Consider the following 72089-nt stretch of genomic DNA (forward strand, 5'->3'; position numbering starts at 1 on the left):
GAAACCAAACTCTTTGACTTTCTCATGGAAGCAAAGATTCCAACTGCGAGATGCTTGTTTCAATCCATAAATGGATTTCTCAAGCTTGCACACTCTATTGGGGAACTTCGCATCAACAAAACCCTCTGGCTGACTCATGTAAACATCTTCAGCCAACTTCCCATTAAGGAAAGCAGTTTTGACATCCATCTGCCAGATTTCATAATCATGAAAGGCAGCTATGGCGAGCAATATCCTAATAGACTTAATCTTAGCCACTGGCGAGAAGGTCTCATCATAGTCAACCCCTGGGGTTTGAGTGAAACCTTTTGCAACCAGTCGAGCCTTGAATGTGTGCACATTTCCATTCATGTCTGTCTTCTTCTTGAAGATCCATTTGCACCCAACTGTCTTACGACCTGGTGCACTATCAACCAAATTCCAAACTTGGTTGTCATACATGGACTTAATCTCGCTGTCCATTGCCTCTTTCCACTTGGAAGCCTCTGGGCCTGCCATTGCTTCCTTATAAGTGACTGGTTCATCTAAGTTTACCAGTGTTCTGTCACTTATGAATGTGTCACCATCTGAAGTAATATGAAAACCATATAACTCAGGTGGCACACTCACCCTAGTGGATCTTCTAAGAGGTAATGAGTTATCGATTGGTTCAACAGGAACTGTTTCCTCTGGTTGAGTGCTAGTGTCATCTAAGGTTCCTTCATTGGCTGACTCTTGAATTTCTTCAAGGTCAATAGTGCTCCCACTGTCCTCTTTGAATATGAGCTCTCTTTCAAGAAAGACTCCTCTTCGTGCTACAAAGACCACGTTCTCACTAGGCCTGTAGAACAAATATCCAAAAGACTGCTTTGGGTAACCAATGAAAACACATTTCTCACTTCTAGCTGCTAGCTTGTCGTGAGTCTCTCGTCTTACGAAAGCTTCACAACCCCAGACTTTAATATGTGCTAACGAGGGAACTTTCCCTGTCCACATTTCGTGAGGTGTTTTGGCAACCTTCTTTGTAGGGACAAGATTGAGGATGTGGGCGGCTGTCTCTAAGGCATACCCCCAGAAGTGAATAGGAAGCGAAGCCCGACTCATCATAGAACGAACCATGTCTAACAAGGTTCGATTGCGCCTCTCAGCTACACCATTTAACTGTGGTGTCCTAGGAGGAGTCAATTGTGAGACTATCCCACATTCTTTCAGGTAGTCGTTAAACTCGATACTAAGATACTCCCCGCCTCTATCGGATCTAAGTATCTTTATCTTTCTGCCCAATTGATTTTCGACTTCATGTTTAAACTCTTTGAACTTTTCAAAAGTTTCTGACTTATGCTTGATCAAGTAGATATATCCATATCTGCTATAATCGTCAGTGAAAGTCACATAGAATCGATTAGCATCTCTTGTAGTTGATCTGAAGGGCCCACACACATCTGTGTGTATGAGATCCAACAGACCTTCACCTCTTTCACAAGACCCTGTGAATGGTGATTTTGTCATCTTTCCCAAAAGACAAGATTCACACATATCATCTGACTTTAGGTCAAATGATTCCAACACTCCATCCTTTTGGAGTTGGGCTATGCGTTTCTTGTTAATGTGTCCAAGACGACAATGCCACAAGCATGCCTTGTCTACACTATTAGACAAGTCAATATTAAGTACACTATTTCCTAGGCTATCAACACAAGTCACTGTTTCATACACACCATTACAAGGCAAAGCTTCAAACATAAAAACACCATTCTTATAAACAGAAATTGAACCATTCAAATCATTAAAAGAATATGTAAAACCTTGTCTGAACAATGCATGAAATGAAATAATGTTTCTCGTCATCTCAGACGAATAGCAACAATTTATTAAATCTAATCTAACATCATTACTAAGCAGAAGCTGATAAACTCCGATCTTGGTTACTGGTGAAGACTTTCTGTTTCCCATGATCAGGTTTATCCTTCCTCGCTCTATCTCCTCACTTTCCTTTAGACCCTGCAAATCAGAACAGATATGAAAACCACATCCTGTATCAAGGACCCATGAACGAGAAGATAATGAGTTATTAGCAGAAATAGTGTAAATACCTGCCGAATATGGCTTCACTTTGCCATCCTTGATATCTTGCAGATACTGTGGGCAAGATCTCTTCCAATGCCCCTTTTGGTTGCAGTAAAAGCAAACTGCCTCTTTTGGATCAGAAACATGGGGAGTGGAACCATTGGGCTTAGCCTTTGGGCCATTACTAGATGACCCAGCTTGAGCCTTGCTCTTCCAGTTTTGCTTGGGAGGACCTTTCCTCTTTTTCCCCTTTCCCTGTCCAATAGCCAAAACAGGGGCACTCGTAGGTGTGGAGGGTATACTTTTACCCTTCATCCCTGCCTCAGCTGTCTGCAACAAGTTGTGCAATTGGGCCAAGGTCTGCTCAGTATTGTTCAAATGGTAAGTTAGAATAAACTGACCATAACATTCAGGAAGTGAGTTCAAGACCATGTCAATGGCCAATTCCTCATCAAAGTGAATATTGAGCTTGACCAAACGCTCTATGTAGCGTTGCATTCTTTGCACATGTGACACAACCGACTCCCCATCTTTCATCTTGCAAGCCATGAGTGACTTGACTACTTTGAACTTTTCTTGACGAGCTCGCTTATGGTACTTTTCCATAAGGTCCTTGTTCATCTCGAAAGGCCAGTAGTCCTCATAGTACCTCTGCAGTTCTGGGGACATAGTTGCCACCATGATGCATGCCACTTTGGTAGCATCATCGTAATGTTTCTTGTAGGCAGCAAGATCTTCAGGAGTAGCTTCATTCTCATCAAGCTCTTTGAGCTCCTTTTCAAGAACATATTCTTTGTTCTCGAAACGAAGAGCCATCTTGATGTTGCGCATCCAATCGTTATAGCTTGAGCCATCCATAACGACTTTGGAGCATATATTGAGCAAAGAGAAGTTTTGGTTGGAGGAGGACGAAGCAGAAGTGTTTCCAGGAGTAGACATCTGAAAAGAAAGAAAGTTTTAGTTAGATTTCAAGATACCTTAATAGAATAACCCAAAGATATAATATCAAGGTTAGGATCCAACTATGAAGATTCACAACTTAGAAATGGGATGCCGAGATCCAAGTGCAAATTTCATAAAGGTAGGTGAATGACGATTCACCAATTCCACCATTAGACGAAACAAACGAAGTGAAATTCCTAATTCTTTTGAGATACATTGAAACTATTCAATGGCATGTTTTATTCTCAGATTATGCTCTTCTATTTGTGACTGGGATGTCGAGGATCACAAACAAGATGTGAATAACCATGCAAATGTGCTTGGTAACCTCATTGTCTTTATCATTAACTATTGATGTGCTGGTAAACCACACACGCTCCATCAAAATGACAATTATGAGATACCCATTGCTACTCTTTATTAGTGCCTTTTAGTGTGCTGGTTAACCACACACGCTCCACTAACGACCAATAAAGCATAATGTGCAATTTCATGGATTAGCATACTTTTCACATTTTTTCCTAAAGTAACTAGAGTTGGGATTTTGAAAATAATGTTCTAGTACTTTCTTTAATATCATTATACTTTTAATGAGAAGTAGTTGTCCTATCAAATCCGTTCTGCTAACGACCCTCCACTAATCAAGGAAGCGGTGGGTGAGAGTGGACACCCATTCAACTACCATTTTATAGGCAGTTTCCTTATACCCCCCTTATAGATTAGCTTCGTGAATGAGGCATACTAGCGATTTGACTGACCATATTCTTATACATATATAATATTAAACTTTTAATTATAATATATATATAAGGTGTGTTTTAAAACTTTTTAAAACTTCAAGGGTTTATATAAATTTCGAAATTTAAGCTGTTAAATTCAAATTTAAATAAACAAATTAACTAGATTTAATATTTATCTATTAATTAACTATTAATCAAATTATTAAATCTTGTAAGGATTATCTAATTAAATTAATCAATTAATTTAATCCTAATCCTTATCCCTCTAATTTCGAAAAATAGGGTAAGGATAATTATCCAATTAATCTAATTAAGTAACAATTATCCAAAAACAAGAAACCCTAGTTATCCTCTTAGCATATTTCGAAATTCATAAGGGAGGAGGCTAGGGTTTTCAAAACCCTAACCCTAATTTCGATTAGGGTTCTTTGGAGGCTAGGGTTTTCGAAAAAACCTTTGATCCAAAACCCTAGAAATCGAAAATTTGGCCTTTAGGGTTTAATAGCTATAAACCCTAATTTGCAATTCAACAATTGTAGCAATTCAATTTAGAACAACAATGGCTCTGATACCACTGATGGGTTTTAGGTACAACAAATAAACTAGAAAACAATTCCTAAGTTCACATGCAACCTACTTTGGATCTATGTTTTAACTATTGAACATACAACTTTGAATTGCAAAACAAGAACCCTAGAGGAGAGAGGCTAATTTCGAAATTAACAAACTAGGGTTTAGGGTTTACATACCTTTCAATTGTTATAGCAAACAATTGATAATCCTCTTGATCTTGATCTTGATCTTCTTGGAAGCTTAGCACCACAAATGTAATGCCTCTAATGGAATCACACCCAATGACTAGCAAGAAGGAAAGTAGAAGAAGAGAGAGGAGAGGGAGTATGCAATTTCGGCCAAAGTATTCTTCCAAAGAATCAGTACACAAAATGTGAGCCAGGAGGCTCCTTAAATAGTTGAGGGAACTAGGGTTTAGGGAAAACCCTAGTTATCCTTTGCTTAGGGCCTAAGCAAGACCCAAGGCCTTATCTTGGAGCCCTTGGACGAATTCTCTAGGGTTTCCCCTAGGGTTTTCGTCCACCCCCTTCCAAGGGGGGTTCTGGAACCTTCCACTCAACTATTAGTTAATTGCAAACTAGTCCCTACACTTTATAATTAATTCTTTTAACCCCAAAATTAATTCTGATTAATTTCTGGCTAACAATTAATTAAACATAATGATTTCTAATTAATATATTAATCCATTAACATATTAATAAATCATTTATATTAATTTATTAATCTTATAAATTAATATCTCTCCTTTCATAATTTCCTTGTCCAGTTGCTAGGTTGAGGGCAACCCAAAAGGACTGTGCTGCTATCAATTCAAGTACATACCAATTATAGTTATGGGCTTAGACACCTAATCCAACATAATGTGCATGCATTGTTCATGGACCTAATGAACCATGTGTGCCGACCTTACCTAGATAAATTCGTGATAGTATTCATCAACGACATACTAATCTATTCACGAAGTAAGGAAGAACATAGTCAGCATTTACGACAAGCCTTGGAGATGTTAAGGGTAGAGAAACTATCAGCGAGGAAGGGATACACGTGGACCCTTCCAAAGTCAAGGCGATTGAAAACTGGGCAACACCAAGAACACCGACAGAGATACGCCAGTTTTTGGGCCTTGCTGGCTACTACCGAAGGTTTATACAAAATTTTTCCAAATTCGCAAAGCTGCTCACTACCTTGACTCAGAAGGGAGTGACTTTCAACTGGGAGGATAAACAAGAAACTGCTTTCCAAACGCTTAAACGAGCCCTATGCAGTGCTCCAATCTTATCCCTCCCAGAAGGGACCGAAGACTTTGTGGTCTACAGCGATGCGTCCAAGCAGGACCTAGGATGCATGCTTATGCAAAGAGGGAAGGTCATTTCCTATGCATCAAGACAACTCAAGACTCGCGAGGTCAATTACACCACGCACGACCTCAAATTAGGAGTAGTGGTGTTTGCCCTGAAAATATGGAGACATTACCTTTACGGCACAAAGTGCACCATCTTCACATATCATAAGAGTCTTCAGCACATTCTCAATAGAAAATAGCTCAACATGAGACAAAGACGATAGATAGAACTGCTAAATGACTACGAATGCGAAACTCGTTACCATCCAGGAAAGACCAACATAGTAGCAGATGCCCTAAGTCGAAAAGAATACTCGGGTCGTTGCGTAAAATCATTAAACATGACCATCTATTCACACCTGTCCACACAGATCAAGGAGGCGCAACTAGAAGCCTTGAAACCCGAGAACGTCGCAGTGAGGCCTTCCGAAGAATGGATAAAAAAACTGAACTCAAGGATGACGGAGCTCGTTACCTCATGGATCGAATCTGGACACCGAGATTCGGCGGGTAAAGATACGTTGTCGTGAAGGAGGCTCACAAAACCAAATACTCCGTTCATCCTGGTTCAGACAAGATGTATCTAGTGTTGGATTAGTGTCTAAGTCCATAACTATAATTGGTATGTACTTGACCCGACTCGGCATGGTCCATTTGGGTTGCATGGCATCGGAACATTTGGATAGACCGTTTATGAGGAAAAGACATTTTGTGACATATTAATATATTATAAGTTCTAATATATTAATATGAAATCATGTTATTTAATTAGTATTGATCAAGAATTAATTTGGACTTAATTTAGTGATCAAAAAGAGACTAATTAAATATATGGGGATTGATTGTGTAAATCATTCATTCTTATATATGTGGGCTTATGATCCAAGATTCATTTATGTTGGGTTTAACCCATGTGGTGATCCATGGATACTCCATGGAGGTTAAAACCCATGGAGCATAAGGAATGGGAAAAGTCATGAGTTACATGGTGTAACCCTAATAGCCACACTATATAAGAACCCTTTTAGTTCATGAAATGGGCACTAGTGATACATATTTTGAGGGCTAGCCGATTTGAACATGTATGTCTTCTTCTCATGGTTATTCCAAGAGTTCATGATGTTGTGTGAACCATTTGAGGTGTCACACTTGGGGCACTAGGCTCTCAAGCTTCATGGAGTCAAGCAACAACAACAAGGTATGTATTCTATCTATTTTATTATCCTAGTATCAATGTTTTGATATGCTAGTTAGGATAATACCTTGGATAATCATATTTGCATGTATAATAGAGAAAACATAGATCCAAGGTATTTAGGGTTGCATGTACACTTAGGAGTGTTAGAATGCTCAAAACCCAACAGTGGTATCAGAGACTAGGCTTGTTTTCAATTATACTTGATGCAAATTGCTGAAAAATGCTGAAAAAGTCGAATTTCGGGCATTCTGGGCACTGGACTGGCTGAGTCCACTGATGAACTCGCCGAGTCCATGAAGAAAATCATCCTACTCGGCGAGTAGGTTGATACACTCGACGAGTAGGAGCCCCAGACAGCATATTTTCGAGTTTTTTGGCTAGAAATGGACTAGAAACATTACCCTAAGATGTTTTTGAACTTATAAACCTGTTTTTGATGTGGTAATGTTCATACTAATCCAATTTCAAAGATAATTGTCAATAGATTCATGTTTTCTATTAGTTTAGTAATTAGGCTAATTACATGAAAAAGTTTGATTTGAATTATCTTGTTCTTATGAGTTGCTTAGATTAATAGAAAAGTTAATTGATTATGTGTTTTCAATCCATTTTAATCTAAGATTTGATTCTAAAATGTGTTTTTGTAACTTGTCCTCAAGTTATATGAAAAGTCACATTTAAGTTTCATAAAACTCATAAAAGTTGGCAATGGTTACAAAAATGAAGAGTCTTGTCCTCAAGTTATGGAGGTTCAAGAGTCACTTCATTAATTAATAAAATGTGTAACCTTAATTAATTCCATAAGTTACAAAATAAAGAAAAGTTACATTCTTTTATTAGTTTAAAGTCTTCCATAACTTGTCCTCAAGTTATGGAACTTGAAGAGTTTTTAATTAAAACTAATTTAAACACATAAGTTATGGAATTAATTAGTTTTGAATAGTTTCAAAACTTGCCCTTAAGTTTTGGAATTTGAAAAGTTTTCTCTTATGAATACTTTAATTCCAAGTTAGCCCTTAGAATTTTAAAAGTTAAAATTCAAACCCTTATACTATTATTATAATTTTAATTATATAGATATGTATAAGATAAAGTCAATCTTACCGTTAGTAGGCCTCATTCACGAAGCCGGTCTATAAGGGGGGTATAAGGTTACTACCTATAAAATGGCAGTTTAATGGGTGTCCACTCTCACCCACCGCTTCCTTGACTGGTGGAGGGTCGTTAGCCGAACGGGTAGGACAAGGACTAGAAATCTCCCTTCATTAAAAGTATTAATGATAAATACTAAGTAACTAAACCATTTATAAATTCCCAATCTTAGTTACTTAGGAAAATGTGAATTTGGTGCTAACCCATGAAATTACACTTTGCACTTTGTTTAAGTCGGTTAGTGGAGCGTGTGTGGTTAACCGGCACACTAACTCGTATTTAACAAGGTAGGCAAAGGGTAACTTAATGTTTATCATAGTATCGATGGAGCGTGTGTGGTTAACCGGCACATCGATTAGGTAATATTGTTGAGGGTACCAACTCAATTTGTATGGTTATTCACACCTTGTTTGTGATCCTCGGCATCCCAGTCACAAACTTGAAAGGGCACAATCGAGATTCAAACATGCCATTGAAAGTTCAATGTATCTCAAAAGATCTAGGAGTTTCAAATCCAATTAAAACTTAATTATATTTCGTTTTTCATGGTGGAAATTGGTAAATCGTCATTTACCTACCTTCAACTATTTTATAACTTGGATTACGGCATCCCTCTTCCAGTTATAAATAGGTTGTTGGGTCCTAGCCTTAATATTTCATATTGGGTGTTATATTAAGGACTTTAAATCAACTATCTTGAATATCTCCCAAAAGATGATCTTCCCAAATCTCTTGAAACAAGCTTTCCTAAATGAAGATGATGTCCCATGGAATTCATACTTCTTTCACCTCCTCTAATTATTCTCCCTAACCCACAAGTTCCTGAAAAGTTTAAGGTCACTCAAGCCCTATTGGCAAGCAAAGGTCTATGTGTGATCACATCTTGGAGATGTAGTCACATATTGACAAGCCGGGAGAGTTGGGTGTCAAAGTCTAGAGGAAGCTGATGATCAATTATTTTCTAAGTCACATAGTGAGTTCCTTTGGGACTCCTATGAAACAGACTATGACAAGACCCTTAATGATCTTATCTATTTGCTAAGATCAACTTCCTAAAACTTTATGGACATTGACAATGATGACATTGGATATCCAGTAAAGCTCTCTCTTCCCAATGGAAAGGGATCGGCCATAGTCAACTCGGTTGACCAAATGGTAAAGAGAGAGGCTAAGTCTGAGATAGTCCCATTATCAAGGGTCCATTGCCAAAGAAAGGGGCATTAGTTGCGAAGCTGCCAAATTTACCTAAGGATGTTAAAGTCAATAAGTTTGACTCTACTTCAGGTAAAGTCCACTATCTAACTCTGCTAAGTTTCTATTCTGAGATTCTTGATACATGATGTGACTGGGTCACATGTTGATGTTTTAAGAATCAAAGAAAAAAGTGAAGAAACTTAAAGAAAGATTATGCTGAATCTGATCGCGTAGATGGATTTCTATCGCATAGTTTGAAGATCGGATTCTTAAGCTACATCTTAGGAGTTATGATATATTGCATAGGATTAGATAACAACAAAGTTTTCATGTGCTTTTGCATTGTAAGGATAGTTTTTCCGCAAAGTTTTTTAAAATAAAAGGAAAAATGATGATTTTATTTATTTATTTTAAAATATCCTTACAATGGCATTTGAGGAAAAAATTGTTGCTTATAAGATTCCATTAAGAGCAAGAGTGGAAATATGAATTTGATTCTTTCATTTGTGGTAGTGTCTAAATTTACCAAATAAGGAAAGATTCTCATCACCTAAGTTTCAGTTGGATAGAAACTTGGAATCATGCAAGTTGTATAGCATGATGAATAAGAACTTTCAAGCATTGGAAAATTAAGACTAACTACTTGTTCACATGGATGTGTGAGTCAAGTAAAGGATCGAGTACACATTCTTGTGCACTGATCAAGCCCACCACAAATAATCGTTAAGACTATTCGTCATTATTTACTAAAATTCAGTAAATATGGTTATACTTACAAGCTTAAGTGTAATTCTGAGACATTGGAAAAGGTTTCAATGTATGGCAGAGCGAATAAGAAGAATCAACTTAGGCAGAAAGATAAAAGTTTCTCAAATCTGAAAAGATGGGAGAGTACTTTAGTATCATGTTATATAATCATCTTAATGATTAAGAGACCTTATCACAATTCATCCTCTAAGTGCATTCTGATGGCTAAGAAGAGGAGTTATGAATTGTTGAAATGGTTTAATCAAGAAGATGATTCATACTTCGTTCCAAAAACAATTCTTGGAGTTATACTCTAAAATTGTAACTTGAGTGATGTGTCTTAAAAGGGTTTAGAACACTTGTCAAATGTAAGAGTAAAAGTTTTCTACTGTTGTACATTTGAAATTGGTAAGTTGTGATGTTTTGGATAAAACAAAGACCAACTAAGGCCAATTGTGTGAAGTGTTTATCTTGATTAGAATCCACACTATCTCTTGAATATTTGACAAGAGAGTCTTATATGTCAAGAAGACAGTGGGAGTCTTAAAGATCTTGAAAGTCTCAAGAACTAATCAAGAATAAAACCTGAAGTTCTTCACTAGCACACGACTTGAGGTTTATAACCTATCGTGTCGACCTGTCTGTGCCTATTCAAGTTGGCTTTGCATAGGAGTTCTGAGAGTTCTCAATTGGTTGCACAGCTATTTGGAAGCAATGGCAGGCCCTTGAGCTGCCAAATGGCAAGAATTTAAGATTGCACAAGTTTAATCCATATAAGTGTGGATTTGTCAGTAACCTTGTCTTGTGATTATGGTTTTGACAATTCACATGGATAAGAACACATACACCATTAAATCTAAGTGTCATAAGGTTTCTCTCCGATTCATGAAAATGATGGTGAGGAAACACTTTCACTAAGTAGATTTTAGCTAGATAGCAATTGTGATATTTGCATTCTCAAAGTCGTTAGTGGAGCGTGTGTGGTTAACCGGCACACTAACATGGACTTGTGATAAGTGGTAAAGGTCTAAACAATCGAGGCTATGATTACGACATCCCTTTTCATAGTTCTTAAAATTGTTTAGACACACCTGTGAGCTATCTAAGATAAGGTGTATGATATTGATAAAGTTTTATCAAAGCAATCTAGTATCAGAAATCTGAACTTTGGTAAGAAAGTCAATAAAGTATTGATTTCTAGAAGTCCAGCTGATTTCTGATTACATGTCAAAGCTAGTGGGAGCATAAGTGTTATGCTAATAATCATCATGTTAGTGGGAGCATGATAATTATGATAAAGGTTGCAAGTTAGCAATGTTAATTATAGAAAACAAAAGTTTCAATTCGTGAGGCTGCAGGGGTTGAAAAAGTTGTTTTGCTATAATTAAGGGAGAGGAAATTATACTTCATTTCAATTCTAAAAGCTTAGATTAAGGTTTTAAGTCGTATTTAGTCAAGGATATATATATATATATATATATATATATATATATATATATATATATATATATATATATATATATATATATATATATGAATTTCATGTTGGAATGACTCAACATAAGGAAATTCTATATATGGGTCCATTATTTGCGTTCTAAAATTCGATTATGATTACGGCATCCCTTTTCATAATCTGAATTATGAGAACTTGGCAAATAGAAATGGAAATGTTATAGCAAAAGACTGGTTTAGTCTTTATGTGAGACATCATGACTCGAGTCCCATATGCTTCGGATATAGGATCGATTACATGTGCTATATTTATCCTTTCTAAAATTTTCCAAATGCCTGGGGCATTAAGAAGGGAAAAGGTCTAGAACTGGATATGACTAAAAGGATTAAGCAATTGTCGAGGACAATCTAAGGTTTACCAAATATTGGTTGCTCAGGGACAGTTGGAAGTATAGTGTTAATTCTGGAAGGACCATATTGACATAATCTGTAAGGAGGCAACTCTTGTTCAGAAGTGATAGTCAAAATGGAATATGGAAATGTTTCAAAGTTGGAAATTATTCAATCTGTGTAAGATTAGGAAACTTAATGCAAGAAGGATGTTTCCAAGGAGTTGATCTCCTTGGAATGCTCTGTAATGGTTGTTGTCAAGTCTTTCTAACTCTGTGCACAATCATTACAGGAGGATCAATGCATATAAGTTTAGAATCTAACAGATTTCAGTAAATAGCATGAATTTGGAATTCTTGCATTTGCAGTAAGGATTTGGGACTGTGAAAGAGGATCATTGGAATTATGTTCAATTGATCTAATTCACAAAGTGAAGATCATAGACAAACATAGTATGCATACTTGGTGTATGGCATGACTAGTGTTTAGAAAACATAGTGTACATGCTTGGAGCATGGGACAACTATTGTTTTAAATTCAAGAATAAAGTTGATAGCTGAAACAGTATACAATGAATAATGTGTAATCATATGGTGATAAATAAAAGGTGTTTTATTTATGTTCATAGGTTTTGATACCATATTAGATTCTATTATTATTGTGTTTCATTTTGCATGTTTTGACTTCCAGAATAACTAGGTCGTTCTTCCTGATTGACTAAGTTATTCAAACTATCCACAGTCGGTCATATGTTGGAAGTAGATATGAATCAAGACTGTCATGGGTTGGCTTGTAGAGGTCTAAGATGTTGGACAAGGGGCTACAACACTCATGAGTGCTCATAAGTTCTGAGTATTGGATTCAACCCGCGCTCATTGGAATCACTTCATGGATTTTATCACGAGTGATCATGAGACGATAATATCTTATATTCTTCAAACCTAGAGATATGAGTTGTTACTATGAGTTGGTTGTACATTGATTGCACGAAAACGCATTCGGTAACTCGGTGTTATAAAACGTGCCTTTGTGTATGATTCAACAAGTAGTAGAACAAGCCATATGAGTCGAAGTTTATCCATTCCTTTTACCTTCGGGATAAAAGCGATATCTGTGGGCCCCTCGATGATTTGGTGATGACAAATGTAAGAGCTCGGCCGGGCCTGGACTGATTTGATTTGTTCAATTAGTCAATCGTCATAAATCGGAAATCGGGAAACAACAAATGGACAGAGAGAATGATTATAATCCATGTCTCGGTCCATATGATATCTAGAATGGAGGAATATATGATCCCTTATCTAATGGACAAGTCATTGACAAAGGTCAGAGTTCATCTACAAGGTCAGAGTTCGACAACGGCTTTTGAGAGCTACGATTGCCAGTTGGTTCCTGAAGTCATACGCAATAATAGTTTTAGACTTATCCAAGTGGGAGACTGTTGGATTAGTGTCTAAGTCCATAACTATAATTGGTATGTACTTGACCTGACTCGGCATGGTCCATTTGGGTTGCATGGCATCGGAACATTTGGATAGACCGTTTATGAGGAAAAGACATTTTGTGACATATTAATATATTATAAGTTCTAATATATTAATATGAAATCATGTTATTTAATTAGTATTGATCAAGAATTAATTTGGACTTAATTTAGTGATCAAAAAGAGATAATTAAATATATGGGGATTGATTGTGTAAATCATTCATTCTTATATATGTGGGCTTATGATCCAAGATTCCTTTATGTTGGGTTTAACCCATGTGGTGATCCATGGATACTCCATGGAGGTTAAAACCCATGGAGCATAAGGAATGGGAAAAGTCATGAGTTACATGGTGTAACCCTAATAGCCACACTATATAAGAACCCTTTTAGTTCATGAAATGGGCACTAGTGATACATATTTTGAGGGCTAGCCGATTTGAACATGTATGTCTTCTTCTCATGGTTATTCCAAGAGTTCATGATGTTGTGTGAACCATTTGAGGTGTCACACTTGGGGCACTAGGCTCTCAAGCTTCATGGAGTCAAGCAACAACAACAAGGTATGTATTCTATCTATTTTATTATCCTAGTATCAATGTTTTGATATGCTAGTTAGGATAATACCTTGGATAATCATATTTGCATGTATAATAGAGAAAACATAGATCCAAGGTATTTAGGGTTGCATGTACACTTAGGAGTGTTAGAATGCTCAAAACCCAACATCTAGACCTCAAGAAACTTTATTGGTGGCCAAACATGAAGGAAAAAATCGCTACCTATGTGGGCAAGTGCCTGACTTGTGCCAAGGTCAAGGTAGAATACCAAAAGCCCTCGGGTTTGCTTCAACAACCGGATATACCCGAGCGGAAGTGGGAGCGGATAACCATGGACTTCATAACCAAGTTGCCCAAGACAACGGGCGGACTTGACACCATCTGGGTGATCGTCGATAGATTAACCAAATCCGCACACTTCCTGCAAATAAAGGAGAAAGACAAGACGGAGAAACTAACAAGGACGTACGTCAAAAAGATTGTACAATTGCATGGCGTGCCAATATCCATCATCTCCGACAGAGATAGTAGATTTACCTCATGGTTTTGGCAATCAATCCAAAAGTCCTTGGGAACCAAACTCGACATGAGTACAAGCTATCACCCTCAAACCGACGGTCAAAGAGAGAGAACCATTAAGACGCGGGAAGAAATGTTGACAGCCTGTGTGATAGACTTTGGTAAAGCCTAGGATACCCATTTACCGCTCATCGAATTCTCATACAACAACAGTTATCACACCAGCATTAAGGTTGCTCCATTCGAATTTCTCTATAGGCGCAAGTGCAGATCACCTCTGTGTTGGGCTGAGGTGGGTGACACACAACTAGAAAGGGTACAAGTGCCTAATAGCACACTCACCGACCATGAGATCATACGGGAAACTACAGAGAATATTATACAGATCCGTGAAAGATTAAAGGCATCCCGGGATCGGCAAAAGAGTTATGCAAATAAACGACGCAAGCCCTTGGAATTCCAGGTTGGTGACCGCGTTCTGTTGAAGATCTCACCCTAGAATGGAATGATACGATTTGGAAAACGTGGAAAGCTGAGTCAAAGGTATATCGGCCCATTCGACATCCTTGCTAGAATCGGTCTGATGGCTTACAAACTTCGACTACCACAAGAACTCAGTAACGTACATCCCACCTTCCACGTGTCCAACCTGAAGAAGTGTCTATCCGAATAGACTCTTGTAATACCACTCAACGAAATCGAGCTAAACGAGAGTCTACACTTCGTAGAGGAACCTGTGGAAATCATGGACAAGGAGGTCAAAAGTACGAAACAAAGCCGCATACCCATAGTGAAGTTCCGTTGGAACGCCAAGCGAGGGCCTGAATTCACCTGGGAACGAGAAGATCAAATGAAACAGAAGTACCCACATCTTTTCCCTATTTCATGAGAACTCACTCTAGAACTAATTTCAGGACGAAATCCCCTCTAACAGGGGGATAATGTGATAACTGGAAGTTCTGGGTCAGCAATAGTCAAACAAGTCAACGAAAGTCAACGGGTTAGGACATAAATCGTGATTTATACCTTGCTTTTAGGGTTCTCGGCTTAAGACTCAAAATATTATGATTTCGGTTGGTACTTGGACCGAAGTCACCATGTGATCTCGGTTGGTACATGCACCGAAATCACCTTCTGAACTTGGTAGTACCTGGACCGAAATCCCCAGGTGATCTCGATGGTGCTAGACCGAAATCACATGTGATTTCGGTGGCTCTATAATGTTTTCGGTGGGAAAGAAGAAGAAAAGAGAGTTGACTTCGTGACATGATGTTTCATCCTTTCCAATACAAAATATTACCCAACATATATCAAGACTTTTATCCAAAAAATAACAAAGCAAACATCACCTCACCCCTCCCTCTTTAAACACGGCCGAAAACTCCTCAAACCCCTCACCACCTTCAAAGTTCTTCATCTCCTCTCAAGAAACAAGTCCAAATCTTCCAAGGAAAAATCCTCCAAGTTGGTTATTAGAATTTTTGGTAAGTAATTAATGTTAATCTAGTGTTGCTACACACTTTCATGTTAGTTTTATCTCATTTACACACACTATCATGTGTTAAAACTCATAGGATAATACCATCTTCAAAGAGTTCATCAACCACTTTCAAGTGTTCTAGGCATAAAAATCTTCACCGTCATCTCTTTAACCAACCACAACCACATTCAAGGTGAGTTCATACCCCCCATATTTTCGAGTTTCTCATGTTTTTTTTTTGGGGGGGGATATAATCAATATATGGAATATTTACATAAATGTTTGCATGATTCATTCCTATGTTAAATATAAAGCATTATTTGCATGAAATATGGTTAACACTAGTTCTTAGAACAATCATTTGTGGTATGTTAGTTTTGAGATGTAAATCTAAGAAAAACAAAACATAAACTATGTTATATACTCATAAGACAAAGTTATAATTACAAAACTACAAAGACTAAGATTTTCTTTGGACAAAATATGGTTTTTCTAGCAAAAATGGTTATAACCTAGTTATTATACCATTTTTGTAAGATAGAACCCAAACTATATTGTTTTGATCATACATTTTAAGACTAGACACAATATCAAAGAATTAGTTTTACAAAAAAAGAAAACTCAAGAATCTATCTTTTTATCTAGAAATGGATTTTTTTAAAAACAAAGATGGACATAACAAGTTTATGACATCATTTTGTGAGTTTTAACTAAAATTATATGGCTTTAAAACATATGAAGCTATTTTGAGTTAACATCCCAAAAAGGTTAGAAACAAGTTTTATCAAGTTTATATTTTCCTAGTTATCGGAAAATTTCGTTAAAAATGGGCAAAAACTAGAAATGGACTTTTTCATACCAATTCCTCATACTTGTGTTAGATATAAGTTTTTTTTTATGATATAATCTTTTAAAAACATCTAGATAAGATAACTATTACGTATTTATATAAATGTTTAAATGAATTTAACAAAGCATTCATAATAAGCTATAATTGGTATAGTTTGGGAATCATAGATACTACACTATCATTTTTGGGCGAATCATATAATTATTTAAGGGTATCAATATACTTACACTATATGGCCCTACGGAAGGATAATACTTTTAGTAAGGGTTTCATTACACTAGACGTAAACCTGTTAATACAATTTTGTGAGACACTAGCTTCACCGTACCTACCAGAGTACACACTAAAGTCTTGAATTATAACCAGAATCTCGGTAAGAGAGCGTGACACTTGTGTATATATCTATACGGGACTGACAACCACGCACCCAAGCAGTTAGCTACAGTTAGATCCGCAGGTCTAGGGTGACAAATTTCTAACATTTCGACGCCTGAAGAACGTCGTAGCAGGTCACTAGTCGTTAGCATGGTTATGCTAACTCACATGGGATGTTTAACAATACATTTGGTTTACGGGGTTAACAAACACTCAAGTAGTTTTATATAAAGATAAAACTTCAATATACTATTTTCCAGTACAACACTACTTACATTTTTGATCTTTTGGTTTAAGACTCACAACTCATTTTAAAGAAAATATTGGATTTTCTGAAAGTACACTCTATCATTCATACAAGGAAAAATTACTGATTTTTCGCATACAAAACTCTTATGAACTCACCAATTTAATTGTTGACACTTTTTCAAAACCACTTGTACTCTCAAGAAATCAGTAAACAGATAACCCAAAAGGATTTTTAGGAACGGTATGTCACCGCGTCACGTTATTTACTTTTGACATAAGTATTTAACATCAAGTAAACAATGTTTTGTGTACAATGTAAAGTTATAGTTATGAATACAATGGTTATATGGCTTTGATCACTATTATTCATTTTTTATGATACTATACATGAAGTCATCCACCCCCAGACTTCCGTCGTTCTGGTTTGGGGGTGTGACAAAATACATCTATATACACATCAAACAACCGTTGTTTTTCTAAGACAACTTTAGATTACAAAAGATGCATGAAGCTTTTGTCACATAACATAACAAAAAAAGTTGTCATAGAAAATATGTATGAACTTATTTTTATACGAAAACAAGTTATCCATATTCTCCAAAAAAACTAAGATTTCAAAAAATCAAAAAAATTTAACCAAACTTGCAAGGTGTCTGTTATACCAATTGTTAGGTTTTAGTTCAAAAATAGTTTCATAAACTTGAAAGATATGGCAACGGAAGACTTTAATTTTTGAAATAACATAAAAATTTTATACCCAACAAGGATCTTCTTGCAAGTTATAGAAAAATTAAAACACCAACCAAAGAAGAGGTGAAGAAATAACAACCTTTGTAGTTCTTTGTGTCCTCTTGGGAGGCTTGGAAGTTGATGAAGAATGTGGAACCTTTGAGACACCAACAATGACTCAACTTCATGTAGATGCTAGTCAAAACTATTAAACCCTTAAGCTTTAAGTTCATAACCAATATGAACTTAAAGAAGGCTTGAAGATGCAAGTGTTCTTGAAGAAAAAAAGAACAAAATGGAGAGAGTAACTTGCACCATGCAAGTTACGGTTTTGAGATGGAAAAAATGGTGCAAGCCATTCAAGAGTGAAAGCCTCTTATTTATATGTATAAAGTGAAGGTATTAACCATAGGTCTTAACACTTTAAACATGTCTCCCATGCTTGAATTCTTTTAAATAAACTAAAGGAAAAGCCATAACTGTTAATCTTTATTCAGTTTTTCGGAAATTATATATAAAAAAAAGAGCTTGTTTATATTTTATAAAGTCAAAGTTTATAAGATATAAACTTTGTCTTTTCCTAAAAGACAAAAAGCTTAACTAGTCCAAAAAGTTGTACACAACTTATTAACTCATACATTAAGAAATAATATATGTTATATTACTTGCTAATGAAAATTAACTATTTCCTAGAAATAAATAATTTCCAGTTCAATTATAAGAGTTTTATTGAATATTTATTAAAATCATTTTCTAATAAATAAACATTTGTATCAAGTTGTTGTTAGTGTGACCCATTAGTATCATATGTCATTTTGCAATATCACTTTAATATGACTCTTGAGCATACTAGACCTTTCAACTTTCTCCAATTGTTCCTCAATAGGATTGGGCTTAAGCTTTTTCAACCTCTTCACAACTTCTATAGCTTTTTGCTTCTTGGATTCAAGAGAATCATGAGTAGAAACACCTTTCAACATAACTCCTCTCTCTGTAACTTTCAATTGCATCTTCTTAGACTTCTTAGAAACAAGTGTTGGAATAGGAATTTCGCCTTCTTGGGTTGTGTTGTCATCAACAAGAGTAGGAACATCCTCATCAATTTTCTCAACTTATTTCTTCATTTTCTTCTCTGATGGTTTCTTAGCTTGTGACTCTGATTGTTTCTCAGGTTGTTTTCCAGGAACAGTTTTCTTCGTCTTCTTTAGTACCACTTTCCTGACTTTGTGGGCACTGTCTGTTTAATCACCTCTTCCTCAACTTCCTTAGGTTTTGCAGCTTGCTTCTTCTTTTTTGCTACTTTAGTTGCATTAGATGATCCCTCTGCACCTTCAAAAGTAACTTTCGGTGGAAGACTGTCAGTGGGAGTGGGATATATTGAAACTTTGTATGCGATTAACAACTTGTTTTTGGGAGAAACCAAATTGAGCATCGAATCAGAACTTCGACCAGCCATAGGAAAATTTGTAGGATCATCAATGGTAGACTTTGGGATAGTCATCAGAGCAAAAGTAGCAACTTCACCATCTAAAGGAAAAGCAATACCTTTTTTAGAATAAACTTCATGCAGAATCAAGCTCCAAAACCTAGCACTTGAAACTTATGTAGTCATCTTCGAATGAGAAATTGAATTCCCAAACTTAACCCAAAGCAATGATGCATAATCAACTTTCAGAAATCAATACAAACTAACCATTATCGAATAAACTTTGACTTTTGCTTTATCCAAACCTGAACTCATGCTTATCAAGCACCATACAGTAATTCCAAAGAAAAAACTCCAAATGACTGGAAGATTCAACTTCCTAAAGTGACTGATAACCGAAGGAGTGGGTGGATGACCCATTTCATTGAACATATTGTTGGATTAGGTGTCTAAGCCTATAACTATAATTGGTATAAACTTGAATTCAAGGTAGCACAGTCCTTTTGGGTTGCACTCAAACCTAACAATTGGACAGCATTATTTTGGAGAGAGAGGTTGATTTATTTTTTGATTAATAAATTGAAATAAATGATTTATTAATATATTATGGAAATAATATATTAATTAGAAATATTAATATTTATATAATATTTAATCAAAAATTAATTGGAATTAATTTGGTCATTAAAAATAATTAATTAAAAGTGCAGGGACTAATAATTTGAATATGTTGCCTATATGTGAAAGACATAGATCCTCAATACGTTGCATGTACCCTAATCATTTGAATAGTTTGAATGTTTTCTGCTTAGTGCATAGAAATTTTGTAACCTGCATTTTCCATCAGTGGTATCAGAGCCTTATGGCTATCTTTCATGTACTTGCACATTGGTGAAATGATAACTCAAAAGAAACTAATTTTTTCGAAAAATCCATGCTCACGACGTGAGCTCGGTCAGATTCGAAAAATCTGATGCTTATCTGCCTAATTCGATTTCCTATGATAATTATCTTCCTTTATTTACTTGCCAAATCTGATTTTACTGAATATATCATGATAATATGAATGCGTAGAAATTAGGAGATAAGTATTTGACTTGATTAATTATTTGTTGATTAATATGAATTATTTTTTAAGTGTTTAAATAATCAATTTGGATATTGATTGAACTTAATATTTAATGTCAAATATTATTGGGTTTATATTTAAATTTAAATTAGATGTTTAATTTTCGAAATTTAAAATATAAACTAGTATTTTTGAAAAGTTTTAAGAATACACCTTATAATATATGTAGAATTAAATGTTTAATTATTACTATATGTATAAGACTAAGTCATTTGAACCGCTAGTACGCCTCATTTACGAAGCCGGTCTATAAGGGGGTACAAGGAAATTCCCTATAAAATGGCGGTTGAATGAGTGTCTACTCTCACCCACCGCTTCCTTTATTGGGGGAGGGTCGTTAGCCGTACGAGTTTGATAGGAAAAATTAATTATCATTAATAAGTATAATGAATTAAAAAGTAACTAAACATTTTATTTATAAATCCCAATCTTAGTTACTTTAGAAAAAATGTGAATTTGTATGCTAACCCATGAAATTGCACATTGCACTCTATAAGTCGTTAGTGGAGCGTGTGTGGTTAACCGGCATACTAATAAGGACTAATAAAGAGTGGAAATGGGTGTCTCGAAAATTATCATTGATTAATGGAGCGTGTGTGGTTAACCTACACATTAAAATGAGATGATAAATGACATCGAGAGTACCAAGCTAATTTGCATGGTTATTCACATCTTATTTGTGATCCTTGGTATCTCAATCACAAATGGAAGAGCATAATCGAGATTAAACATGTCATTGAAGAGTTTTAATTAATCTCAAAAGATCTAGGAATTTCAATAAAAAAAACCTAATCCGTTCAAATTTTGTTTTTCGATGGTGAAATTGGTATATTGTCATTTACCTACCTTTATATAATTTACAATTACATTACGACCTCCCTTTTCTAAGTTATGAATTATTTAGTTGGATCCTAGCCTTTATATTTCATTTTGGGTGTTATATTGAGGATTATTCTTATCTAACTAAAACTATCTTTCTTTTATAGATATCTACTGCAACTGATGCTTCTGGTTCCTCCTCCTCCAACAACAACAACAACAACTTCTCCTTGTTGAACATCTACTCAAAGGTGCAACTGGATGGCACCAACTATAATGATTGGATGTGCAACATAAAAATTTCCCTTCGTTTCGAGGACAAGGAGTATGTCCTTGAGAGACCATTGGATGAGATCTACGAAGAAAAGGCCACTCCTAAAGAATTGGTCTCCTACAAGAAACACTATAATGATGCAACAAAACTTGCTTGCATCATGGTGGCCACAATGACTCAAGAATTGCAGAGACTTTATGAGGATTACTGGCCGTATGAGATGAAAAATGACCTTATAGAGAAATACCATAAGCGGGCTCGTCAGGAAAAGTATGATATGGTAAAGTCCCTCATTATTAGCAAGATGAAGGAAGGAGAGTCTGTTAGTAGCCACGTTCAAAGAATGCAACGATACGTAGACATGATCATCAAGCTGAATGTGAATTTTGATGAACAGATGGCAATGAAAATAGTGTTGAACTTTTTGCCAAGTTGTTATGATCAGTTCATATTGACCTATCATTTGAACAACAATGAAACCACTTTGTCTCAATTGCACAACCTCCTGCGAGCAGCTGAACCATGAATGAAGGGAAAAAGTATTGCCTCCACTCCTGATAGTACTCATGTTCTGGCCATTGGTCAAGGAAAAAGGAAGAAGAGGAAAGGTCCTCCAAAGAAAAACTGGAAGGTAAAGTCACAAGCTAGGTCGTCAAGCACATGACCCAAAGGAAAATCCAGTTCTATGCTCCCCATGTCTCTGATCCCAAAGATGCCACTTTCTTCTACTGTAATGACAAAGGGAATTTGAACCGTAGTTGTCCAAATTACTTGCAAGATATCAAGGATGGCAAAGTGAAGCCAACCTCGGCAGGTATTTACACTATCTTATCTAATAACTCATCATATTCTCGTTCTTAGGTTCTCCATACAGGATGTGTATTTCTCATTTCTTTTAATTTGCAGGGGCTAAAAAGAAGTGAGGATGTGGAGCATGGAAGGATGAACTTAATCATGGTGAATAGGCGATCTTCACCTGCCACCAAGATTGGATTTTATGGCTTAGTGCTTAGTAGCGGGTTAGGATTAGATTTAATAAATTGTTGCTACTCGTCAAAAATGACACGAAATATTATTTCTTTTCATGCATTGTTTAAACAAGGTTTTAGATATTCTTTTAATGATGAGAATGGTTCTATTTCTCATTATAAAAATGGTGTTTTTTTATTTTGAAGCTTTACCTTATGATGGTATGTATGAAACTGTGATGATTGTAGACAATTTAGGTAATAGTGTTTTCCAAATTGATTCGTCTAATGGTATAGACAAAGCATGCTTGTGGCGTTTTCTTCTTGGACACGTTAACAAGAATCGCTTCGCCCAACTCGAAAAGGATGAATTGTCAGAATCATTTGACTTAAGGTCAGATGATACATGTGAATCTTGTATATTGGGTAAGATGAAAAAATCACCTTTCACTGGTTCTTGTGAAAGAGGTGAAGAATTGTTGGATCTTATACACACAGATGTCTTTGGGCCCTTCAGATCCATTACAAGGGATGCAAATCGATTCTATGTGACTTTTACATATGATTATTACAGATATGGCTATATCTACTTAATCAAGCATAAGTCAGAAACCTTTGTAAAGTTCAAAGAGTTTAAGCAAGAAGTCGAGAATCAATTGGGCAGGAAGATAAAGATGCTTATATACGATAGAGGCGGTGAGTATCTTAGTATCGTGTTCCACGACTACCTCAAGGAATGTGGAATAGTTTCAAAATTGACGCATCCTGGGCCACCACAACTTAATGGTGTAACTATGATGAGACCTTCTCACCAGTAGGTAAGATAAAATGTATTAGGGTAATCCAAGCCATAGCTGCATTTCATGGCTATGAAATTTGGAAGATAGGTGTCAAAACCGCTTTCCTTAATGGGAAGTTGGCTGAGGGTGTTTCCATGAGTCAGCCAGAGGGTTTTGTGGATGCAAAGTATCCGAATAGAGTGTGTAATCTTGAGAAATCAATCTATGGATTGAAACAAGCTTCTCGCAGATGGAATCTTTGCTTTGACGAGAAGGTCAAAGAGTTTGGCTTCTCCAAAAGTGAAGATGAATCTTGTGTATATGTCAAAGCTAGTAGGAGTATAGTAACCTTCCTAATGCTGTATGTTGATGACATACTTCTTATAGGAAACAACATTCCAACTTTGCAAGAGGTTAAGTCTTAGCGTGGAAAGTGTTTTGCTATGAAGGATCTAGGAGGTTGCCTGTATTCTACGGATAAGAATTTTGAGAGACAGGAGTAAAAGACTAATTGGACTTAGTCAAATTAAATACTTGGAAAAGGTACTAAAACATTTTAGTATGGAAAAATCCAAGAAAGGAGAACTGCCTATACAGAGTAATACCAAACTGAGTAAGACTCAGAGCCCGAGTACTAATGCAGAGATAGAAAAAATGAGTAGAGTTCCATATGCTTATGCTGTTGGATCTATCATGTATGTATCACATGTACTCGCCCTGATGTGGCTTTTTCTTTGAGTATGATCAGTCATTATCAGGGAAATCCAGGTAGAGCTCATTGGATAGTAGTTAAGAATATTCTCAAGTATCTGGGAAGAACTCAGGACTGGATCCTTGTGCTTGGTGGCCATGATACATTGAGAGTAACTAGTTATAGTGATGTCAGCTTTCAAACAGATAGAGACAACTTCCGTTCTCAATCTGGCTGGGTGTTTACCCTAAATGGAGGAGCGGTAACCTGGAAAAGTTCCAAACAGGAAACGGTGGTTGATTCTACCTATGAATCAGAGTACGTAGCGGCAAGCGAAGCATCAAAGGAGGCTATTTGGTTGAAGAACTTCATCGGAGACCTTAGAGTTGTTCCAGCCATCAAAGGGCCAATGGAGATTTTCTGTGATAATGAAGGGGTGATTGCCTTAACAAAGGAACCAAGAGATCATGGCAGATCAAAACATATCGAGAGAAAATACCATTTCATCAGACATAGAATAGAAGAAGGTCACCTCGTCGTGAAGAGGGTATCATCAGAAGAGAATCCTACAGATCCCCTCACAAAGGGTCTGAGTAGGGTCAAGCATGTTCAGCATGCTAGGAGCATTGGTCTGAAAGATGATATTAGTTTTAGTAGTTAGATAGTTATTTTGAAACTTGTAACAAAATAAATGTAATTGACGTTTGTTGATTAAATAATAGAGATTTATTTATGAGTTGGATTACTACCTTCTATCTATTGTTTATTTTGTGTTTCATTTTGCATGTTTTACTTCCCGAATAATTCGATTATTCAAACGTACACAGTCGATCATACTTTTGGAAGTACGTAGTGAATTAAGACTGTCATGAATTGAATTGTAGATTGTCTAAAGAGTTTTAGACATGGCAATGATTATGCTGCAATATTCATGAGTACATAGAAATGGAGATTTAAGTATTGGATTAACCCACGCTCAGAGAATTACTTCATGGAATTTATCACGAGTAATTCCGATACGATAATATCTTATAATCTTTAAACGGATATATATGAGTTGTAGTTTACAAATTGGTTGTGCATTGATGATACGTAAACACATCAGTAACTTGATGTTATAAAACGTATTGTTGTTCATGATTTGATGAGTAAATGGTGCAAGTATATACGTCAAAGTTTATCTGTTCCTTTTGCCTTAATGGGAAAAGCGATATCACTGGGCTCCTCGGTGATTTCGTGTTGACTTATAGTGTCAGGCCCAACCAGGACTTAATTGATGTGTTCGATTAGAAGTTCTATGTCATTACAAATCAAAAATCAAAAAACAAAGTATTGGACAATAAGATTGATTATATTACATGTCTCATATCCGAATGATATCTTGAAGAGTGGTGGATTATATGATCACTTATCTTAGGAGATGTTACTGACTGGGTCAGAGTTCGACAATGGCTTCTGGTAGCTACAATTTTCTGATCAATTTGGAAGATTATACTGGCAGTTATAGTTACAGACTTATCCAGGTGGGAGACAGTTGGATTAGGTGTCTAAGCCTATAACTATAATTGGTATAAACTTGAATTGATGGTAACACAGTCCTTTTGGGTTGCCCTCAAACCTAGCAATTGGATAGGATTATTTTGGAGAGAGTGGTTGATTTTTTATTTGATTAATAAATTGAAATAAATGATTTGGTAATATATTATAAATATAATATTAATTAGAAATAGTAATATTTAATCAGAAATTAATTGGAAATACTTTGGTGATTAAAAGAATTAATTAACAGTGCAGGGACTGAAAAGAAATTGTTCAATAGTCGAGCAAGAGGCATTATAGAATAGTCCAAGAGGCCTTTGATGGTTTTAGGAGTCTTAGGATTTCTAGAATTATCCTTGGTGGATAATTAGGAAGCTGGATAATTATTCAGTTCAAGATAATATTATTATATTGGGTTTGGGCTTATCTATGGTTTCCTAACTGCACTATAAATAGGCCCCTAGGGCTATGAATTTTGGCACTCCTTTCTCTGTGAGAGATCTGGCCGAAATTCTCCTCCTCCCTCTCCATAATCCTTAGTTGCTAGTCTTGGGTGTAAACCATCAGAGGCATGACGCTTGTGGTGCTAGCTGCCAAAAGATTTGAAGAAGGATTCAAGGTTGTTTACAATAAGAATCTTCAAAGTAAGTTTCTTAACCTATTGAATTAGTTTTCCATTAGAAAAGTTGTATAGGATGATAGTTCATAGTATGTTGCCTATACGTGAAAGACATAGATCCTCAATAGGTTGCATGTGCCCTACTCATTTGAATTGTTTGAATGTTTTCCGATTAGTGCATAGAAATTTTGTAACCTGCGTTTTCCATCACACGAGAGTGGATAAACACTCATCATCTGGCTAGCTTCTCACACACCTACTCAACCATGAAACTTCCACCAACCTTGCAATACCCGCATATGCTAATCATACATAACATTGGATCCTATAGATAGTTGAATACCTGATTCTATCCTAAGCCCTTCATCAGACAAGGACATGAAATAAGGCTAAACCAAACATTCTCAGGCAATAAATTCTTAGTTATATACGACTATGATGCATACACTAAGCAACTACAGTAATGATGTCAATGATAGGTTTTATACAAACAATCCTATGTGTGCATGCAACCCTAATTGGATCTATGTTTTCACTATTAGACATACAACTTTATGAACACAAAAAGAAACCTGGAATGCTCCTATAATTTTTGAAATCTACATAGGAGAATAGAACACATACCTTTTGTTGTTATATAGCAATAACAACTAGTTCCTTGAATTTCCTTAGCTCTTGAAAGCAAGTACCACAAGTGTAGTACCTCTAATGGTTCACAAACACACTAGGTGAAAGGATGAATATGGGAGAGAGGAGAGAAGGGTATCTTGCTCTAGAATTCGTCCCTTTTAGGGTTTCCCAAGGCTTGGACGAATTCTAGTGCCTTAGGGTGCTATTTATACTGGAGGCTAACTAGGGTTTCAAGGTGGAAACCCTAATCCCTTAGCTTAGGGCCCAAGCAAATCCATGGACTCCTTTCCTTAAGCCCTTGGAGGAAAACTCCTAGATCCTTCTAGGATTTTCGGCCAAGCCATAATAAAGGTGATCCAATGGCCCAAAGCCTCAACTATTGAATAATTACAAAACAACCCTTGTACTTTTAATCAGTTCCTTTAATCCCAAAATTAATTCTAAATTAATTTCTGATTAAATACTAATTGATAATATGATTACAAATTATTATATTATTCTTATAATATAATAAATAAATTATATTTATGCCCCAATCAACCTCTCTCCTCAACTGTCATCCTGTCTAGTCACCCGTGTGAAGGCAACCCAAAAGGACCATGCTCACAATCGGGTCAAGTACATACCAAAATAGTTATGGACTTAGACACTAATCCAACAGTCTCCCACTTGGATAAGTCTAATAACTATTTTGCACAATTTCAGAACCTGATCAGCAATTGTAGCTTTCAAAAGCCGATGTGAACTCTGATCTTATCAGATACGCGTGTCCTTTAGATAAGGGATTATATATTCCTCCATTCTCAAAATATCGTATAGAAACAAGACATGAATTTTAATCATTCTCTCTATACTGTTTCCCGACTTCCGATTTATGCGACTGACAACAGACTACAATTGAACACATCAACTTAGTCTCGGCTTGGCCAAGAGCTTAGGGTGTCATCACTAAATCATCGAGGGGCCCACAGATATCGCTTTTATCCCACTTTGGGTAAAAGGAATGGATAAAATTCGATTCAGATGCTCGCTTGCATTTACTAATCGAATCACACACAACAATAAGTTTTATAACACCAAGTTACTGGTGCGTTTACTTATTATCAATGTGTAACCGACCAACAAATAACAACTCACACGTCTTGGTTTCAAGAATATACAATATTATCGACTCACAATAGCTCGCGATAAAATCCATGAAGTGATTCACGTGAGCGTGGGTTTAATCCAATACTTTAATCATATTAAAGCACTCATGAACTCTGCAGCAAACTTGTGCTGTGTCTGAATACTTTAGACAAACTAGAGACAGATTCATGACAGTCTTCCTTCATACCTACTTCCAACGTATGACCGACTGTGGAGGTTCGAATAACCTAGTTATTCTAGAAGTCAAAACATGCAAAGTGAAACACAATAATAATACTTAATCCTATATGGCCCCAAAACTTTTGAGTGTAAATAAAACATTTTATTTAAACACCATATTGACAACTCATTATTGTTTAATGTTTCGGATAATCAACTTACTATTTGAATTACAACAATAGCTATCCCATGCTCCGAGCATGCACACTATGTTTCCTATGGTCCATGCTTTGTGAAATAGATCAATTGAAAAACTTTTCCAATGATGCTCATTTCACAAATCCTAATCCTCATCGTTAGTGTAAGAATACAGGTTCTTGGCACTATTAGAATATGTTAGATTCTAACATTTTATGCAACAACCCTTTCGTAAAGTCATAGCACAAAAGTCACCAAGACTTGGCCAATAAAATTACAAAGTTCTCTATCGGAAATTGTTACAAAACAATTCTATAGATGTGATGTCTCTCACTCAAAGTACATTCCTTTGAACATCCTTTTTGCATAAAATTTTCTAATCTAGACATAAATTCTTAATTTCCAACTCCCTATATGGAAACATTTCCATATTTGTCATATGACAACTCATTCTTAATAGAATCTTATATATTTATAATAATGTCGATATGGTCCATCCAATACTATACTTCCAACTACTCACAAGCAACGAATCCTTGGCGAACCATAGATCGTCCTTTGATAGTTGTTTAATTATTTTAGTCAAATCCAGTTCTAGTCCTTTTTCCCTCTTAATGCCCTAGGCATTTGGAAAATTTTAGAATGGTCAAATATTATAGCATTTGTAATCGATCCTATACCCGAAGCGTATGGGACACGATGCATAATGTCTTACATAAAGATATGATACTTTATCAATCTTCTGCCATAATATTTTATGTGTCATGTTCTCACAATTCGAACTATGAAGAGGGATGCCGTAATCATAATCGGAATTTAAGAACACACTATGTATCCTTTGACTAAAATATTAAAATTTCTCAATCTAAGCTTTAGATTTTGAAACGAAGTATAATATTCTCTCCCTTAATTATAGAAAAACAACTTTTCAACCCTTGCGACTTTGCAAAGTATAACTCTTGTTTTCTATAATTAATATCACTAACTTGCAATATTTACCATAATAATCATGCTCCCACTAAAATGATGATTATTTCCTTATCAGCATAACACTTATGCTCCCACTAGCTTCGACATGTATTCAAAAAACAACTGAACTTCCAGAAAACAATGCTTATTGAATTCCTTAAGTTCATATTTCTAATACTTGATGCTTTGATAAGCCTTTATCTAAGCTTCTTAAACTCATACACCTTTGCCTTAGAAAGCTCACATGTGTATCTCAGACAAATTCAGGACTTATGTTACTAAGTCCCAAATGTTCAGACTAATTGCCAAATCTCACAATTCGAACTATGAAAAGGGATGTCGTAATCATAATCGAATTTGAGAATACAATTTTCACAATTGCTATCTTCTCAAAATCTCTCTTAGTGAAAGTATTTCCTCACAATCATTTTCATGAAGGAGGGAAACCTTATGACACTTAGATTTTATGGTGTATGTGTTCCTATTCATGTGAATTTGCCAAAACCAAGGTTTGCGACAAATCCAAACTCATATGGACTGAACTTGTTTAATCTTGATTTCTTGCCTCATGGTAACACGAGTGCCCACCATGTCTTCCAAGTAGTTTAGCAACTCACCCTTACATATCAATGTACTTTCCATTGATCAAGGTGCTTGCCTTTATGCATACAAATAAGAACTCATATGCATAATTAACTCAATTGGAATGGCACAGGAAAAAGAGTATGTCATCCACGATAGGCTATAAACCTCAAGTCGTGTGCTAGTGATGATTACCTAGGTTTATTCTTGATTTTTTCTTGAAACCTTTTCAAGACCATTTAAGACTCCCACTGACTCCTTGACATATAAGCTTCTTTTGCCAAGAAACATTTCTTGACAAACAAATATTCAAGAGTTAGTGTAGCTTTTCATCAAGTTTAACACTTCACACAATTGGTTCTAGTTGCTCTTTGTCTTACCCAAGACATCACAACTTACCAATTTCAAATGTGCAAGAATGAGAAAACCTTTTCCAAACTCCACATTTGATGAGTGTTATAAACCTACTTAAAACTTGTCACTCAAGTCACAGTCTTGGAGTGTGACTCTAAGACTTGATTTTGGAACGAAGTATGATTGACTTCTTGATTTAACCATTTTTCCAATTCTCGATTCCTCTTCTTAGCCATACAAATGCACTAAGACTCATTTAGAGGATCAATTGAGATATGGTTCTTAATCATTAAGACTTATCATAAAACACAATAAAAGGTACTCTCCCTTCTTTTTAGAATAGAGAAACTTTTATCTTTCTGCCTGCTTGATTCTTCTTATTCGTTCTGCTATTGATTGAAACTCTTTCAATCAACTCAGAATTATACTTAATCTTATAAGTATAACCATATTTACTGAAATTTAGAAAATCATGACGAATATCTTTATCACTCTTGTGGTGGACTTAATCAACGCACAACCTAGTGTACTCGATCTCCTAGTCCTTCACTTGACACTTTGTCAAAGAATTAGCCTAATTTCCAAATACGAAGTTTCTCATTCATCATGCAACCAAGTTGTATGATTCCAAGTTTCTGTCCAATTGAAACTTGGGCGATGAGAATCTTCCCTTATTTGGCAAATTCTCGACATTTCCACAAATAACATAATTAAGAATCAAATCCATTATTGCTAATAATAGAAACAACTAAACATCAATTTTTCATACATACCATTGCAAGGATAAATAAATAAGATAAAATCAAAATTTATTTTATTGCGGAAAAATTTGTCCTTACAGTGCAATTCAACTGAAAACTATGCTATTACATATTTCTTAGCAATCTATTCTAACTCCAAGTAGTAGCTCAAGAATCCAATCTTCAAGCAATGCGATCGAAATCCATTTCTTCACGATCAGATTCAACTCACTTCTTCCCTTAAGCTTCCTCTCTTTTGTTCGATCCTACAAAAACATCAAAATGTAATCTTATCACATCATGTATTAAGAATCCAGAATAGGAACTTAAAAGAGTTAGATAGTGGATTTCATACCTGAAGAAGAGTCATAACACTAGACTCTCCCATCTCTTAGATCCCTCAGGTAGACAGGGCAGCTTCGTCTCCAATGCCCTTTTTCTTGGCAATAAAAGCAAATGGACCCTTTTGGAATGGCACAAGGAACTATCTCAGAATTTACCTTTTCTGGATTTCCAATGTCACCATTTTCAATGTCCATTGAAGTTTGAAAGTTTGATTCACCAGACAAATTTGCTTGATCAGCACGCCAAAACATCGTTGATTCAGCAGCTATAAGCAAATAGGTGAGATCAATGAGGGTCACGTCGTGTTCCATCATATAGTACTCTCTTACGAACTCACTATATGATTCAGGAAGCGACTGAAGAACCCAGTCAACAGCCAACTCACCTGAAATCTCGACACCCAACATCCTTAACCTGTCAATGTGTGACTTCATCTCTAAGACGTGTGCACACACAGGTTTCCCATCTTCGTGTTTACTTGCCAAAAGGGCTTGAGTGAGCTTGAACTTTTCGAGCCTTCTAACTTGTGGGTTAGGGAGAATAATTGGAGGAGGTGGAGGAAGTGAAGCATGATCTCTTGTTCCTCGATCATATCGTGGAATATCATCTTCGTTTAAAAGGCTTGTTCCAAGGGATTTAGGAAGACCATTGTCATTTGACATCTACAAAACGGGAGAAAATTCAAGTTAAGTTGATTGAGTCCTTAATAAAACACCCAAATGAGATATTAAGGCTAGGATCCAACACAATACTCTACAACCTAGAAGAGGGATGTCGTAATCTAGTTGCAGAATATTTGAAGGTAGGTAAATGACGATTTACCAATTTCCACCATGAAAAACGAAAAATGAAGTTTAAGTTTTAAATGAATTGAAACTCCTAGATCTTTTTGAGATTCATTGAACCTTTCAATGTCATGTTTAATCTCGATTATGCCCTTCATATTTGTGACTGGGATGCCGAGGATCACAAACAAGGTGTGAATAACCATACGAATCACGTGGTGCACCCAATGCTACTATCACCTAATCAATGTGCCGGTTAGACACACACACTCCATTGATCTATGATAAACATCGAGCCACCCTTCGCCACCAATGTCAATCCCAAATTAGTGTGCCGGTTAACCACACACGCTCCACTAACGTTCGACAAGGGTACGAAGTGTAATTCCATGGATTAGCATACAATTTCACATTTTTTTCTAAAGTAACTATGATTTTGGGAATTTATAAAAGTATTTAGCTACTTTGTACTTCATTATACTTATAATGGAAGGTTTCGTCCTATCCTACCCGTTCGGCTAACGACCCTCCACTAGTCAAGAGTGCGGTGGGTAAGAGTGGATACCCATTCAGTCGCCATTTTATAGGCAATTTCCTTAAACACCCCTTATAGACCAGCTTCGTGAATAAGGCCTACTAACGGTAAGACTGACTCTTTACTCATATATATATATATATATATATATATATATATATATATATATATATATATATATATATATATATAATATTAGACTTTTAATGTTACATATATATAGTATAGGGTGTATTTTACACTTTTAAAATACTAGGTGGTCTAATTTAATAAATTATACTTTTAATTTAATTAAATGTAAACCATCTTATTATGGATCTATTAACTCTCTTTTAATTATACACTTTAATTAATTAATAAAACCATAAGGGTGCAATTTGAACTTTTCAAAATACAAGGGTTTTAGATAATCTTTTAAATTTCAAAAATTAAAACATTTTAATTTAAAATTTAAAAGAAATTGATTTAATAATTATCTATTAATTAAATCTTTAATTAATCTATTAAACCAACTAAGGATTATCCATTAAATTAATTAAAATAATTTAACTTAATCCCTATCCCCTAATTTTCGAAAAACATGGAAGGGATAAATCAAATTTTATAATTATCCAATTTATCTATAAAGAGATAATTACCAAAAATAAGAAACCCTATCATGAACCCTAAAATTTCGAAAATTACCTATTCTTGGGGAGGAAAGCAAGGATTTCAATCCTTATCATAATTTCGAAAATCCCTAGTGTTAGGAAACCCTAAAATTTCGAAATTAGAAGGCCAAAGGAATAGGTTCAAAAACCCTACACAAATTTCAAAAAACTAGGGTTTTGAAACCCTAATTTCGAAAATCCAAGCCCTATGGTTTATTTGCCATAAACCCTAATTTGTCAAATTCATACTTTTGTATCAAATCTAATTGAAAACAACAACCAAAGGCTCTGATACCACTGATAGGTTTTATACAAACAATCCTATGTGTGCATGCAACCCTAATTGGATCTATGTTTTCACTATTAGACATACAACTTTATGAACACAAAAAGAAACCTAGAATGCTCCTATAATTTTCGAAATCTACATAGGAGAATAGAATACATACCTTTTGTTGTTATATAGCAATAGCAACTAGTTCCTTGAATTTCCTTAGCTCTTGAAAGCAAGTACCACAATTGTAGTACCTCTAATGGCTCACAAACACACTAGGTGAAAGGATGAATATGGGAGAGAGGAGAGAAGGGTATCTTGCTCTAGAATTCGTCCCTTTTTGGGTTTCCCAAGGCTTGGCCGAATTCTAATGCCTTAGGGTGCTATTTATACTGGAGGCTAGCTAGGGTTTCAAGGTGGAAACCCTAATCCCTTAGCTTAGGCCCAAGCAAATCCATGGACTCCTTTCCTTAAGCCCTTGGACGAAAACTCCTAGATCCTTCTAGGATTTTCGGCCAAGCCATAATAAAGGTGATCCAATGGCCCAAAGCCTCAACTATTGAATAATTACAAAATATCCCCTGTACTTTTAATCAGTTCCTTTAATCCCAAAATTAATTCTAAATTAATTTCTGATTAAATACTAATTAATAATATGATTCCAAATTATTATATTATTCTTATAATATAATAAATAAATCATATTTATGCCCCAATCAACCTCTCTCCTCAACTGCCATCCTGTCTAGTCACCCGTGTGAGGGCAACCCAAAAGGACCATGCTCACAATCGGGTCAAGTACATACCAAAATAGTTATGGACTTAGACACTAATCCAATAGTCAATTCTATACAATAAGTAAATCTAGGCTATCGGGCATCATACATCAGGCAATTGTATCATGCAATTCCTGAAGATCCCTAGCCTATCACTAGAATGTTGTTATATCATAAATATCATATCAAATCATAGTGCGATAACTTGGGGTATACTTTCTTGCTCTGGCTGATCGTACACATCGCATCCTTTTTTGGTTACTTTTGAAAACAATTATTAAAACCATTTTAAAACTTTTGCATTTCCTAAGTTTGAATCTGGATTCAAATGAATGTTCATCCAATTCTCTTGAACCAAGGCTCTGATACCAACTTGTAACATCTCAAAAATCATAGAAATTTAAAATTTTCAAAAACAACTCATTTTAATCATAAAGTGTATACAAAATCATTGTTTTCAGAATATAATCATAATAAGAGTTTTCCCACGACCCAATGTCATAAAAACAGGAAGATGTGCATGATCACGCCTTCACTTTCCTGCGATCATCTGAAGTACCTGAAGTAATAAACTGAAACTGTAAGCCAAAGCTTAGCGACTTACCCCAAAGAATCAGCACACAACATATAACAACATATACTGGGTCCACACCTAACAGACTTGCCCTTCAGGCCTACATCTCGTATATGGCTTGCCCACGAGCCCACAGCATAAGTCTGCCTCGCCCTACAGGACAACAGCTTATGTCTAGCTTGCTCCTGGGTTTGTTGGATACCGCACAAAGCTATACTACCTTAACCCAACCATACTATGTGGACATATACATAACATACAACATATATCCAACAACAGATAAATATATAACCAGTCAACAGACAATCAGGCAGATCTACATATCACTACCGCATACTACATCCTATATACCAGGACACAGATCTAACAGATCACTACATCATAGCAAAAACCTCTATACCAGGATACATAACTAATGGGTCGACATTGGTGCCTTTGACCCAAGGACAGTGAGGAAAACTCACCTCTCAGTTTGAACTGATCGTTGAATAGGGAGCAGCTCCGAATGTCAGCTCAATTGGTCACCTATACACCAAATAATTACTAATCCCAAATACCACTCAAAATACCCAAAATACTCTTAGGTCAAACTTGGTCAAAGTTAAAAGTCAAAAATTCAAAAAGTCAACCGAGTCAACGCAGCTAAGTACGCTGGGTGTACTCAACTGGTACGCGGGGCGTACTCTGATGTTAACCAGATGTGAGGCTTTGATTGCATACACACAACGTACTACTTGGTACGCCCAACGTACACACCTGGATCCTTTCTCAACTAATTAAGTGCTTAATACTTAAGCCCTTACGTCCAAATTACAAATCCAGACCCCAAATGTTGTCCTTGACCATAAAGTTTCCAACTTTATGGTCTTGCATGGCTATTAAGTGCTAAATACCAAAAACCCTAACCTCTTAACCCATTAAGACAACCAAACTCATGCATAGTATGGTAATAATGACCAAGACCGCATTTTTATGCTTCTAAACACTTCAAAACGTCTGAAAGGTCAGCTTAAATGGATTACAGTAGCTCATACTCAAAATACCAAACTAATGGGACCAAAAGAACACAACTTTCATGGGCCAAACTAGATTTAAGCATAGCTTCATCAAGTTCATAACTTTTTACCTCCAAATGATGCCAAATAATGTTGTTATTCTGGATCCAAAGAGTCCTACTCCTCCAAGATGATCTTCACTTCTTCCTCTCTTCTTCAAGGTTACCAAAACACACACAAAAAAGCTCAAGAATGCTCTAAAATGGATTAGGTTTTTCTTGGGGATGAAAGTGGGTTGGAGGCTGATGAAGGGAAGGAGACTTGGGACATAAAGATGTTTAACTAGGGTCCAAACCCTAAAAAATAGGGTTTGGGATCCTGCCACGTACGCCCAGCGTACGTGCCCTACACCCAATAATTACAAAAACACCACTATGGGCCATTTTGCAACACTTCTCATACACAAGGGCTAAAATGCAAATAATCTTCATACTTAGGGTTAAAATTGGAAATACCTCATCATCAGGATGTTACATAGCCGCTGTTGACCAAAACCCTAACCCCTAAGGTTTTAAGCCCTATTGAAGGGCTCTAACTTCGTGGAAACCTTCCTTTATCCAACCTACATCACCTCATATCATTCCTTTGAAACCATAGCCACCAATTGTGAGTTTTGGAAGCATTAGTGTGATTATTTTGTACATTCTTGAAGAAGGATTCCATTGGAGAAGCATGTGTGAGCTCCAAGCTTTATACATCCAGACTTTGCACTTCATCGCCTACCTCCAGAAGGAATAAAGCTTGCATCTTGATGTTCCTTTTGTTAGATTTACTTAGCTCATGGTTTCTTATGATTTTTGTCCCTTACCTTTGGTCCTTGTGAGTATGGGTTACTAATACCATTTGAATGCCTCCTTCTGATGTTTTTGAGGTTTTAGAGTCATAAAAATGAGAGCTTGGGCACTCTCATCCATCCATGCATGAGTTGTTGAGCAAAAGGTGTCATATTGGACTTAGAGTTTTGTTGTGTGTTCATCTTGACCGTGAAAATGGATAAAGGTGGATACTTTATCCATTAAGACATTTATGTAGATCAGATATGGGAGTTTGAGAGTTTGGCTTGTTGTATTAAGAGTTTAACAGAAGTTTTTTAGATCAGGAGCTCTACACAGGGCGTAGCTCTATGCTGGTTGTAGATCAGTTACACAGGGTGTAAGTCAATTGACTGTTGACCATTGACTTTTTAACTGGTTTGAATTTTGGTCAACCATGTTGGGAATTAATATGGAAGGGAAAATGGTCTTTTACCCTAATGGGGTTTAATTGTAAGCCTAGACCATTCGTGGGCCAGTCATTTCCTTAATTATTAATTAGGGTTTTATTGTGGATATGTTTAGCAAGGGGAGGCTTGATATCGTTGGCTCGAGTGGGTGGTGTATCTCGCATTCAGGGTTGAGAATGAGTCTTCTCACTATACTCTTGGGTCGAAGGCACTAATGTTGCCCCACTGCATTGTATTATGTAGGGTGCTAGTTGTCTTTGTGACTCTTGCATGTGTATGTTGGGCTGAGCCCATTTGTATATGTTGGGTTGGGCCTATTATTTATATGTTTGGTTAGGTTTATTTATATATATGTTGGGTTAGGCCTATTTGCATGTTGGGCTCAACCTATTTACATGTTGGGTTGGGCCCATTTATATATGTTGGGTTGGGCAAATTTATTTATATGTTGGCCTGGGCCCATTTATTTATATGTTGGGTTGACGCATTTGCATGTTGGGTTGGGCCCATTTATATATGTTGGGTTGGGCCAATTTATTTATATGTTGGGTTGGGCCCATTTATATAGTATGTGGTATCTTGGGGAACTCACTAAATTTTGTGCTTACAGTTTGTGGTTTAACATTGTTCAGGTACTTCTAGTTTCAAAGGGAAGGGCCCAGCTTGACTACACCGCATCCCCTGATGGCTTTTTCCGTATTGGTTACTTTTGAGATACTCAGACGTTTCAAAATACACTTTTACTTTATTTGGTTTTCGAAGAATTGGTTGTATGACTCGATGTTTAAAATGAAAATTTGTATTGACATTTTTGGGACATTACAGATTACCTATTGAGATTTTGGATAAATGATTAATTAGGATTTAGAAGAGTAGTCAAAGCCTCAAATAACCTAGAGAATGTGTCGTCTCATATGTATGAAAACGACATAAGATCCTACGTAAAATTATGCTCCCGAGTTCTTGCTATTAGCTTGATTTTTTGAAGATTTAATTGGTTATTTTTATGGATACCTGGTAATAAAAAATAAAGATTCAGATATAGTTTTACATAGAGAAATTTGAATGGGAAACCAAACTGAGGTAAACAAAAAGATGACACATGCAAAACCGGATAATTAGAATATGACACTTGACATTATTTATACTCTTTAGAGCATCCATAATGGAGTGGTCGGTGAGAGAGTTGAACAAGGTGTTGAGTTTAATGTAATTCAATGGTGAAGCTTTACCATTGTTGGATGCGTCATTTTTATATTTAATGGATTTGAATTTCAATGGTCATTAAACCCTTCATTTGAAAAAGAAAAAACATCATAAATGGTCCCTGTGGTATCCCAAAATCTGAAGTTTAGTCCCCGTGGTTTAAAAACGTCATATATGGTCCCTGTGGTTTCAAAACTTTTGACGATTGGTCCTTATTGCTAACTCCGTTAAGTTCTATCCGTTAAGTAAAGGGCATTTTCGTCATTTCACTACCACATGGACCATTTATGATGATTTCTCTTATTTTATAAAAAATGAAATAATATACAAAGGGTCCAATCTCTCTCTCTCTCTCTCTCTCTCTCTCTCTCTCTCTCTCTCTGGGAAAAAGAAACCCACTCCCCCATCTTCTTCTTCTTCCTCACCTATATGAACAAAGCTAAATCTGATGTCCTTATTCTCCGTTTTGATCAATAACTTTGTACAATGCATTTGGATCTGATAGATAAATACATGATCCCACCTAGTATTCCTCTTCCAATACAACTATCTGTCCAAACCATTCAATAAAACTATGTTGTGTCTCCTCTTCATTGTACATCTCTGACTCTTCATTGTACATCTCTGACTGAACTCTGTCGCACCGCAATTAGGGTTCACCACCAAGATCAATGATGAAAAGAATGGCATGTAGAACAACTCAGCTTCGTCTGGATCCAAAATAAACCCTGGTCACATAAGACCCAGATGAGATGGGAGAAGAAAATATGGAAGAAGATGAAGTGAAAGAAACAATAGAATGATCAGAACATGAAACAAAATTCCAAGAATTTCCAACTAGCAAATCAACAAAAGCTCCAACAATGAACTGATGATTGTTCTTCCCATTCATTCTCAAATGCCATCGCAACAACTTTTCCAACACAAGCCTAATCTTTCAAATTATGAGTCTCCACCATCTCCTTCATCGATTTCTTAAAACCCCTGTAAGGATTCTCAGATTCCATCACCATCACCACACTCTCTTTGAGGAATAAAGACGTAATCCCACACTATCGAGCGATCCTTTTTCCATTTTAGAAAACAGAGGCACCCAAAACTCAGATTCGGTAAAAAAAATTCCATCTTTGTAACGAAAATGGTTGTAGAATGTTAGAATTAACAAAGGGAAACATGTTTGATCTTAATATGGTTTGGCAATTTAAAGAATAGAAAAAATTTCAGAATTTAAACTTATTGCCCACCAAGTGTTTGATCTCTTGTCTGAATGACCTTTCCATGTTGTAACTTATAGTTCTTAGTTATGCTCATTGATTTCAGCAATTTGGATTCACAAATTTCTGTTTAAGCCATCAATTTGGCATTTAAATTTCTTCAAGCAATCGTTAAAATCCTTAAATCATGAGTTGTTAGGAGAAAGACTTCCAGAGAGAGAGAGAGAGAAAGAGAGAGAGAGAGAGAGAGAGAGAGAGAGAGAGACCTTTATATATTATTTCATTTTTTAAAAATAAGAGAAATCATCATAAATGGTCCCTGTGGTAGTGAAATGACGAAAATGCCCTTTAGTTAACGGACAGAATTTAACGGAGTTAACAATAAGGACCAATTGTCAAAAGTTTTGAAAGCACAGGGACCATTTATGACGTTTTTAAACCACGGGGACTAAACTTCAGATTTTGGGATACCACAGGGACCATTTATGATGTTTTTTCTTTGAAAAAAAAAGTTTTTAATTGTTAAACAATTATTTAATTATGTTTTATTGAACTTTATAAAGTTTAAAGTATTGTATGACATTGGGGTGTTCAAAACCGGATATCCGAATTTTCGAATACGGATTCGGATACCAAAATGGATATCCGAAAATTCTAAAATTTTGTAATTACTAAATATCAAGTTTCATATCAATATTAATCTGTTACATTTAAGCGTCCATACCACATTTAAAGTTCTAAAGAGTTGGTTTTCAGTTAACAAAACTCATTAACGTTTATTTCGTACTTGAAAAAAAAATGTTGTTTTGTGGTTATATAATAGAACTAAGCTGCGTAGCTTCACTAATTAGCTTACTTGGTGCGATAATCCATGGTTTGCTTCCTATAATGCATAGGGGGCCTCTTGGTAGTTTTTATTTGCATTTTTCTCTTGATGTTAAAAAAATACATTGCGTGGAAAAACCATAGAACTGAATGAAATATACCATGGTAATGTGATAATCTATTGAAGTCATGGTAATGTGATAATCTATTGAAGTCTATAGAATTGAATGCAGTGTGAATGTCCTTATTAAAATGATAAAAATATATAAATTTTAAAAAATTTCTCCATAAATTTTAAAGCTCTAAATTATTTAACTAACTTATTTTAGAATCCAAAAGGTATTGACTTTAAAAGGATCATGTGAAATTATGACAAGAATTAGATGTAAAAGTCGAATATTGTAATTTTCGTGTATGGTTTTAAGCGTGCCTTAAGCCGAACTCAATGGTTTACCCAACTAGCTAATCCGGGTATAAATAGTTTATGTGTTTATCCTTCCCTTCAACAATACCTTCGGCTTTTCTAAATTAATTCTTACCACCAAACCACCGACACAAACGCAGCTTTCGACATGAGGAAGTCTTTTCTTTTGCTGGCTTTCCTTCTCATTTGTATCTTCGTTCAACTCGCCAATGTCCGAGCTGACGATAACGAAAAGCCAGACGATGATAAGAAGAGTCCGGCACCGGCACCCGCGCCTAAACAGGAGAATTCCTCCGACACTGACGCAACTAACTACGACGACTTGACGCCGGATCCAGAAACTGGACGGCAACGGGCTTATTGTAAATCGAACGGGAAGTGCAACAAAAAGACACTCACTTGTCCTGCAGAATGCCCCGAGAGGAAGCCCAAGAAGAACAAGAAGCAAAAAGGATGTTTCATCCATTGTGGTAGCAAGTGTGAAGCTACCTGCAAATGTAAGCAACCTGTTCGAACAATTTTTTCTTCTTTATTTAACAACCATGAATGCAGCTCTTTACTAACAGATCTTTACTTTTTGTAGGGAGACGCGCCAAATGTAATGGATATGGTTCTCTATGTTATGATCCAAGGTTCGTTGGTGGCGACGGAGTGATGTTCTACTTCCATGGTAGTAAAGGACACGATTTCGCTCTTGTCTCCGACACCAACCTCCAAATCAACGCTCACTTCATCGGAAGCCGGCCGAATGGCCGGAAACGTGACTACACATGGATCCAATCTGTCTCCGTCATGTTCGACACCCATACCCTCGTCCTTTCAGCCAAGAAAGTACAGCAATGGGATGATTCTGTCGATGTTCTTCTCGTGAAATGGGATGGTCAAGAAGTCAACGTCCCATTCGACGGAGATTCTGAATGGAAAACCAACACCGGAGTAAGGGAAGTGGTGGTGGAGAGGACTGACGACACCAACACCGTGAGAGTGACTGTGGGTGGATTGGTTGAGATCGACATGAAGGCTGTTCCTGTGACCAAAGAAGATGACAAAGCTCACAACTACCAGTTACCATCAAATGACGCTTTCGCCCATTTCGAGACACAGTTCAAGTTCTGGAAGCTCTCAGACCACGTGGAGGGAATTTTGGGGAAAACTTACAGGCCAGGGTATGTGAGCCCAGTGAAAAGAGGGGTAGCTATGCCGTTGATGGGTGGGGAAGACAAGTATGAAACTCCATCTTTAACTTCACCTAATTGCAAGGTTTGCATGTTTCAGAAACAAGCTCCTGGTGATAGAGGCTTGGCCGACTTTTGATGACACAGTGAACATTTCATGTTTTGGTTATTGATTGATGTGTTACGAGTAAAATCGTTACATGCAGAATACATGCATGCATGAAATTGTTGTATTTATCAATTTATGGTATTCAATAAATATATTTATAATTTGTGTTTGATAGGAGTTGAATGGGAGTTTAATGGATGATGATTAAGATTGAATGGAAATTGAATGAAGTTTGAATAATAAAGAGTTAAATGATAGATTTGTATAAAGGTTAAAGAGAATTGATCTTTTTCTTTTTTCAATTAAATTTCAAACAAAATTAATGTATATAATTATATTTTTATATTATTTTAATATTTGATTTTTGAATTTTATTTAATTAAACTACAAATAAAATTAAATATATTTTTAGGTATTACATTATTTAATGTATTATATTTTTAGGTGTCGTATTTTTTCAAATTAGTAAATCTAATGAAGAGATGTCAATCTTTTTTTTTGGATCCGAATACCATGTTGGAGGAGGGATAAAGGATTTTGGATGAACCGTTGTGAAGAAGTCAAGATAAAATACAATTTGTAGGTATCGTGTTTTTTTTATTAATTAATGTATTTTTAGGTTTTGTGTTTTGTATTTAATGTATTTTTAGGTATTAAATATTTTAGGTTTCTTAATTTTTAATTAATGTATTTTTAAATATTATATTTTTTAACTATTATATTATTTATTTTTAAATTTATAATTATGTTTAAAAATATAATGATGATGATGAGGAAATCCATTAAACTTTGTAGGTTGAATTGACTGTGGATGTTTAAAACAAATTTAATAAAAAGTAATGCTGATTTGATGGGGATAATGACTTAAAAGGGTAATATATTTTTTGATTTGTACACATTTAGTCACTGATTTTTTTTTCGTTCACATTTACCCCATTCAACTTGTTAAACTGTACACATTTAGTCCTTATGACCGGCTATTCCAAGTTAGCCGATAAAAATGACTTAATAGGGTAATATATTTCTCACTTTGTACACATTTAGTCCTTAATATTTTTGTACACATTTAGTCCTTAATATTTTTTTTTTGTTGCAAAATAAGTCATTTTTGTTTTTGTACTCATTCAGTACTTATGAATGATTTCTTTAGGTTTTTCTCACGACATCTTACGTGGGATAGTCATATCATGGTGGGATAGGTTGAGGTGGTCCTACTATATGCTGTAGGCCAAGATACCTAGTGCATGTCGGTTGTAAGCCGTAAGCACGGAGGCTCGAGAAGAGCGGTTGGGTTAAGGCGGCATGCCAACAAACCCTGGGTATTCCAGTCCGATGACTACTTGGACTTATTGCATGTTGGCATTCCAGTCCGATGACTGATTGGGCCAAGGTATTCCAATCTGATGAGTGTGGGCTCGTTATGCATGATAATACGTTTGTTGTATCGAGTATTTTGGGGGAAACTCACTAAACTTTGTGGTTACCCAGTTGGTTATATTTTCAAGTTATATCGTTGATCGTGGGAAGGCGAAGGCATGATTGCACACACTCATCAACAATATTGAGGATTCCGCGTTTCTTATATTACTCTGATTTTCGATAAATGTATTTTGGAATAAACATTTTTTTCTTAATAATGGATTTATAATTAGGGACTTTTGCCTTATTTAAAACTAAAAAATTTTAGTTGTGAAAATGTGACGTTACACATAAAAATCAACAATCTCACACACTTCATCAATGATTGTCCCTCGTAAGATGTCGTGAGAAAAACCTAAAAAAATCATTCAGAATGAGTACAAAAACAAAAATGACTTATTTTGAAACAAAAAAATATTAAGGACTAAATGTGTACAAAAATATTAAGGACTAAATGTGTACAAAATGAGAAATATATTACTCTATTAAGTCATTTTTCCCAGCTAACCTGGAGTAACCGATCATAAGGACTGAATGTGTACGGTTTAACAAGTTGAAGAGGTAAATGTGGACGAAAAAAAACTCAATGACCAAATGTGTACAAATCGAAAAGTATATTACCCTTTTAAGTCATTATCCCGATTTGATAATGATGTGTCAGTCCACTGAACTCTAAAGAGTGTTGGTGTATCAATCTATTAAACTCTATCGGGATGCCTTTATTGTGTAATGGTTATAAGTATTATTATGTCAATTAGAAGGGAACTGATTCGTACACAACAAAATTGTTCCATACACACCAATTTGTGCATTAAAGTATTGTATTATACAAATCCATAAAACATAAATTGTTGTGTATGGAGGAAAATTATTGTGTACAAATCACTTCCACAACTGGAAAGACGATTGGAAAATTATTTATGTATTATAATAATAATATATTAATTAGAAATCATGTTTATTAATTAATATTAATCAGAAATTTTTTTGGAATTAATTTTGGGATTAAATGAATTAATTAAAAGTGCAGAGGCTGTTTTGCAAGTTATTGATAGTTGTGAAATTGGGCTATTGGACCCCTTAGAAAGGAGTGGACGAAAATTATAGGGAGGCCCTATAAGTTTTCGTCCAAGACTCTTAGATAAGGAGTCCATGGCTTAGACCCTAAGCTGGAAATTAGGGTTTCCTCTAGCAAACCCTAGTTTTAGGACTAAGCAACCAACAACTATATAAAGACCCCAACCCCTTAGAATTCCCCCCCCCCAGTCTATAAAACCCTAGTAGAGTCGAATTATAGTGCTTACTTCTCCTCTCTCCTCGCATCCTCTTGCATAGAGTGTTTGTAAGCCATTAGAGGTGTCACATTTGAGGCACTTGCTCTCAAGAGTTCAAGATCTTCAAGGTTTCATTGTTATTGCAATATAACAATCAAGGTATGTATCTAAACCCTAGTTTATGTTGATTTCGAAAATAGTACAAGCCTCCTAGGGTTTCTAGATTTGTGTTCAATGCTTGTATGTCTAATAGAGAAAACATAGATCCAACAATTTAGGGTTGCATGCACACATAGGATTGTTTACTATGTATAAAACCCGTTAGTGGTATCAGAGCGTATGGTTTTTGTTTTCAATTAGATTTGATACAATTGATTGAACTTGACAAAATTAGGGTTTATGGCAATTAAACCCTAAGTCCTATGATTTTCGCAATTAGGGTTTATAACCTTAGTTTTTTCGAAAATTGCTAAGGGGTTTTAAACCCTTTCCTTTGGCCACCATATTTTCAAGATCTAGGGTTTCCTAACCCCTAGGGTTTTCGAAAATTAGGCAAGGTTGAAAGCCTTGCCTTCCACCCCAAGTCATGTATTTCGAAATCAGGGTTTTGGATAGGATAGTTGTATTTGGTAATAAAAAAATGAGATTTTAGTCAATAAAATTCATTAATTGTGGTGGAATTCAAAGGCAATCCAACGCAATCCTGGGTTGCATTCCTTTTATGTTGGATGCATATTTGGTATAAGATAAGATGAATAAATTCAAAAAATAATTGCAGATTTTAAGGGATATAATATATTAAATGTGTTTGAAAACTGAAATACTGATATGTAGGATACTATGATCGATGCGTTTGAATTTTTTTGTAATTGTTTATGGTTTTGATTGTAGGTATTTTTTGATATAAGATCAAAATACCATAACTGAAAAGCTGATTTATAGGGTATGATTGGTCGAATACATATATTACCAATTGGGCGGGAAAATGAATGAGTAAAATGTTGGAGGATTGACACGTGGCAAGGTAGTGGTTTATAATAGGGACACGTGGCGGTTTTAGGAGTCTTTTATTAAGAACTAGGTGTGAGATCCATGTATTACATGAGTTTATTTAAAAAAAAAAACTAAATACAAAATTTTAAATATTTGAAAAATATGAATTTATAAGAAAAGTGAGAAAATATTGAATTATAAAAATTAAAGTGTTTTTTTTCACTTTTAAATTTAAACAAATAATTTAGATAAATAAATAAAGAAAATCAATGAATCTTTAATTTGGTACTTTTGAAATTAAAATGAAAGTTCATTAATGAAATTTATATGCATTTATTATTGAATATAAATTATATCTACAATTTAGTAAAATGAAAAAACCATAAAATGACATGTGGAATAAAAATTAATTTAAAATAACCATAAAATTACATGTGGCAAAATAAATAAGAATGTGACATGTGACAAATAACTTTTTATTTATTAGGAATGATAGAGATAGAGATGTTTAACGATTTGACATTTTTCAATTAAATACCGTAAATTTGAAATGATTTCGTGGTTTTCAAAGGGAAGTATTAATTTTAATTAAATGTTCTGTAGTTATTGTTTAAAAATAGTATACAAATATAAATAACTTTTATACTTGATTAATATTTATTCAATATAGGTATTCAACATAACCGGATATATCTAATACATATTTAAAAAAAAAATAGTATGAAGGTGTATCTTAAAATGAATGATCGTAGAAATCAAAATCTATTAAAAAAAATTATTTATTTATTTAGTTATTTTGAAAAAATACGAGCACGATCGAAGATATGAAGAAATTGACTGATCCTAACATCCTGCTTCATAATATGATTTTTTTTTTAAAAATTAATACAATAAAATAGGTAAAATTAAAAGAGAGTACAGTACTTCTTGTGGCATTTAACATATATTCACCACCAATAATATTCAAAGAAATGAAAAGAGACCCATAACAACATATTTTATTTTTAACCAAAAAATAATAGAATTTTATTATTAATTCAAAATAATAACGTATTTCTACATTTAAAACAATACAAAAAATATTTTTGTTAAACAAAAACAACCATAGTTACATTTTTAAACCAAACACAAAGATACTATATTATTTTGAAAAAAATTATATATTTATATTTTTTAAACAAAACATCGTGAGCATAATTGTAAACCGATAATATGTTCGTATATTTATTTTCTATCCCAATGTATTTAATAATATAATAATATATATTACGTCTTTATACGTATTATTTACTCAAATAGAATAAACTATCGAACTTAATTTATTAATAAAATTGAATCTTTTTGGACAGCACATCTCTAAAGCTAGAATAAAAACCCATTTTGTTAATGTATTTGATGGGTCGTAATTTTTGTCATGAACTTAAAGTCGAAGTGTTTTCTCCTTGTAATCTTGCTTCGATAAAAACTACTTAGAATTTGAAAATGACTGTTAGAAAGTCGCACGATAAGTTGAGTACTGAACTTAAACTCGAAGTGTTTTGTTCTGTTGATGTACTCTTTTCCCCACATCATCTTGATGTGGTTTATTTACAATATTTGCCGATTTCCAAAAAAAATTATTTGTTGTCTATAAATGCAATCGAAGATAATAGTAGCATCTGAAAGCGTGGTCGTTATGCGCAAAATATATAATTCATATTTGTTGTGTAATTTATTTATATGAACCAGAAACAATAAATAATAAACCTTAAACTGTGAATCCTAATTCTAAAACTAAACACTAAAAGAAACTACTAAAGGGTGAAAGCAGCTATTTTTGCAAAACGGCCTTGTTAAAGCCTAAAGAACTATCTTCCGCCAAAAGGAAACAAATCGTCATGTGAAAACTATCTACTGAAAAAAGACTAGCCGAAGCCGTTGCATCGCGTTGGGTATCTCCCGTGTGTGTGTGTGTGTGTTTGTGTCTATATATATATATATATATATATATATATATATATATATATATATATATATATATATATATATATATATGGAAAAGTTCAATAGAGAACCATAATTATTGGTTCTTCAAGGAACCAAATCTTTTTTTCAATTTCTAGAGCTTATTCTTTATCGAAAAAAAAATCTAAAAATATCTAAATTCATATATTAACATTGTGAATGTGAAAAATATTTTTCGGATTCACCGTGTGAATCCGGATTCACATTGTGAATTTTCAAAGATTCACATTGTGAATTTGATGTTAAAAAAAAATCGAATTTGATATCATTGAAAAAAGGATAAAAAGTTATGAATTTCTGTATTTTTAGTTTTCTTTTTTTTTTTGATAAAAAATAAGTTCTAAAAGTTGAAAAAAAGATTGGTTCCTTGGTTCCTTGGTTAATTATGGTTCTCTATTGAACCTCACCCTATATATATATATATATATATATATATATATATATATATATATATATATATATATATATATATATATATATATATATATATAGGGAAAAGGGAATATACATTATAGCCCTACCTAAGCTTATATACATAACCAATTAAACTGTGTCGTTTTGGGCTAATTACAACACACGATTGTTTTTCTTTTCCATCATCGTAATATTCTAAAATTGATTGTTTCCGCTATTTTCGGTATTGGAGGATTTCTTACTTCCAGAAATCGATCATGTAGGTTAATTGAAAAAAAAAAGTCATCGTATTTGCAATTGGAATTGGCATGTTTGAAATCGCACAACAACATACAAAGGGTAGAAATTGGCATCCGTTCATGTTGTTTCCCACTCACTGCACTATCAATTTGTAATTGAAATTGCCCATTGATTACCGAATTTTGCTGCTAGTAGAATTTGTAAAGCGATTTTTGTATGGTTCTCGATTTTTGTTGACTGGTTGTTCATTCTCATTTGTTGCTGCTCAAATTTTCTACACCATATTCAACTCGTTACCTGCTGCTTACTGATTTCTGAAAAAAGGTAAATTTTTTTTGTAAAATTTCATGATACATCTTGAATTATTTTTTCTAAATGTTGGTGAATGATGAAAAAAGAATTATGAACTTTGCTTGCATCCGTTCATGTTGTTTCCCACTTACTGTGCTATCAATTTGTAATTGAAATTGCCAATAAATTACCGAACTTGGCCTCTATTTCGTTCTATTCACTATGCTATTTTATTTTATATTAATTATTGATTTTGTCATTGTTGCTGGTTATTTATTTTTTCTAATAAGCAAACTATCATTTTGTAAATATCTTAGTTGGTAAATGATATTTTCTAATTCTTGATTATTGTTGGATGTAATGTATAGTGAATGATGTCTGAAACCGAAGCATATGGGAATATCGAAGCACATACAACTGAAGATGTTGATGCAAATGATTTGTTAGAAGCAACATATGAAACTGAAGAAATAAAAGATGCAAATGTTGAATGTGAGGAAGATGGACTGAACAATGAAAGTATTTTAGGAAAGGTTTTCGATACAACCGATGATGCATATAACTTTTATAATGATTATGCATTTGTACATGGATTTGGTATACGTATTCATACCACATGCAAAAATAAGGGAACAAATGAACCTTATCGAAAGACACTTGTATGCGACAAAGAAGGTTTTAAACGGGAGGATGGTAATACTTCAATTGGAAATGAGAAAAAACGTCGTAGAGAAGTTAGAATCGGATGCAAAGCAATGTTTCGAATTTCAAAAAAGAAAGATGGGAAATGGTTTGTGGACTTGTTTGATGACACACACAATCACGAATTGAGCATGACACCAACAAAAGTGATGAAGCATCGGTCTCATGCGAAGTTCCACCGTACAATGGAATGTAAATCTCTCATGGTGGAACTTAATCAAGCAGGGTTGAAACCTTCTCAAATTAAAAAGGCTATTAATGCAATGAAAACCTCAAATGAAGTTGATGTTACTTCAAAACAATGTGTTGATGTATTATCTGAGCAACGAAAACACAACAAAGGAAGGGAGTTTTATGGACTAATAAAACATTTACAAGATAAAGCATTAGTGGATAATGATCAGTATTATGTTGTGGATTTGTGCAGTGATGGTTGTCCTAGAAATATTTTTTGGGCTGATGGAAGATCAAGAGACGATTTTACTAAATTTGGAGATGTTGTTGTGTTTGATGTCACTTATATGACAAACAAATTCAAGATGCCTTTTGCTCCATTTACTGGGGTGAACCATCATGGACAGTCTGTACTTTTTGGTGGAGCGTTGCTAGAAAACGAAAAGGAAAAAACTTTTGTATGGTTGTTTGAGCATTTCCTAAAATGTATGTTTAGCAAATATCCGAAGGCTATTATTACTGATCAGGACAAAGCTATGGGTAATGCAATAAAAAAAGTGTTTCCAAACGCCCGACATCGCTTTTGTGCGTGGCATATAAAAAAGCATGAATTGGAACACCTTCGACCGTACATTGCCCGCTACAGTGATTTTCAAGAATCATATAGAGAATGGGTAATGAGTGCCACAACTGAAGAATTTGAAACTAGGTGGGAAGTTATGCGTGATAAGTATAAACTCGAAAGCAATTGTTGGATAACTGAGATGTATAACCAACGAATACATTGGGCTAAAGCCTTCTTAAAGGATATTTTCTTGGCCGATATGTCAACAAGTGGACGCAGTGAGAGTATTAATTCATTTTTTGATGATTTTGTTAACTCAAGTACCATGTTGAATGATTTTTTTAGTACAATATGACAAAGCAGTTGCTTCACGAAGGACCGCCGAAGAAGATAAAGATTTCAAGACTATGAACTCGAGGCCGGTTCTTTCCTCTATACATCCAATTGAAGCAAAAGCAGGTGAGTGTTATACTAGGAAGGTATTTGAGATTTTCAAAAAAGAATGGATGGAAGCTACTAGCAATTTAACACATGAGACTATAAGCAAAAGTACAGAAGAAATCAAGTATCGAGTTAGACAATTGGACATTGACAAAAAATATTGGCGGATTGTTACCTTTTGTTTGTCAAATAAGATACATGTCACATGTTCTTGTGCTAAGTATGAGACGTGTGGGATTTTATGCAAACATAGCTTATACGTGATGAAGAAAAGGCATGTTGATACACTTCCGAGTCATTACATTTTATCTCGGTGGACCCTTAATGCTAGGTACAAGGTGGGTAAGCGTAGCATCGGACTCGAAGAAATGAATAACGGAAACGGGGTTAGTGCTTACACTTTATGGTGTGTTCGTTCAAATTTTAATAAAGTAATTAAATAAGTAAAAGACTCCCCTTCAGAAATAGAAAATGTCAATAACGTATTGATAAAGCTCTTACAAGATCAAGCAATACGGAAAAAACCTTTACCAGTTGAGAACGTATCTCAAGGTTCTTGTGTGAGAATGTCACAAGTCGATATGACGCCTCAGTTATTTGTCCGAGATCCTCTTGCTCCAACTAACACGAAAGGGCGTCCTAAAATTGCTAGTAGAATTAAGTCTTCTCTAGAAGTGCCAAAAAAACGAACATGCTCTTATTGTCAAGGATTAGGTCATTATGCTACTAGTTGCTCTAAAAGAAAGGTACATATAGTAGTAACTTACTTTGTCATGATTTTGCAGTTCTTATATTTATATAATAATCTATTTATATTTTCATGTATCAGGTAGATGAATCGTTGCAAGAGAAACAATGATGGGATATGTAGTTGCTATGATTTTGTTTGATTCTCCTCTTTTTTTTAGCTTAGGTTAACTGTCCTTTTTTTTTCTAGTTTTAAATAATTGTATTTTTTCCAGTTTTGGACATAAATCGTGTACGTTGCTGTTTTGGAATGAAAATTTTGAATGGTTACTTCTATTATGTGTAAAAAATGAAAGTGCGATGTAATTATGTGTAAAAATGAAAGTAGGGGGTATTATGTGTAACAAACGGAAGTACGGGGGTATTATGTGTAAAAACTGAAAGTATGATGTGATTATGTATAGAAAACAAAAGTATGGGGGTATTATGTGTAAAAAATGAAAGTACGATACTATTATGTGTAGAAAACGAAAGTATGGGGGTATTACGTGTAAAACATGAAATTACGATGCAATTATGTGTAAAAAATAAAAGTGCGTGGATATTATGTGTAAAAACTGAAAGTACGATGTTATAATGTGTAAAAAAAGGAAGTACGGGGGTATTATGTGTAAAAAATGAAACTACGCGGATGTTATGAGTAAAAACTGAAAGTACGATGCTATTATGTGTATAAAATGAAATGACAATGCTATTGTTGAAAGTATTATTATGTTAATAAGAAGATTGGTTCAAGTACATATTACAAACTGAAAAAAAAATGCCAAAAATATGACAACACCATATATAAAGTTACTAAATTCTTACAACTAATGACAATAAACTTCTAAATCTACCAAACAAGAGTGATGAACATTAGACCCAATGATGACTGTTTTCCCTTTTTACCCTTCCTGCCTCGAGTTTCATAGTAGTCCCCAAATTACCCCTGTTGCCCCTCTTGCTCACTGGTAAGGACTTTTTTCCCTTTTTACCCTTCCTCTTGAACCGATAGATTATCTGCCACAACGATGACATGCAAAAAAAAAAAATCAATGAGGTTTTGAGAAAATTGGAACCTTCGTATGTAAATTACTGGAGCAACTTATATCCACATGGAAGCCATTCATTAAGACCAACAATATAGCTAAATGTTAGCAATAAAATCTTTGTATGATAATTCCTTAAAATACAATAATCATGGTAAAATGTCCAACTCGTCTTTTACTAAAATGTCCAACTTCTTTGCCTCTTCAAATAGCTTTCTCCTTGCATCTGGATTTCTATCCATCTGATATGTATCAATAAAAATCTTCAAAAGACATGAATGCCCTTACAAGTGTTTTTTGATAAAGAAAATGATTACTTACCGGAGCTAGACAAGGATTGCAATATGTCATGACTTTAATATATTTGCACTAAGATCCTTCATAAGTTGTTTCCACCCTTGATACAATGTGTCATCCACTTCCCAATTCCACCATAATTGTGATCCAATTACTGTCTTTCTCTATCCTACCCAATCCTACACAATGCCAAAATGTATTAGCATCATAAAAAAGAGTAAAAGGAAATGAAGAGGCTGAAAGACTACCTGCAACAGGAATGCTGGTATTGATAAATTGAAAGAATTCTCACTTTCCTTAACTGAAATAGAGAAAGCCCATGTTTTCTAAAGGGAGAATTGACACACAAATAGAAAAATTTGTATCAATTGTCGCAGCTTATAATTGGTGACTTCAATCGATGAAGGTAATTGACCCTTAAAATTTTAATTGACGATTACAGATTTCAACTGATACCAGATCGATGCAAATAGAACAAGAATCAAAGGGAAAAATCAGAAAGCTTCACAATTGAAACATTCCCCAACCATCTGTAGTCCTCTTTCGCCAAAATTATTACAATTTCGTCAATTCAGGTCATCTCGTCGTTACTGACCTGGTGGATCGAAACCACAAATCAGAAAAAAAAAAGATTTTAGGTTAGGAAGGAAGTTTGTTAATTGAGGTTTATGTTAAATTGACAATCAATGAAATTTCACAAATTAGTAAAAGGCACCTTTTCCGGCGACTTCCGACTGAGCATCGTCGTTTCCCTCTCTAGTGGTCAGCGCTGCCGCCATCGGCGACAACCCTCCGCCATCGGCGACCACACAACAACACAGTGGGATTGAGAACCCATGTACGCTCGGTTTATGCCCTGTGCATCTATTTTTCTTTCAACCAAATGACCTCAAATTGTGTTTCCTACTTCGAATTCGCTCCCATATCCTCGTCTCAGCTCCTCCCTCGTCACTTCTGATTTTTATGACCGCACACACCAGAACATGGTGTTTGTTTTGTTTTTTCCCCCAAATTTGGGTTTTTAATTACAAAGCAGAACGATGTCGTTTATAAGGTTTTGTAGGCAAGCTTATATAGGGCTGTAATGTATATTCTCTATCCCCATATATATATATATATATGAAAAAATTTTGACGGTATGGTTGTGTCTAAAATGTATAGTTTGAAATATATTTTTGTCACAACGGTGGTTATATCTCTGTTCATGATAACTCAGTTGTAAAAATAACTATTTTACAGACCCAATTATCATCGTCGTTATTTATAAAAACTCGAAGTAACCGAATAAACTGTCAAATCAAAGCAGTGTTTGGTATTATAAATTTCATTTTTCATACTCTCGATTTCATCCCTTCTATATCTAGATAATTCTCACAATATTTGAACTTAGGATTTTTTCCTTCTTTTTTCCGTTAATCCTTCATTCATCCAAAATATAATTTTAAATGGTTAACATATATTATCACTTAAAATTATTTTCACTCCATCATTTTATTAACTTTAATTTATATTTAAACAACCTTTCTAATTGTAACGACCCAATTTTCACAAGAAACTTTCATTTTTAAAGTTACAAAACATTTCTAATTACCCATAAAATCTCGACACAATTGCTTTCAAATTCATACATCAACAATTTTTATTTCAAATATCAGAGTGTCCCAAAAGAAAAACGTCTGTGAGAGTGCATGCCGCACCATCAGACCTTGCCCTTGCCCTTAGGCTCAGTACCTGAAACAATCAACGGACTGTAAGCTAATGCTTAATGGATTCCCCAGAGCATAGCCCACACAATCCACATAAACACATAATCATATTAGTTATAAAAGGTACATAAACCACATAAGCCATGCATATAACATATAAGGAAGCCATGGAAACCCTCCAGGGTCTTACACCTAGTGCCACTGGAACCCCCGCGTGGTCTTAAATAACTGCCATGGGAACCCCAACATGGTCTTCCTGCCGTGGGAACCCCCACACAGTCTTTACAATCAAGAGATGACATACAACCCATACAAGCAAATATACTAGAATGTCATGGAAACCTTCCAAGATCTTACATATAAGTGCCTTGGGAACCCCCCGAGGTCTTTCATGTGAGTATCACGATAACTAACATATCATATGTCCCATAACCAACTAATCATAACTCATAACAATAATTTTCCGGCCTTGGTGCCTTCGACTCATTGGTATGGTGAGGAGACTCACCTCTCGTGAATGCTGAAATGACAAGATAAGATCAAATAAATCCCACGCGCTGCTCCAACTCAACTGCCTATAATCATCATGTGATTAACTTGTCACAATCCCGGAATACCATAAATGTCCTCAAAATCAACCCTGGTCACAGTCAATGTCAACAGTCCATGTTGACCTCAACTCGTCGAGTGCATCCAGCAACTCGTCGAGTTACCCAAGTAACTCGTCAACTCGCCGAGTTACCTGTGTAACTCATCGAGTTCCTCAATGTCCAGAAGACTGAAAACCCATGTAGACCGAAAACACCAATCCCTCACAGAAATCACTCGGAATCTCGAAAACGAGTAAACCCTACCCGACTCGTCGAGTTGGCTAAGGGACTCGACGAGTTCCTTCAGTCCTTTTTGTGTTCGAACCTTTTTAAGCTACCTCAAAGCTCCAGATTGCAGATCTAGCCTCCTAAGGCATGGTTTCCACGTAAAGTTGCAAACTTTACGTGCATGCAAGCTCTTAAGTGCCAAAACCAAGCTAAGGGAGGGGTTTTAGCCAAAGAAAAGGGCCAATGCTTGATAAATCCAGTGACTTTATAACTCTAAGGACTTAGAGGAGTCCAGATCTGAAGTTACAACTCCAGATCTTACTCAACACCCGAAATGCTTCACAAACATACTAAAAATGACCTAAAACCCAAGAAAAGATTATCTAATGCTAGAATGATCAAGGTAACAACTTGTTACCTTCAAATGAGTGCCCAAACGTTGTAGATGTTGGATCTACAATCTCTTTCCCCTTCCAAGCTTCTCAACCTTTAAACTCCTTCAACAAAATGCACCAAAAACCCTTTTCTTAGTCTCTCAAGCACAAGGAACAGCAAAGAACGGCTTATGGTCTCTTCTCTGGGTAGTGAAGTGGTAAGGGAGGCCACAAGAGGCGGATTAAGTCCTTTATATGGGGTGCAAACCCTAAAATTTAGGGTTTTCCTTTACAATGCCTACTCGTCGAGTCGAGGCCTTCCGACTCGCCGAGTAGGATCTAATCCACGTGTCCTCATAAATGATCTCTACTCGACGAGTTGGAGCTCCCTAACTCGTCGAGTCCTAGCATAAAACCCTAAAAACTTGAAAATTAAATAATACATGGAACAGATGTTACAATCATTTAAAATTAATTTCACCCCATCATTTCATTAAACATTTAAACTCTAATTTAATTTCTAATTGTTAACCTCTCTTAATAGTTTTTTTTTTACCAAATTGGTTCCTTATCTATTTAAAATATTCTATAAAATACCCTTCATATTTAGTTAGTTATTTTTTTTAACATACATCATATTTTATAGACGTTGAATGCCACAAACCAACGAAAATAAAGTTAAAAGTATGTCAGATCCTTATTTTATAAATCTAAACAAAAACATTAATATGTCATAGTTATAAAAATGATTCAAAATATTATATAATTGTTAAAAGTTTATATTTCATAAATAAAATAGCATTAAATATTTGAAAGAAATAATTAACTAGTAAATAAATTAAAAATATTTGAAACTAAGATATAATTAAGGTGTAAAATGAAATATGAATAGAAGATGAGGAGGTGAAATATACTAAACATGGAAGTATATTGATCATTCGGTATATATTAAGTGATCAATAAAAATAAAAACAAGTAGAGTAAAATAAATACTATAAAACTATAAAAATAAGCTCCCAATAAAGATGCTCTAAGGAAGTATATATTATTGTTTATATATCAATCATATATTTAATAAAAATATCATAAGTAACATATTAATTTGTGTGTTTTTTATATTAAGATTTATTCTGCAGTTAAATTTTGGTATGTTTATCGTTATGAATCTTGGTATGTTTATCGTTATGAATCTAAATCATCTGTTTATGTTTAGTTTATATTGGGGTGATTATATTGAATATGAGAATTGTATCATAAATGGTGATCATTCAACTTTAGTAATTTAAATATTGTCAGGCATAAAATAAAGTATGAAGAATTTAAAGATTTATGTTATGTATATTTTGGAATTGAAAAAGCATCACATAAGTTGAATATCTCATTATGCTACCAATTTCCTGGACAATCAAATATTGCACGAATCACCACTCTAAACGTGATGTATTATTTGGCTGAAAATGTTTAAAATTATTGGGGTCGGTTTTTATTAAAGTTGAAAAAATTACCCATAAACAAATAATGCAAACTACAAGGACCATTCGTGTAATTTTATAAATTTGAAATTTTATATATATATATATAAATTATAAATATGAATTCTATATATATATATATATATATATATATATATATATATATTATTAATTATAAATATAAATTCGGTATATCTATAAATTATAATATATATATATATATATATATATATATATATATATATATATATATTTTATCAACAACTTGATAATTTTTTTTTTATCTTTTTGACATTTTATTTTCTATTTTTATTTTATAATTTTAGTTATTTTATGGTTTTTTAATGTTTTTATTTATTTTGATTCAAGTAAATAAACTTAAGTTCAATAAACCGTATCGAAATCTTTTTTTTCTTAATTATGAAATGAAATGTTAATGTTTTTTTTTTAGTTTTTTATTGTTAAAGTTTATTTTTTTATTTTTTTTTACTTTGATGTTCAATAGTTAATATCGTTAACAACTTTATGTTTGCATTTATCATTATCATTATTTCACCTTTTGTTGTTTTTATATATATATTTAGTTATTTATTATTCTTCTATTGTTTTTATTTATTTTGATTCAAGTAATGAAAAATAGAAAAACAAAAAAACAAAAACTCAAACCCCAAAGTTGTAAAATACACTAATATATTAATACATTTTACACTTTTCATATTTTTTGGTTTTTTTCGCATTTTTTATTAATTTTGGTTATTTACGGTTTTCGTAACTTTTTTTTTATTTTGATTTGTGTAAATAAAAAAGTTATGTTTATTTACTTTATTTATATTTGTAAATATAACTATTTTATTTACGTGAATCAAAATAAAAAAAGTTACAAAAACCATAAATAACCAAAATCATAAAAAAGCCAAAAAAACTCAAACACCAAAATTGTAATATACTCTAATATATTCATACATTTTACACTTTTTGGAAAATGTTAAAAAAAGTTATCAAGTTGATGAAAAAATAAAACAAAACAACGAAAAAAATAAAAATAGGAAATAATTAAAAAATAAAAATAGGAAATAATTAAAAAAATAATATGAAAAAATTAAAAAATTTATATATGAAAAAACCAAAAAAAGATGAAAATGTAAAATTCATTAATATATTAGAGTATATTAGAATTTGGTGTTTGATTTTTTGTTTTTTGTTTTTCTATTTTTCATTACTTGAATCAACATAAATAAAAACAATAGAAGAATAATAAATAATTAAAATTATAACAAAAATAGAACACAAAAGGTTAACTAATGATAATGATAAATGCAAACATAAAGTTGCTAACGATATTAACTATGGAGCATCAAAATTAACATGAACAGTAAAGACATAAACTAAAAAAAAAAAAACATTAACACTTTAATTCACAAATAAGAAAAATTAAAGAAAAAATAATTTCGACATGGTTTATCGAATTTAAGTTTATTTACTTGATTCAAAATAAATAAAAATATAACAAAAAACCATAAATAACTAAAACTATAAAATAAAAATAGAAAACAAAATGTCAAAAAGATAAAAAAAAAATTATCAATTTGTTGAAATTATATATATATATATATATATATATATATATATATATATATATATATATATATATATATATATATATATATATATATATATATATATATATATATATAGGGAAGGGTTATTTGGAAAACAAAAAAACCCTAAAAAAACCCTAAAAATCATAAAAATACATAAAAAAATACTTAGAGATCACAAAACTTTTTTTTGAAATAATCGCAGCTTTTTATACAAAATCGGTGAAAAAAATTTTGAAAAAAAAAATGATTTTTTATTTTTTTTTTCAGCGAATTTTAACAAAAACCTGCGATTTTTTATAAAAAAATTCAAAAATATGTTTTGTGATCTCTAAGTATTTTTTTATGCATTTTTATGATTTTTAGGGTTTTTTTGTTTGCATAGAACCTAAACCTATATATATATATATATATATATATATATATATATATATATATATATATATATATATATATATATATATATATATATATGGAAATCTTCAGAAAAGTCCTAGTATTTACGGAAAAGTTACACTTTAGTCCCAAGATTTTTTTTTGAACGAAAAAGTCCTGAAAACCGGCAAAAATTTGCAGTTTGACCGTTTTTGACCGGTTGAAACCGGTACCAAATTAATTTGAGACTATTTCGTAAACTAACCCAAAATATTGGGACTTTTCTGTAAACAAAAAAAAATTAGGATTTTTCTGTAAACAAAAATATTAGGACTTTTCTACAAAAAAACCATTATTATTATTATTATTATTATTATTATTATTATTATTATTAAAAATATAAATAAGAATACTATTTTTTGAACGTGATATTATTAATATTGTTACTAATACATATAAATGCATTTAAATGAAAAAAATAATAATATTAACGACATTGTTTAAGGGTAGAGGTGGAGGAGATGGTGATGCTTTTAGCATTGAAATCATGAATGTTTGCTTGTATATTTTTACTTTGTATATGGTCATTTCACATTTGTTATTATTGTTTTCAATTCAGAATAATAATACTTAACAATTTAAAAGAAGTTGCATATTTGTAAAATTGTTTATAAATAGTTTAAGATAGAATGATTTCTCACTTTGTATATAAAAATGTTTAAGGTAGAAGTATTACTTTCCAAATCCAACAGATCCAATACAAACATCCACATAGGTAGTCCATATCAAAATTAAAAAGTATTAATTACAATATCTTGTTTAATAAAAAGTAATAGGATATGTTTTTTGGATTAATACTTTTGAATTTTGATTAATACTTTTGAATTATTCCTATTACTTTTTTATTAAACATGATATTGTAATTAATACTTTTGAATTTTGATATGAGTTACCTATGTAGATGTTTGAGGTGGATTTGTTGGATTTGGAAAGTAATTCTTCTACCTTAAACAATTTTATATACAAAGTGCGAAACCCTTCTACTTAAATTATTTATAAACAATTTTACATATATTCTGAATTGAAAACAATAATAACAAATGTAAAATGACCATATACAAAGTAAAAATATACAAGCATACATTCACGATTTCAATGCTAGAAGCATCACCATCTCCTCCACCTCCACCCTTAAACAATGTCATTAATATTATTTTTTTATTTAAATGCATTTATATGTATTAGTAACAATATTAATAATAACAAGTTCAAAAAATAGTATTCTTATTTATATTTTTAATAATAATAATAATAATAATAATAATAATAATAATAATAATAATAATAATAGTTTTTTTTTGTAGAAAAGTCCTAATATTTTTATTTACAGAAAAATCCTAATATTTTTTGTTTACAGAAAAGTCCCAATATTTTGGGTTAGTTTACAAAATAGTCCCAAATTAATTTGGTACCGGTTTCAACCGGTCAAAAAGGGTCAAACTGCAAATTTTTGCCGGTTTTCAGGACTTTTTCGTTCAAAAAAAAATCTTAGGACTAAAGTGTAATTTTTCCGTAAATATTGAGATTTTTCTGAAGATTTCCCTATATATATATATATATATATATATATATATATATATAATTTATATCTATAATTTATATAAATACAAAATGCGAAATTTATAATTTATATATATACATAAAATTTTAAATTTATAAAATTACACGAATGGTCATTGAGGTTTGTAGTGTATTGCAATATTGGTACAATGGCAAAATAGTCTTTTCCATTAAAATCTAACAGCTAAAAAGTTAGATTTAACGGCAGGAGGACCTTTCATGTAATTTTACAAACCACAGGACCAGTCGCGTGGCTTTTTGCTAGGAAATCCTCAAAGTGCGATATTCTGTAAACCACATGGACCAATTGTGAAATTTTGTCTACTATGTATAATGATACTACAATGAATTGCAATACATATCTACCATCATGTATGTCGGGTCTCCTTGTTAAACAAGAAACTCATGTATAAAGTCATAATATAACAGAGTTTGATAACAATGAAGGTGTTTACAGAACTATCTCAAAGTTACGGATAAACGACACTAGAGGAATTACACACTGTCAATTACTTTCAACAAACATGCATATCCAATAAGTGAAAAATTGAAAGATTTTCATGTTTGCATGCTATTACAGTTTTCCTTCATATAGGGGATGACCCTCTTTCTATTGTGAGGATAGGCATCATTATATGTCTTCTTTTGTCCCACTTTCTCATGTTGATAATTAGTTGGAGTCCATTGGAAGATTCATGTAGATAACTCGAAATTTCTATTAGTTGAGGTCAGATTTGTTCAAATCGATTTCATAACGAGATAAAAATTCGTCATTCCAACGAACTTCGTAGATGCGGACTATGCCACCAACATGGTCATAATAAAAAAAATTGTCCAAATTCTCAACCAATATTCAATGTGATGTGAACTTTGTAACATTTTTAATAAATGTTGTAATTTAGGGTTTTATTGGTAGTGTAATTTTGTACATAATTCATATTGTAATATAGTTTTCAGTTGATCTTGTAATTTTATGACATTATAATATATTTAATATTGGCATAAATTTAAAGTATTTGTAAGGTCTAATTCATGGTTTAATTTGTTATAAATAATATATAAATGTAATTATACATCTTGAAATAAATTAATTTATATATAATATATAATAAGTGTAAAATTTGAATTATTTAATAATTATAATTATAACTTGAAAATGAGATGAAATTTCAACGGTTAAACTTTGTAACAGTACTAGTTATAAATGAAAATATATATTTTTCTTTTTGTAAAAAATAGTAAAAATGATGGCCATTTAAAAACAACCTATTTCTATACAATACTAAAAAAAAATACCAAAAAAGGAAAAACAAAAAAAAAAAAAAAACCCAAGATTTGGAGCACTATTCACGCCAAAACTCCCCAAAAATAAAGGCTCACTTTACGTAAAATACCCATGTCTATGTCGTCGAGTTGGATCACCACATATTGAGGAAGAAACTCAACATACTCTACGGTTCCACCAAGTTACTTGGACCATGTAAGGTATTTATTGATAGAAGGTTATACGGAACGCCTTGAGAAAGCTATGTGTATGATAAGTTCGCACAAGAAGTCACGCGTTACTTTCTTCCAAACGTCACCCCTAATATGTGATTGTGGAGCTCTGTGAGTGCAGCTATGGGAGGCAACAATCTCTCTCTTCCTATCTCTCTTTATCTCTCTCTTACTCCCTCTCTTCCTGTCGGCAAACACCATTTCTCAGCTCTAGTGAGTACGCAGTGAAAGGGTATTTGGCTTATGTGGAGATGCACTCCATATAGCCTAAACTATTCCCATACAGAATTATATAAAAATTCGTTCCAACCCATTTGACTAAACTAAATGTAATTTCAATATCTTTTCCATGAAAATACATGTGGCCCAACTATACAAGACCATAGGAAATATAAAATGGCTACACAAAAGTATATACAATCAACGGATACACTTATAAATCTATTAACAGCCCCCGCAATTATAACATAAGATGTTTGTGGAACATTCAAACTGAACCGAAAATCAAGAAATAAAGTGGAAGGAAGACTTTTGATGAAGATATCCGCATATTGAGAGTTGGATGGAAAATGAAGAACCCGAACTTGACCGGTGGCAACCTTATCACGAACAAAGTGCATGTCAATCTCAATACGTTTAGTCCGTTGATGTTGAACATGGTTGGAAGACATGTAAATTGCACTCACATTATCACAATATACAATAGAAGCTCGATCAGGTGAGTAGTGTAGCATAAGCAGTAAATTTCATATCAAACATTAGCAACCTCACGATATTCAACCTCGATGCTGGAGCGGGAGATAGTAGTCTGACATTTAGGGCGTGTTCGGCAAAATTAGCTGGTAGCGGGTGACTTGTAGTATGTAGCGGGTAGCTTGTGGCGTTTTGTTAAATGCTACATGAAGTAGCATTTGGATTTGGAGCGTTTTGTTTAAACTAAACGCTAGAAGCTTGTAGTGCCGAACGAGGCTTTCTGTTAAAAAATGAGCGTTTTGTCAAACGCTACAAGGTAGAAGCTCTCAAACGCTCACAAACGCTCCGTGCCGAACACGCCCTTAGAGGGCTAGGATAAAATTAGCAATAATATCACGAGATAGAACGCCTGATAATCGGGCACCTTAGTCAGCATCAAAATAGGCAATAATATCACGAGATGGAGAGCAGAAAATCTAAAGTCCATGATTTGTAGTACCACGAACGTAGCGCAAAATACGCTTAATAGCAATAAAGTGAGTCTTACAAGGATCATGCATATAAAAACATATTTGTTGAACGACATACTGAAGTGCACCAACCAAGCTGCGATATAAGGTGGTGTCTTCAACAGGAGGTCTCGAACCATTTGAACCGGTTTATTTGAAATTGTGAAGTCCGGTATAGTAAATATCAAATACTGAAGTGCACCAACCAAGCTGTGATATAAGGTGGGGTCTTCAAGAGGAGGTCTCGAACCATCAAATTTGGCAGTGAGATCGGTTGGAGTATTGGTTTGTTTTTGTCTCAACACTTATAAATCCATTAACACTAAACATGTAATACCAATGTTTAAAAACTAACACGAACCTGTTGGACCAGAAACCCGAGACAAAGGCATTTCAATAAAGACTAGTCTTATGTCAATTTCTAGATTGGACGGTTTTTGACTTTTTTCAAAAAATCGGGTTGGATCGTTGTGATAGAACCGGTAAAAAAACCAGTTGAACTGGTTTATTTGAAATTGTATAGTTAGATTTCACTTGTTAAAAAACAACTCATTTTCAAAGCAAATTGAACATTTTCAGAGTGTACACAACTCGAAAACTAACGCACATTACCGCCAGATTTAGGAAAACTCTTGGTTAAATCGACGGTCATTAGACCGGATAAACTGAAAAATCGATTTTTAAAACATTGTGGAACACATCTTACTCTGTTTTCATGTGTGTATAGCTTGCTTTGTAACAATTTTTCACCATACGAAAAAGTCAAGTCAATGCATATTAATTTGGAGGTTTAACCACTGCGTCTAATCCTTTTTTGTCCTATGCAAATCCGAACCTATACCCCATAATTTTATGCAAAACCTTATTAAACTACCTGTTATACCTTAACAGCCACACTATCTAATGAATCTTTATTTAGGCATTAAAACTCTAAAGCAATTAAGTAAAACATATACCTTAACAAGCCAACAGCTCCGTTATGATACAGATCTATTAGCCAACCTCATAATGCGTCGTATATCTTTCACCGAAAAACATTGGTGGGAGATTTGTTCTTAATCCATGGCCTCTGCTTGATATAAAAACATGGATCAACATTTTTCTTGTTGCATTGGTGTTCCCTATTTGTTTGAACCTCAAAGCTTCCACAACGCAGACCTCCAAAATAACCCTTTCTGTAAGATAGTAAGTCTCAAAACTCAGAACTTGAAACTCACAAATATAATGAAAATAAACTTGCATAAATGAAGAAAAGAAACCTTCTAAATATGAAGTGAAAGAAGTGTACGAAAGTTGCTGAAGAAAGCTCATTCTATTCATATTAAACAAGGCCTATATATATAGCCTTTCAAAAATCTACGAACAAAAGAAAACTAATAAAATACTAAACTATGCCACCTAAAGACAAGGTAAATATGAAGACCGCCCAACGTGCACTTCCTAAAATCCGGTCAAATCTTTTTAAGAAGTCCTTCTTTTTATTCAAAAGTAAAGCATGTGTAAATAACTTAACCCATGACCCATATAATAAACGATGACTCCAACATTCACCCCTTAATCGTTTATTTCCTTTTTCACAGCAGTGTTAATTCATCTTCCTCGCACCGATTCAAGTTGGGCTCATCTTTTTTCTCCTACATTGGATACTCCAATATGTAATGCCCGATCTCATCACACTTATAACTCTTCACGTGGCTTTTGTCTCGTTGCACTCGACCATCTCTTCGACTTTTCCCGGACCCCCGACCTCCACCTCGGCCACACCCATAGTCTTCACGGTTCGAGTTTACACAACCACAATGCTCACACCTATGTTCTTTTTCTTTTGCTTTTTCATCCGAATTTGCAAATAAAAGCTTATTTTGCTCGGTTTGGATCTCCTCAACTTTGATCCTTTCTTCATAAGCTTTAAGTCGGCCCACAACATCATCATAACCGATAGTCTTCCACTCTACAACCTATTCTATAGAAGCCACCATATTAATAAAACGTTTGGGTAACCCGTTAAGAAATTTCTTAACCAATTTTGTTTCCTCCATAACTGATCCAAGTGAGGCGGCTCGAGAAGCATACTCGGACAACTTATTAGCAAAGTTGTCTATCACCTCTTGGTCCTTCATCTTCAGATTTTTAAACTCTCCCATTAGAGTTTGAAGTCTCACCTCCCAGATTCGATCCGCACCCAAATGATGGGTTTTGAGAACATCTCACATCTCCTTTGCGGTTAGGATATTCCCTATTAACAATGTCTGCTCATCGGGTATTGCTTGAAACAAAAGTGCAATTGCTACATTATTCTTTTTGGCATCCCCATTGACTCCAGGATCGATTGCCTCCTACACCCCATGAACATTTAAAATAACCCGCATTCTCATAGCCCATACTGTGTAATTTTTTGATGAAAACACTCACTACAAGAAATTAGAGTATTACCGGCGACGGGCGTCACCGATAAAGGTCAAAAATGTCGCCGCTAAAGGTATTAGCGGTGACCGGTCGCCGCTAAAGAGTCGTTGCTGTTGGTTCGTCGCTAATGCTCTACTAGTTGCAGCTGTTGCCTTCTGTCGCCGCTAAAGGCGCGTCGCTGCTAATACTATCTGTCGCCACTAAAGGTGTCGCCGCTATTTATATATATATATTTGTATACATACAAATACACATACATACATAATACACATACATAATAGACATACAAAATACACATATACATACAAAAACACATACACATACAGAATTTACATACAAAATACACATATACATATAAATGATCATACAAAAACACATATACATACATAAAAATACACTCAAGATACACATATACATACAAATGCAAATACAAATACATGTCCACGTCTACAAACACAAAATACACATACAAATACACATCTAAAATATTAAAATTATCAAAATTTCGTCATGAACAGTGGTGGTGGCGGTATACTCCGGCGAGAACGGTGGGGAGGGGGGTCTCAAAATTCCGACAACCAACAAAAATTTAGTAGGGACAAGAGAAAAGGAAAAGAAAAGGGGAAAAAATGGAGAGGAAGAGGGGCGAAATATCGAAGATTTCGGTGAAATTCCGATGAGGTCGATGGTGGTGAGCAGAGAGAAGAGAGAAGAAGGGAAAACACAGAAGTAGATCGGGAAGAAAGTGAAGACGAAACACATTTTATTGTCGACGCTCTTTAGCGGCGACGGACAGCCTTTAGCGGCGACACATCGGAGGGAAAACAATCCGGGGTCTCCTACATCGTTGGATCATCGCTTAAATTTACGGATGGGGTTGAAGAGACGCAGATCGCCATAACAGGCAATAGCAGCGACGCCTTTAGCGGCGACATACCGGAGGGAAAATAACGCGGGGTTTTCTACGTCCTCCTAGTCGTTGGATCATCACCTAAATCGACAATTAGGGTTGAAATGACGCAGATCGCCAACATAAGCCTTTAACGGCGACGAACACTTTTAGCGGCGACAAAAAACGGGTTTGTTTAATGTCGCCGGTAAAAGTGTCCGTCGCTGCTAAAGGTGTCGCCGCTATTGCCTATTATTCTTGTAGTGACTGAACATTGAAGAGACATGGTGTTGCTCTCCATGACGGTAATTACTGTTTGATCCTTCGGTGGAGCCATTCCTGCAATTTACTACACTACCAAGGTTCGATAATCAACTAAAAAACACTGCTTGAAAGAGCTACCTGCAAACTTCTTTTGCTGCATTCACCTACTGTTTTTACACCCTTTGATTAACACCTTCTGGTTGCTCTTGATCCTCTTGTGTTGTTCTTCGATCAAACTGGGTTAACAAGCCCGCTGATTTTGGCCGGAATCACGACTCATCTCCGCTACCCTTTTGATCCTTAGAAAAGAAAACAACCTGCTAATCTGAAATCAACCCCTCTTCAATCGATCTCCGTTTTTATACCAAATGTAAGATAATAAGTCTCAAAACTTAGAACTTGAAACTCTCGAATATAATGAAAATAAACTTGTAGAAAAGAAGAAAAGAAACTTTCTAATATGAAGTGAAAGGAGTATACGAAAAGTTGGAGAAGAAAGCTCATTTCATTCATATTAAACAAGGCTTATATATATAGTCTTCGAAAGAAAACTAATAAAATACTAAACCATTCCACCTAAAGACCAGATAAATATCATTACCGTCAACCATGCACTTCCTAAAATCCTGTCAAACCTTTTTACCAAGTCCTTTTTTTTTATTTAAAAGTAAAGCATGTGTAAATAACTTAACCCATGACCCATACAATAAACGATTACTCCAACATTTTCTCCCACTATCGTCCATATGGATATGGTGACCCCAAACGGGGTCTCGTAGAAACCCACATGACAATCACTTTATCACCTCGTTTGTCTTCAATCATGATACCTCTTCAGTCCTCCCATCTCGACAAGAAATCACCTCCTTGACTAGCCAGAAAATATCAACAGAACGGGGACTGCGCGCCCCCTTGCCACTTCCATTTCCGATCACCAAAGTCTCTAGATCTCTTTAGAACTTATTCTTTCTTTTTTTGGTTAAACAACCACCCATCGCATCCGGTATAATCTTTTTCGATCATGTATTCATGTTGTAGTGGAGTTCTAGATCTCCACCAGCCACCTTCTGTCTCTCTACACAGTCGAGACTTTGCCAGACCTCCTCCCAGATCTCCTTTACCTGACGCCATTCATCTTTTTGTCTCCCGCTTACCTTATTATACGCATTAATATGGGTGAAAGCCGAAAGGGGCTGAGTAACGTCCTAGTTACGAGCGAGAAATCGGGAGAACATTTTGTATAGATTTTATCAGCCGCATGAGTGCGTTCTTAACGTATATTTACAGTGCCAGTCCCTGTACTTTTCACATGTTTACATAATTAACCTCTTCATATTTTCTTTTACAAATTCATTTTTTCTAAAAGTAGCATCTAACCATTCTCGAATTTGTTTCCTTTTCATCACTTTAATTTAAATTAATTTCTATGATATTTAACATTTTTGTATTAATTTAAAGGTTAATATTCATATTCATATTCTAATAAATAAATAAGTTTATTCTTCTATTGATAAGTGTCATAATTGTACAAATCCTCATTAAATTATATGCAACTTATCATGTCACATGTCAACCTATTAATTTTTCATTTTAAATTTCATACTCTAATTACATTAAATTAATAATATTAGAATAAAAAATAAAATAAAATTAATATATATATATATATATATATATATATATATATATATATATATATATATATTATAAGATGATATAATTTCATGTATTTATTTAAATCAACGATTATAATTTTATATAACCAAAAAATATCTCTTACTTAATAATTTATTTAAAATAATTTATTTGAAATAACTGATTGATAATTTTGAGTTTTTACTATGAAAATTTAATTAATAAACTAGTATATTATAAATGAACGGTCTTTTCCAAATTAAATCTTATCTTTATTTTATTTTCTGAAAAAAAAAACCTTGATTTTTTTCAATTTAAACATTTTAACAGTGTCTTCCGAAAAAAAAAACTTGTCAAATATTGTGAAAGTTTTCTCGAAAGAAAATTAAAAGGTTAAGGGTTTTTTTTTAAAAAAAGTTATGAATTTTTAAAAAAAAATAAAATTACAAGGTTTATTTTCATGCAGAAAATAAAGTTCGATTTCGTAAAAATGAATATAAGTCCTTCTCTTGTATATTTTTAATTAAATGTAATAATATGATCTTATTATTTTATTTATTTAGGGGATAAGTTAAAACAACTAATATTAAAACCTTGACCTAGCTAACGAACCGCCCAAAAAAAGTGCATTTAAAGCTCCTTGTGAAGCCACCTAAATATGCTTCTATTTTCATTCACGTTATGTAATTCGTAAAATCAATATAATTTTCTTATTTGATCGACTTTGTAAAGGAATGAGACGAAAGGAAAGGGAGAAGAATGGGATGGAAGGAAAAGACAAAAGTTATTAATCAGTTCTTCAGTTAGAATGAAATGAAATAGAATGAAAGTATCCCAAAAATAGACGGATGAGAAAAGGCTTGTATTTTGTTTACCCTTCCTTCCCCTTCAATCTCTTTAAAAAAGAACTCAAGAACATATTTTCCTTGTGATCATTTTCAAACTCTTCCATTCCACTCCTTTAAGTAATCACAGAACATAGTGTTAATGAGTTGATAAGATAACGGACGTATCTAATAGTATTATCCAGTTACCTATAAATGCCTTAAGAATTCTTTAGATTATTTTTAACCCATCTCCATTTTTTTTATGAAAATGGAGTAAACTAATGATAGCAAAATAAAGTTTCATCTCGACCTTACTTTAACTTTATACAAAAAATTGTATTCTTATTATATATAGTAATAGAGCGGTAAAGGGTTTTTTTTTTTTTTTTTTTTTTTTTTTTTTTTGAAAGATCTAAAAAAATGTAAGTTCTTATACAACTCATAAATTAAGAAATAAATGAACATCTTTGTAGGTAATTAATTGTAAGGGGTGTAGTTTGACGTGAAAGTCATTACTTGGAAGTTCAACCATTGGGTTTGCGACCAAATTATTGTGGAAAGACTAAAAAATATGAAACTTATGCATGAAAAAGACAACAATAGTAACACCTAGGTTTGTTCTCTCATTAATTTAGGAGCCATCTACAATCTTACGTACTTATAAAGCTTGCATTTTCCCTTGAATGTCATGCATTTGAAACCCCCCACAATAATTTGCTAAAACCTCATGCATTTGAAACCCCCAAACTTTTTCACATTCTTAATAATTAATCACACATAATCAATGGTAATTCATATGAGATAATAATTTGCTAAAACCTCATGCATTTGTATGGTATTAGAACATGTTTGAGTTTTTGGGTTTTAGACTTTAGTAAATGGGTAATCCGTTTGATACGTTGGATTTGAAGCTATCTTATTCGAATTACCCAAAACAAGAGATAAATTAATAATATATGTTCATGCATGTTTTGTACAAGCCCCAATCAAAATACAATATATCATGATCATACAATTAAGTGTGTCTTTTATTCCATTTTTGGCTTTATAACAAAAGTTTGTTTACGTGGCGAAGAAAGAAAACTTGAAGATGAATATTTAGGTTGGATGTTTATATAAGATTTGGTTTAAATATATAATATAGATATAAATACACAAATGTGTGTCAAATATAGCTCATCACAAATTTAATGTTATAAACTACAATATAACTCAAAGTGGTTTTCCAAATATAATGTTTATACTATAATATAATATATTAGAAGAATACCATATAGTAGACGAATCCCACATGTTGTGCAGAAATTTAGTTGCATAGATAATATATTATAATTATATTTCATTTAAAATATATTAGGGTCATTTGGTTATTACATTGTTGTATTAGACACTATAGTCTCATATATTTTGAATGACTCTTACAAAAATGATGTCCGTAATTTGAATATAACGTAATATCTTATGATGTTTATTGAATGATATTATCTTCGATTGAGCACTTGGTAATTGGAATCAACTTTATTATAGTTAAAAATTTTGGCTCCGTTTTTTCTTTTTCATTAGTTCTAGAATATGATTTTTTATATTAACTTAAAATATGTCACTATCTTAAAATAGATTGAGAATGAGATTTTTTATATTTACTTAAAATACGGCACCATTTTCTATTCAATAGTAAAACTAACAAAAGTCGTTAAATATGTATTTTTATGAGGTTCAACATAAATAAACCACCACAAATGAGAATCCATATCTAATCAATTATCAATTAATTACATTCGATACTAATGTGTACATAAAAATTACATTTAAAATTTTAAACTAATAGTAAAAAAATTTCATTATTTATTATGATAAAAAATCTGTAAATAAAAAAATATACATGCTATTTAATCGCATACAAGTTTTATGTATGGCTTATTCACAATACATTAAACCATATATAACCATATTAAACTACATAATTATCCTACTGCGCAACGCGCGAGCATTCGCTTAGTAAAACTATAACAGAGGGCGTAAAAGCAATAAACACATTAACAACTATAGAAACGTTCAAGAACTCTAAGACTACGCGGTATGGGCCAGAACGAGAAGCAACGGAGCTAAGGTCGCACGTCTTAACGGCATCGTGATGGGGGAACACCCCCCCCCCCCCTCCTCGTTTTGGCTCGTCGAGAGTGAAACTCGTTGGCGTCACGACCGGATGAAACATACAAAATTTGACCGTTTTTCAAACGTTCCTTTGGCAACGGTTTAAAAAAAAATAACTATTAAAAAAAATCATTTACCCTATAAATATCTACCATTTTATAAAAAATTTCACACAATTTATCTTCTTCTCTCTACATACTTTCAATTATCTTCAAAAAAAATAATATGGACCCTTTCGACTCGTCCGATGATTCAGATGACGATATTTTATTTAGGATGATGTATCATTATTACACTACCGACCTGCTACAACCAGACTCATCCCCGCTACTAACAAGACATGTGATGTTAAACAGAAATCGCGAGGGAGGACACGAACATCTATATCGCGATCACTTTGCGGATAATTGTGTATACGGGTCGAAGGACTTCAAAAGAATAG

At 33.9% G+C, this 72089-nt stretch overlaps 3 protein-coding genes and 1 long non-coding RNA gene across 4 annotated transcripts; 3 read left to right on the forward strand and 1 right to left on the reverse strand.

The window, feature by feature from the left end:
* The first annotated feature begins 21396 nt into the window (after positions 1–21396).
* LOC145121726 (uncharacterized) lies at positions 21397–22598 on the forward strand. Its single transcript, XM_079057429.1, has 3 exons — positions 21397–21408; positions 21569–22106; positions 22582–22598. Exons 1-3 carry the CDS (start codon positions 21397–21399, stop codon positions 22596–22598), a joined length of 567 nt encoding a protein of 188 aa, XP_078913555.1.
* Positions 22599–41031: 18433 nt separating this feature from the next.
* Positions 41032–42398, forward strand: LOC145119038 (uncharacterized). Its single transcript, XM_079054682.1, has 2 exons — positions 41032–41434; positions 41521–42398. The coding sequence occupies exons 1-2, from the start codon at positions 41086–41088 to the stop codon at positions 42249–42251; spliced, it is 1080 nt and encodes a 359-aa protein (XP_078910808.1). The 5' UTR covers positions 41032–41085; the 3' UTR covers positions 42252–42398.
* Positions 42399–49230: 6832 nt separating this feature from the next.
* LOC145121727 (protein FAR1-RELATED SEQUENCE 5-like) lies at positions 49231–51597 on the forward strand. The gene is made up of 4 exons (XM_079057430.1): positions 49231–50641; positions 50685–51169; positions 51233–51484; positions 51568–51597. The coding sequence occupies exons 1-4, from the start codon at positions 49231–49233 to the stop codon at positions 51595–51597; spliced, it is 2178 nt and encodes a 725-aa protein (XP_078913556.1).
* A 10992-nt stretch (positions 51598–62589) lies between these two features.
* On the reverse strand, positions 62590–65967 carry LOC145121270 (uncharacterized). Its single transcript, XR_013714578.1, has 2 exons — positions 64732–65967; positions 62590–64647 (listed from the first exon to the last, which is right to left on the reverse strand). It is a non-coding gene; the product is annotated as an uncharacterized LOC145121270 (long non-coding RNA).
* Between the last annotated feature and the right edge of the window lie 6122 nt (positions 65968–72089).

Source organism: Lactuca virosa, chromosome 6 (assembly GCF_052849685.1).
Source record: "Lactuca virosa cultivar CGN04683 chromosome 6, Lactuca_virosa_CGN04683_v6, whole genome shotgun sequence".
Lineage (NCBI taxonomy): Eukaryota > Viridiplantae > Streptophyta > Magnoliopsida > Asterales > Asteraceae > Lactuca > Lactuca virosa.

Excerpts from the sequence above, each read along its gene's own strand:
- LOC145119038 (XM_079054682.1), top strand. The coding sequence starts at position 41,086 with ATGAGGAAGTCTTTTCTTTTGCTGGCTTTCCTTCTCATTTGTATCTTC. Across the intron at positions 41,435-41,520 it reads GTGTGAAGCTACCTGCAAAT|GGAGACGCGCCAAATGTAAT; the intron begins GTAAGCAACCTG and ends TACTTTTTGTAG.
- LOC145121727 (XM_079057430.1), top strand. The coding sequence starts at position 49,231 with ATGTCTGAAACCGAAGCATATGGGAATATCGAAGCACATACAACTGAA. Across the intron at positions 51,170-51,232 it reads TTCGTTCAAATTTTAATAAA|CTCTTACAAGATCAAGCAAT; the intron begins GTAATTAAATAA and ends GTATTGATAAAG. Across the intron at positions 51,485-51,567 it reads CTAGTTGCTCTAAAAGAAAG|GTAGATGAATCGTTGCAAGA; the intron begins GTACATATAGTA and ends TTCATGTATCAG.